Below are 71,361 nucleotides of genomic sequence, written 5' to 3' on the forward strand. Positions count from 1 at the left end.
GTACGTTGTGTCTGTGTCAGTATAACCAGTCTGTACAGTGTGTTCTGTGTCAGTAATAAACCAGTCTGTACAGTGTGTTCTGTGTCAGTATAACAGTCTGTACAGTGTGTTCTGTGTGTCAGTATAACCAGTCTGTACAGTGTGTTCTGTGTCAGTATAACCAGTCTGTACAGTGTGTTCTGTGTCAGTATAACCAGTCTGTACAGTGTGTTCTGTGTGTCAGTATAACCAGTCTGTACAGTGTGTTCTGTGTGTCAGTATAACCAGTCTGTACAGTGTGTCTGTGTGTCAGTATAACCAGTCTGTACAGTGTGTTCTGTGTCAGTATAACCAGTCTGTACAGTGTGTTCTGTGTCAGTATAACCAGTCTGTACAGTGTGTTCTGTGTCAGTATAACCAGTCTGTACAGTGTGTTCTGTTGTCAGTATAACCAGTCTGTACAGTGTGTTCTGTGTCAGTATAACCAGTCTGTACAGTGTGTTCTGTGTGTCAGTATAACCAGTCTGTACAGTGTGTTCTGTGTCAGTATAACCAGTCTGTACAGTGTGTTCTGTTGTCAGTATAACCAGTCTGTACAGTGTGTTCTGTGTGTCAGTATAACCAGTCTGTACAGTGTGTTCTGTGTTCAGTATAACCAGTCTGTACAGTGTGTTCTTGTGTCAGTATAACCAGTCTGTACAGTGTGTTCTGTGTCAGTATAACCAGTCTGTACAGTGTGTTCTGTGTCAGTAATAACCAGTCTGTACAGTGTGTTCTGTGTCAGTATAACCAGTCTGTACAGTGTGTTCTGTGTGTCAGTATAACCAGTCTGTACAGTGTGTTCTGTGTGTCAGTATAACCAGTCTGTACAGTGTGTCTGTGTGTCAGTATAACCAGTCTGTACAGTGTGTTCTGTGTGTCAGTATAACCAGTCTGTACAGTGTGTTCTGTGTGTCAGTATAACCAGTCTGTACAGTGTGTTCTGTGTGTCAGTATAACCAGTCTGTACAGTGTGTTCTGTGTCAGTATAACCAGTCTGTACAGTGTGTTCTGTGTCAGTATAACCAGTCTGTACAGTGTGTTCTGTGTGTCAGTATAACCAGTCTGTACAGTGTGTTCGTGTGTCAGTATAACCAGTCTGTACAGTGTGTTCGTGTGTCAGGATAACCAGTCTGTACAGTGTGTTCTGTGTCAGTATAACCATCTGTACAGTGTGTTCCTGTGTCAGTATAAACCAGTCTGTACAGTGTGTTCTGTGTGTCAGTATAACCAGTCTGTACAGTGTGTTCTGTGTCAGTATAACCAGTCTGTACAGTGTGTTCTGTGTGTCAGTATAACCAGTCTGTACAGTGTGTTCTGTGTGTCAGTATAACCAGTCTGTACAGTGTGTTCTGTGTCAGTATAACCAGTCTGTACAGTGTGTTCTGTGTCAGTATACCCAGTCTGTACAGTGTGTTCTGTGTGTCAGTATAACCAGTCTGTACAGTGTGTTCTGTGTCAGTATAACCAGTCTGTACAGTGTGTTCTGTGTCAGTATAACCAGTCTGTACAGTGTGTTCTGTGTGTCAGTATAACCAGTCTGTACAGTGTGTTCTGTGTCAGTATAACCAGTCTGTACAGTGTGTTCTGTGTGTCAGTATAACCAGTCTGTACAGTGTGTTCTGTGTCAGTATAACCAGTCTGTACAGTGTGTTCTGTGTGTCAGTATAACCAGTCTGTACAGTGTGTTCTGTGTGTCAGTATAACCAGTCTGTACAGTGTGTTCTGTGTGTCAGTATAACCAGTCTGTACAGTGTGTTCTGTGTCAGTATAACCAGTCTGTACAGTGTGTTCTGTGTCAGTATAACCAGTCTGTACAGTGTGTTCTGTGTCAGTATAACCAGTCTGTACAGTGTGTTCTGTGTCAGTATAACCAGTCTGTACAGTGTGTTCTGTGTGTCAGTATAACCAGTCTGTACAGACTGGTTATGTGTGTCAGTATAACCAGTCTGTACAGTGTGTTCTGTGTGTCAGTATAAACCAGTCTGTACAGTGTGTTCTGTGTGTCAGTATAACCAGTCTGTACAGTGTGTTTCTGTGTCAGTATAACCAGTCTGTACAGTGTGTTCTTGTGTCAGTATAACCAGTCTGTACAGTGTGTTCTGTGTAAGTATAACCAGTCTGTACAGTGTGTTCTGTGTGTCAGTATAACCAGTCTGTACAGTGTGTTCTTGTGTCAGTATAACCAGTCTGTACAGTGTGTTCTGTGTCAGTATAACCAGTCTGTACAGTGTGTTCTGTGTCAGTATAACCAGTCTGTACAGTGTGTTCTGTGTGTCAGTATAACCAGTCTGTACAGTGTGTTCTGGTGTCAGTATAACCAGTCTGTACAGTGTGTTCTGTGTCAGTATAACCAGTCTGTACAGTGTGTTCTGTGGTCAGTATAACCAGTCTGTACAGTGTGTTCTGTGTGTCAGTATAACCAGTCTGTACAGTGTGTTCTGTGTCAGTATAACCAGTCTGTACAGTGTGTTCTGTGTGTCAGTATAACCAGTCTGTACAGTGTGTTCTGTGTCAGTATAACCAGTCTGTACAGTGTGTTCTGTGTCAGTATAACCAGTCTGTACAGTGTGTTCTGTGTCAGTATAACCAGTCTGTACAGTGTGTTCTGTGTCAGTATAACCAGTCTGTACAGTGTGTTCTGTTGTCAGGTTAAACCAGTCTGTACAGTGTGTTCTGTTGTCAGTATAACCAGTCTGTACAGTGTGTTCTGTGTCAGTATAAACCAGTCTGTACAGTGTGTTCTGTGTGTCAGTATACCAGTCTGTACAGTGTGTTCTGTGTCAGTATAACCAGTCTGTACAGTGTGTTCTGTGTCAGTATAACCAGTCTGTACAGTGTGTTCTGTGTGTCAGTATAACCAGTCTGTACAGTGTGTTCTGTGTGTCAGTATAACCAGTCTGTACAGTGTGTTCTGTGTGTCAGTATAACCAGTCTGTACAGTGTGTTCTGTGTGCAGTATAACCAGTCTGTACATGTGTTCTGTGTCAGTATAACCAGTCTGTACAGGGTGTTCTGTGTCAGTATAACCAGTCTGTACAGTGTGTTCTGTGTCAGTATAACCAGTCTGTACAGTGTGTTCTGTGTGTCAGTATAACCAGTCTGTACAGTGTGTTCTGTGTCAGTATAACCAGTCTGTACAGTGTGTTCTGTGGTCAGTATAACCAGTCTGTACAGTGTGTTCTGTGTCAGTATAACCAGTCTGTACAGTGTGTTCTGTGTCAGTATAACCAGTCTGTACAGTGTGTTCTGTGTGTCAGTATAACCAGTCTGTACAGTGTGTTCTGTGTCAGTATAACCAGTCTGTACAGTGTGTTCTGTGTGTCAGTATAACCAGTCTGTACAGTGTGTTCTGTGTCAGTATACCAGTCTGTACAGTGTGTTCTGTGTGTCAGTATAACCAGTCTGTACAGTGTGTTCTGTGTGTCAGTATAACCAGTCTGTACAGTGTGTTCTGTGTCAGTATAACCAGTCTGTACAGTGTGTTCTGGTGTCAGATAACCAGTCTGTACAGTGTGTTCTGGTGTCAGTATAACCAGTCTGTACAGTGTGTTCTTGTGTCAGTATAACCAGTCTGTACAGTGTGTTCTGTGTCAGTATAACCAGTCTGTACAGTGTGTTCTGTGTCAGTATAACCAGTCTGTACAGTGTGTTCTGTGTCAGTATAACCAGTCTGTACAGTGTGTTCTGTGTCAGTATAACCAGTCTGTACAGTGTGTTCTGTGTCAGTATAACCAGTCTGTACAGTGTGTTCTGTGTGTCAGTATAACCAGTCTGTACAGTGTGTTCTGTGTCAGTATAACCAGTCTGTACAGTGTGTTCTGTGTCAGTATAACCAGTCTGTACAGTGTGTTCTGTGTCAGTATAACCAGTCTGTACAGTGTGTTCTGTGTCAGTATAACCAGTCTGTACAGTGTGTTCTGTGTGAGTATAACCAGTCTGTACAGTGTGTTCTGTGTCAGTATAACCAGTCTGTACAGTGTGTTCTGTGTCAGTATAACCAGTCTGTACAGTGTGTTCTGTGTCAGTATAACCAGTCTGTACAGTGTGTTCTGTGTCAGTATAACCAGTCTGTACAGTGTGTTCTGTGTCAGTATAACCAGTCTGTACAGTGTGTTCTGTGTGTCAGTATAACCAGTCTGTACAGTGTGTTCTGTGTCAGTATAACCAGTCTGTACAGTGTGTTCTGTGTGTCAGTATAACCAGTCTGTACAGTGTGTTCTGTTGTCAGTATAACCAGTCTGTACAGTGTGTTCTGTGTGTCAGTATAACCAGTCTGTACAGTGTGTTCTGTGTCAGTATAACCAGTCTGTACAGTGTGTTCTGTGTCAGTATAACCAGTCTGTACAGTGTGTTCTGTGTCAGTATAACCAGTCTGTACAGTGTGTTCTGTGTGTCAGTATAACCAGTCTGTACAGTGTGTTCTGTGTCAGTATAACCAGTCTGTACAGTGTGTTCTGTGTCAGTATAACCAGTCTGTACAGTGTGTTCTGTGTCAGTATAACCAGTCTGTACAGTGTGTTCTGTGTCAGTATAACCAGTCTGTACAGTGTGTTCTGTGTCAGTATAACCAGTCTGTACAGTGTGTTCTGTGTCAGTATAACCAGTCTGTACAGTGTGTTCTGTGTCAGTATAACCAGTCTGTACAGTGTGTTCTGTGTGTCAGTATAACCAGTCTGTACAGTGTGTTCTGTGTGTCAGTATAACCAGTCTGTACAGTGTGTTCTGTGTCAGTATAACCAGTCTGTACAGGTGTTCTGGTGTCAGTATAACCAGTCTGTACAGTGTGTTCTGTGTCAGTATAACCAGTCTGTACAGTGTGTTCTGTGTCAGTATAACCAGTCTGTACAGTGTGTTCTGTGTCAGTATAACCAGTCTGTACAGTGTGTCTGTGTCAGTATAACCAGTCTGTACAGTGTGTTCTGTGTCAGTATAACCAGTCTGTACAGTGTGTTCTGTGTCAGTATAACCAGTCTGTACAGTGTGTTCTGTGTGTCAGTATAACCAGTCTGTACAGTGTGTTCTGTTGTCAGTATAACCAGTCTGTACAGTGTGTTCTGTGTGTCAGTATAACCAGTCTGTACAGTGTGTTCTGTGTCAGTATAACCAGTCTGTACAGTGTGTTCTGTGTGTCAGTATAACCAGTCTGTACAGTGTGTTCTGTGTCAGTATAACCAGTCTGTACAGTGTGTTCTGTGTGTCAGTATAAACCAGTCTGTACAGTGTGTTCTGTGTCAGTATAACCAGTCTGTACAGTGTGTTCTGTGTGTCAGTATAACCAGTCTGTACAGTGTGTTCTGTGTCAGTATAACCAGTCTGTACAGTGTGTTCTGTGTGTCAGTATAACCAGTCTGTACAGTGTGTTCTGTGTCAGTATAACCAGTCTGTACAGTGTGTTCTGTGTGTCAGTATAACCAGTCTGTACAGTGTGTTCTGTGTCAGTATAACCAGTCTGTACAGTGTGTTCTGTGTCAGTATAACCAGTCTGTACAGTGTGTTCTGTGTCAGTATAACCAGTCTGTACAGTGTGTTCTGTGTCAGTATAACCAGTCTGTACAGTGTGTTCTGTGTCAGTATAACCAGTCTGTACAGTGTGTTCTGTGTCAGTATAACCAGTCTGTACAGTGTGTTCTGTGTCAGTATAACCAGTCTGTACAGTGTGTTCTGTGTGTCAGTATAACCAGTCTGTACAGTGTGTTCTGTGTCAGTATAACCAGTCTGTACAGTGTGTTCTGTGTCAGTATAACCAGTCTGTACAGTGTGTTCTGTGTCAGTATAACCAGTCTGTACAGTGTGTTCTGTGTGTCAGTATAACCAGTCTGTACAGTGTGTTCTGTTGTCAGTATAACCAGTCTGTACAGTGTGTTCTGTGTCAGTATAACCAGTCTGTACAGTGTGTTCTGTGTTCAGTATAACCAGTCTGTACAGTGTGTTCTGTGTCAGTATAACCAGTCTGTACAGTGTGTTCTGTGTCAGTATAACCAGTCTGTACAGTGTGTTCTGTGTCAGTATAACCAGTCTGTACAGTGTGTTCTGTGTCAGTATAACCAGTCTGTACAGTGTGTTCTGTGTGTCAGTATAACCAGTCTGTACAGTGTGTTCTGTGTCAGTATAACCAGTCTGTACAGTGTGTTCTGTGGTCAGTATAACCAGTCTGTACAGTGTGTTCTGTGTCAGTATAACCAGTCTGTACAGTGTGTTCTGTGTGTCAGTATAACCAGTCTGTACAGTGTGTTCTGTGTCAGTATAACCAGTCTGTACAGTGTGTTCTGTGGTCAGTATAACCAGTCTGTACAGTGTGTTCTGTGTCAGTATAACCAGTCTGTACAGTGTGTTCTGTGTCAGTATAACCAGTCTGTACAGTGTGTTCTGTGGTCAGTATAACCAGTCTGTACAGTGTGTTCTGTGTCAGTATAACCAGTCGTACAGTGTGTTCTGTGTCAGTATAACCAGTCTGTACAGTGTGTCAGTATAACCAGTTGTACGTTGTCAGTATAACCAGTCTGTACAGTGTGTTCTGTGTGTCAGTTAACCAGTCTGTACAGTGTGTTCTGTGTGTCAGTATAACCAGTCTGTACAGTGTGTTCTGTGTGTCAGTATAACCAGTCTGTACAGTGTGTTCTGTGTGTCAGTATAACCAGTCTGTACAGTGTGTTCTGTGTCAGTATAACCAGTCTGTACAGTGTGTTCTGTGTGTCAGTATAACCAGTCTGTACAGTGTGTTCTGTGTGTCAGTATAACCAGTCTGTACAGTGTGTTCTGTGTCAGTATAACCAGTCTGTACAGTGTGGTCTGTGTCAGTATAACCAGTCTGTACAGTGTGTTCTGTGTCAGTATAACCAGTCTGTACAGTGTGGTCTGTGTGGGGCCACCTAAAATGGTGTCCAGCAAGGGATGCTTGGAAAATGGTCAAGGGTATGGGCAAGCAGGCTGTAGAACAGATCAAACAGAGTTGCAGCAAAAGGTTTTGCTGACTTCAAAAAATTTCACAGGTTGTTGCAAACGACATAAGCAAAAGTAAATCTCCAGGCCTTCCCAGGAACAATGGGACTATCTCCTGGCCTTCCCAGGAACAATGGAACTATCTCCAGGCCTTCCCAGGAACAATGGAACTATCTCCTGGCCTTCCCAGGAACAATGGGACTATCTCCAGGCCTTCCCAGGAACAATGGGACTATCTCCAGGCCTTCCCAGGAACAATGGAACTATCTCCAGGGCTTCCCAGGAACAATGGAACTATCTCCTGGCCTTCCCAGGAACAATGGAACTATCTCCAGGGCTTCACAGGAACAATGGAACTATCTCCTGGCCTTCCCAGGAACAATGGAACTATCTCCAGGGCTTCCCAGGAACAATGGAACTATCTCCTGGCCTTCCCAGGAACAATGGAACTATCTCCTGGCCTTCCCAGGAACAATGGAACTATCTCCAGGCCTTCCCAGGAACAATGGGACTATCTCCAGGCCTTCCCAGGAACAATGGAACTATCTCCTGGCCTTCCCAGGAACAATGGAACTATCTCCTGGCCTTCCCAGGAACAATGGGACTATCTCCAGGCCTTCCCAGGAACAATGGAACTATCTCCAGGCCTTCCCAGGAACAATGGAACTATCTCCAGGCCTTCCCAGGAACAATGGAACTATCTCCAGGCCTTCCCAGGAACAATGGAACTATCTCCTGGCCTTCCCAGGAACAATGGAACTATCTCCAGGCCTTCCCAGGAACAATGGAACTATCTCCAGGCCTTCCCAGGAACAATGGAACTATCTCCAGGCCTTCCCAGGAACAATGGAACTATCTCCAGGCCTTCCCAGGAACAATGGAACTATCTCCAGGCCTTCCCAGGAACAATGGAACTATCTCCTGGCCTTCCCAGGAACAATGGAACTATCTCCAGGCCTTCCCAGGAACAATGGAACTATCTCCAGGCCTTCCCAGGAACAATGGAACTATCTCCAGGCCTTCCCAGGAACAATGGAACTATCTCCAGGCCTTCCCAGGAACAATGGAACTATCTCCAGGCCTTCCCAGGAACAATGGAACTATCTCCAGGCCTTCCCAGGAACAATGGAACTATCTCCAGGCCTTCCCAGGAACAATGGAACTATCTCCTGGCCTTCCCAGGAACAATGGAACTATCTCCAGGTCTTCCCAGGAACAATGGAACTATCTCTTGGCCTTCCCAGGAACAATGGAACTATCTGTCATTCAGACTCGTTTTTCAGACACAGCGGCACCTAAATTCCTTTTTTGGAAAGCCAACACTCATCCAACACCTTCAGGCATGGCCACTGAGTGCCCACTCCAAAACTGATTGGACTTGGATCAATCAGGCTGATCGAGCCCTGATCAATTGATTGGCAAAGGACCCACAGACCGCCCACGAAAAGGGTCACGAAATTCAAACAGCAAAAAAGTTACTGCAACGATTCATTCTCTCTCTTGGAGCAGCAGCAATGGTGGCTTCCACTGGGCGATGGCGGAGACTGTCCGCACTACCAACAGAAGGAAGCCCAGAGCCAGAAGAGAACCAGATTGATAACCAACTAACTGAGACTACAAGACTGGAACTACAGATAATGGGCCTGTGCAGACCAGGGGATTTTCACAGTAACCTCATTGCAGTGTTAATGGAAGCCTACAGGTGACAATAAAAATGATTATTAGTTCCCTCTAGAATAACAATAAAGGTTATTATTGGTTATGCTGCATTTACATGAAGTTATCAACCTACCTGTGCATTCTGGATACGTATAGTGCCATGTGTTTGTGTGACCACCTGGCCTTGAGGTGTAACCACGGTAACAGGCTGATAAACTGCCCCACTACCTATTGAACAAAGGGAACAGATTAAGTTGCGAAACACTTTTTGTTGTCGATAACCTCAATTTACAAAATGATTAGCAGTGCAGAAAAAACACACAACTCCAGGTGTTCAATGTTATAAACAGGAGTCAGTAAACAGTACGGTAGCAGAGTGGTTAGCACAATTGCTTCACAGCTCCAGGGTCCCATGCTAAATTGCCCTTAGTGTCCAAAATTGCCCTTAGTGTTGGGTGGGGTTGTGAGCTTGGGTAGGGTGCTCTTTCCAAGAGCCAGTGCAGACTCGATGGGCTGAATGGCCTCCTTCTGCACTGTAAATTTTATGATAGAACTATGATCTTTGGGTTGTGGGGGTCAAACCCACACAGTCATGGGAAGAATGCACAAACTCCACACAGACAGTGACCCAGGGCCGGGATTCAAACCCGGGTCCTCAGCGCCGTAGCAGCAATGCCAACCACTGTGCCGCTATGCTTTCCAAAGATTATTATTAATAATCAAGAACACCAAACTTGTGCCACTATGCTGTCCAAAGATTATTATTAATAATCAAGAACACCAAACTTGTGCTTGAGGTGTTGTTACCTACTGGGCTAGAGACCAAGAGCTGGAAGGTGGAAACGGACAGAATAGTTCTTTCTAAAAAAATAAGAACTGTAGTGATATCATGGTTGTGTTGTAATTCACCAACTGACCACTAGGAGGTTCATTAGCATATAAGTGAATGTTAGAGTCAGCTGAACTCGGACTGACGAGCTGGAGAGAGAGGTTGCTTGTGCATGTTCATATTGTTATTCATTTGTTATTTTGTATATATTTATATTAATAATCCATTTATAGCTTTAGCTTTTTTTTTACACAGAGGGTAGTGGGTGCCTGGAACTCAGTGACGGAGGAGGTGGTGGAAGCAGGGACGATAGTGACATTTAAGGGGCATCTTGACAAATATATGAATAGGATGGGAATAAAGGGATACGGACCCCGGAAGTGTAGAAGATTTTAGTTTAGACGGGCAGCATGGTCGGCACAGGCTTGGAGGGCCGAAGGGCCTGTTCCTGTGCTGTACTTTTCTTTGTTCTTCATTCCTATAATATAGATCAGGTCGTCTGTCAGGGACATTACAAGAATTAGGAACAGGATTGGGCAATTTAGCTCCTCGAGTCTGCTCCACCTTTCAATTGGAAATGAGCAAACGTGACACCACTGTTAAAAAAGGAGGTAGGCAGAGAGCGGGTAATTATAGGCCAGTGAGCTAAACTTCGGTAGTAGGGAAGATGCTGGAATCTATCATCAAGGAAGAAATAGCGAGGCATCTGGATAGAAATTGTCCCATTGGGCAGACGCAGCATGGGTTCATGAAAGGCAGGTCGTGCCTAACTAATTTAGTGGAATTTTTTGAGGACATTACCAGTGCAGTAGATAACGGGGAGCCAATGGATGTGGTATATCTGGATTTCCAGAAAGCCTTTGACAAGGTGCCACACAAAAGGTTGCTGCATAAGATAAAGAAGCATGGCATTAAGGGTAAAGTAGTAGCATGGATAGAGGATTGGTTAATTAATAGAAAGCAAAGAGTGGGGATTAATGGGTGTTTCTCTGGTTGGCAATCAGTAGCTAGTGGTGTCCCTCAGGGATCTGTGTTGGGCCCACAATTGTTCACAATTTACACAGATGATTTGGAGTTGGGGACCAAGGGCAATGTGTCCAAGTTTGCAGATGACACTAAGATGAGTGGTAAAGCAAAAAGTGCAGAGGATACTGGAAGTCTGCAGAGGGATTTGGATAGGTTAAGTGAATGAGCTAGGGTCTGGCAAATGGAATACAATATTGACAAATGTGAGGTTATCCATTTTGGTAGGAATAACAGCAAACAGGATTATTATTTAAATGATAAAATATTAAAGCATTCTGCTGTGCAGAGAGACCTGGGTGTGCTAGTGCATGAGTCACAGAAAGTTGGTTTACAGGTGCAACAGGTGATTAAGAAGGCGAATTGAATTCTGTCCTTCATTGCTAGAGGGATGGAGGTTAAGACTAGCGAGGTTATGCTGCAATTGTATAAGGTGTTAGTGAGGCCACACCTGGAGTATTGTGTTCAGTTTTGGTCTCCTTACTTGAGAAAGGACGTACTGGCACTGGAGGGTGTGCAGAGGAGATTCACTAGGTTAATCCCAGAAGGGGTTGGATTACGAGGAGAGGTTGAGTAGACTGGGACTGTACTCGTTGGAATTTAGAAGGATGAGGGGGATCTTATAGAAACATTTAAAATTATGAAGGGAATAGATAGGATAGATGCGGGCAGGTTGTTTCCACTGGCGGGTGACAGCAGAACTAGGGGGCATAGCCTCAAAATAAGGGGAAGTAGATTTAGGACTGAGTTTAGGAGGAACTTCTTCACCCAAAGGGTTGTGAATCTATGGAATTCCTTGGCCAGTGAAGCAGTAGAGGCTCCTTCATTAAATGTTTTTAAGATAGAGACAGATAGTTTTTTGAAGAATAAAGGGATTAAGGGTTATGGTGTTCGGGCCGGAAAGTGGAGCTGAGTCCACAAAAGATCAGCCATGATCTCATTGAATGGTGGAGCAGGCTCGAGGGGCCAGATGGCCTACTCCTGCTCCTAGTTCTTATGTTGTTCAATACGATCAAGGCTGATCTCATCCTGGCCTCAACTCCACCGGCCTGCATGTTCTCCATGACCCTTCAACCCATTACTAATTAAAACACTGTCCCAGCATCCACCATACCCTGGGGTCGCAAATTCCACAGAATCACAACCCTTTGCGAGAAGTAGTTTCTCCTCATCTCTTATCCTGAGACCATGACCTCTCGTTCTAGGATGCCCCACAAGAGGAAGCATCTGCTCCACGTCTACTGGGCAGCACGGTAGCACAGTGGTTAGCATTGGTGCTACACAGCTCCAGACTCCCAGGTTCGATTCCCGACGTGGGTCACTGTCTGTGCGGAGTCTGCACGTTCTCTCCGTGTCTGCGTGGGTTTCCTCCGGGTGCTCCGGTTTTCTCCCACAATTCTGAATTTTCCCTCTGTGTACCCGAACAGGCACCGGAATGTGGCGACTAGGGGATTTTCACAGTAACTTCATTGCAGTGTTAATGTAAGCCACCTTGTGACACTAATAAAGATTATTATTAATTTATCCATAGCTTTTATCATCTTATAGACCTTATATGTTATATAATTTGATCTTCCCTCATACACCTGAACAGTATAGGCCGACACTGCTCAATTTCCCTTCTAAAGACAAACTCCTCATCTGTGGAATCAATCCAGTGAACCAAAACTAATAATAATCATTAATAATGTCGCAAGTAGACTTAAAACTGTGGGCTGCAAGAATCTGAGGAGGTATAGGGGTGGTAAGGGGAAGAGAGGTAGACGGGTTAAATTGGGGAATCCGAGCGTGTGGTGTGTGGGGAGCATAGCGAAGGAGGAGGCGGCAGCGTGTGTCCCGGGAGGGAGAGCCTGGCAGAGGGGAATGGAGAGGGGCAACAAAGGGCAAGCAGGGGGGGTGAAATCGGAAGGAGTAGAGAAGGGGACGAAGCCAGGTGGGGGGGGGGGGTAGGGGACACTAAGAGGGGAGAGCACAATGGTAGTGGGGTATTGGGAAAGAAGGAGAGAGGAGGTAGGGGGAGGGTAGAGTGCTGGTAGCAACAGGTCGCACGTGAAGATGGCCAAACGTGGAAGTAGTCGGCTGCCATCTTGAATGGTCCGTGACAAAAGGCAGGCCAGGACGAACAAGACCAGGCCCAAGTGTGTGGATGGCTGACCCCACAGGCAGCCGATACCCTCCCCCCCATCCAAATAGATAACAGATTTGATTCGAATCACTAGCTTTTGGAGCACAGCTCCTTCATCAGGTGAGGAATGAGCAAACAACAGCAACAGCAAACCATACACAATTAGCACTATTCCCCACACTGCCCCCTCCACTCCCTCATTTTACATCCAGCATCCCCCTAAAACCCAATAAAACACAAAGGCTACCTCCCCACCCCAGCTCTCCCCCAGCTGATGTCTTTTTGGGAAGTTAATGAGCAGCCTCTACCCCTGCTCAGCCACTCTGATGGTGAATTAGATTTTTTTCCAGATGGAGGAACTCTGCCAAGTCGCTCACCCAATGCCTCCGCTTTCGGCAGCTCCGAGTCCCTTCAGCACAGCAAGAGCCACCTCTGGGATATCCGGGAGGGAAAGGCTCCCACGTTACCCCCTCTCCACACCCGCACTTTCTGATCCTCCGACACCCCAAATATCGTCATCTACAGGCCTGCCGCCACCTTCACTCCCAACATCTTCCACATTATCTTTGCAAACTCCTTCCAGAACCTCACGCAGCCGCAAACTCCTTCCAGAACCTCACCCAGCCTCAAACTCCTTCCAGAACCTCACCCAGCCTCAAACTCCTTCCAGAACCTTACCCAGCCGCAAACTCCTTCCAGAACCTCACCCAGCCTCAAACTCCTTCCAGAACCTCACCCAGCCTCAAACTCCTTCCAGAACCTCACCCAGCCTCAAACTCCTTCCAGAACCTCACCCAGCCTCAAACTCCTTCCAGAACCTCACCCAGCCTCAAACTCCTTCCAGAACCTCACCCAGCCGCACACATGCTGAAAACAAATGGTTTTCCGATCTCCTTGCACACCACCCAATACCCATCTGGCTCATCCTAGACACTGTCATATGAGCCCTATACACCATCGTAAACTGTATCAAACTCAGTCTTGCACACAAGGAGGACGAGATTATCCTCTGCAGAGCCTCACTCCACACCCCAGCTTGCACTGCCCCTCTCTCAACTTCTCCTCCAACTTATGCCGGACCTCCTCACCGGAGCACCCCCCCCCCCCCCCCCCCGGTCTTCATCAGCTCCCCGTATATATCTGACACTTTGCTCTTGCCTATCTTGTCCTCGGACAGCAGCTTGTCCCATGGCGCTGGAGGTGGCAGCTGCGAATCGAACCCAACTCAAGAAGTCCCTCACCTGCAGGTCCTGAACCCATTCCTCTTCGGGAGGAAGTACACCTCCTCAAGCTCCTCCAATTCTGCAAACGTACCCCCCCCTTATAAACAGGTCCCGAAAATACTCTCTCGCCAACTGCCCGATGTGTTATCTGTGTTGGTCTAACATCGACTGCAACTGGATGCAGTAAAACGAAAAACAGGCTTCCGACACAGGAGATGGTCCAACACTGTTTTATTGAACCTGTTGATTGCTGTACATAATCTGCTGTGGGTTGACACTCTATTAACCTAACCGATAACCTCCTATTGGCTTGACTAGGCTAGCTCTCTATCACATGGTAATAATGTTCATTGGCCTGTGCACTGCGACTATCTCCCTGGTCGTGTCCTGTGAGAGAGAGAGAGCCTTAATGCCCTGTGGGCTTTATAGTGGTGGTGTCCCGTCTGGTGATTGGTTGTTCTGTGCCGTGTGTGTTCATTGGTTATCCTGTGTGTCAATCACTGCCTGTCTGCATCTCATGATATACATGAGTGGATATTATGACATCTCCCCCTTTTAAAATACATTTTGGAACGTGGCTGTATATGCATGCATAACTATGTACAAGTGGGGAATGAATGAACATATGTACATGGGAAGGTGTCTATCGTGCAGATACAGAGCAAACTGAACAAAATTTGCAAGATTTAAGTCTATAGATTCAGTCTTTGTGGCGGGCGATGAATTCTCGTCGATCGCCGCAGAGGTTGGGGGGGGGAGGCACCTGGACAGGTGGGATGGCTGCCAGATCGGTGGCCTCGTGGTGCAAGACGTCCGGAGGAGGCATAATGACATGCGGAGAAATGTGGTCGGGTGATGGGCAGGGAACTTTATGCAGCGCCCTTCTGTTGCGCCGTAAAATGGAGCCATCAGCCATTTGGACAACGAAAGACCTGGGAGCAGCCTGTCTGACGACAACAACTGGGGCTAACCAACTTCCCTCAGGCAGCTGAACAACATTGTCTGGAGCCAGCGCAGGCAGCTCAGTGGCATGAGCATCATACGTGATCTTTTGCTGGTCCCTGGATCGCTGCACCTTCTGCAGCACTGTGAGGTGGTCAAGGTCTGGAACATGGATGGCTGGACCAGCCGTCCTCAGGTTGCTGTTCATGGGCAACTGCGCCGGAGACAAACCAGTCGACAGAGGGGCTGCCCTGTAGGCCAATAGCGCCAGGTTTAAATCGGAGGCTGAGTCTGCAGCCTTGCACAGCAGCCGCTTGACAATATGGACCCCCTTCTCGGCCTTTCCGTTTGATTGCGGGTAATGGAGACTGGATGTGACGTGACTAAAGTGGTAGGATGGTGCAAAGTCGGACCACTCTTGGCTGTAGAAACATGGACCGTTGTCATTCATTACCGTGAGTGGTATCCCGTGCCTGGCAAACGTCTCTTTGTGGCTTTGATGACGGACTTGGACGCGAGGTCCGACAGTTTCGCCACTTCCGGGTAGCTGGAGAAGTAGTCGACCAGGAGCACATAATCACGCCCATTGGTGTGAAAGAGGTCTATCCCCACCTTGGACCACGGAGAGGTCACGATCTCGTGCTGTTGCAGCGTTTCCTTGGGCTGAGCTGGTTGGAATTTCAGGCGTGTTGTGCAGTTGAGCACTGTGTTGGCAATGTCCTGGCTGATGCCAGGCCAGTAAACTGCCTGCCGAGCTCTGCGTCGACATTTCTGACCCCCAGGTGACCTCGTGGATCTGTCTGAGCACCACGTTTTGCATGCTTTGGGGAATGACGATTCTATCTAGTTTAAGATGGATCCTCTCAACAACCGTCAGCTCGTCCTTAACGTTGAAGAACTGGGGGCACTGCCCCTTTTGCCAGCCATGGGCGAGGTGCTTCATCACGCGCTGCAGTAGAGGATCTTTGGCAGTTTCTTCGCGTATTTGTATAACTTGTTCCACAGTGGCTGGGAGGTTGCTGGCACACAGCTGCATTTGTGCCTCTATGTGGCGAATGAAGTCGCCCTGTTCACACGGCGTGGTGACGGATCGGGATAGGGCATCCGCGATGATCAGCTCCTTACCCGGTATGTAGACGAGTTCAAAGTCATATCGGCGGATACAAAGAAGAATTTGTTGCAGCCGAGGTGTCATGTCATTTAAATCCTTTTGGATTATGTGGACTAAAGGCCTGTGGTCTGTTTCCACCGTGAACTTTGGTAGGCCGTATACGTAGTCATGAAACTTGACTATTCCTGTCAGGAGACCCAGACACTCCTTTTCGATCTGGGCATACCGTTGCTCGGTCGGCATCATGGCCCTGGAGGCGTATGCCACTGGAGCCCAGGACGAGGAGTCACCTCGCTGGAGGAGCACCGCCCCAATGCCGTCCTGGCTTGCGTCTGTGGATTTCTTGGTATCCTTGGTTGGGTCAAAGATAGCCAGTACTGGGGCTGTGGTGAGCTTTGCCTTCAGCTCAAGCCACTCCGCTTGATCTGCGGGAAGCCACTGGAACACTGTCGACTTTTTTACGAGATGACGGAGGGCTGTGGTGTGGGATGCCATGTTGGGAATGAATTTCCCACGAAAATTCACCATCCCGAGGAAACGGAGGACCACCTTTTTGTCCTCTGGAGTCTTCATGGCATTGATTGCCAGCACCTTGGCAGCGTCAGGTTGCACACCCTGCTGTGAAATGTGGTCACCCAGAAACTTGATAGCGGATTGACCAAATGTGTGGGTTTCCTCCGGGTACTCCGGTTTCCTCCCACAGTCCAAAGATGTGCAGGTTGGGTGGATTGGCCATGAAAAATTGTCCAAAATTCTATGATTAACCTAGGACAAAAGCCTCGGCGCAACATCGTGGGCCGAAGGGCCTGTTCTGTGCTGTATTTCTCTATCTCTATGAGCATTTGGCCCTGTTGAGCTGGAGGCCGTTTTCATGAATCCTCTGGAAAACTTGTTTGAGGCGAGCAATGTGATCCTCGGGCGTCGTGGACCAGATGATCACCTCGTCCACATAGACTCACACCCCCTCGATACCCTCCATCATTTGCTCCATTATGCGATGAAATACTTCGGAAGCTTGTATGATACCAAAAGGCATGCGGTTGCAGCAATACCTGCCGAACGGAGTGTTAAACGTGCACAGCTTCCGACTGGACTCATCCAGCTGTATCTGCCAGAACCCACAGGAGGCGTCCAGCTTGGTAAAGAATTTGGCATGAGCCATCTCACAGGTTAACTCTTCACGCTTTGGGATCGGGTAGTGCTCGCGCATTATGTTGCGATTCAGGTCTTTGGGATCAATGAAAATGCGGAGTTCACCAGAGGGCTTCTTGACGCAGACCATGGAGCTAACCCAGTCAGTTGGTTCCGTGACCTTTAAGATGATGCCCTGGTCTTGGAGCTCTCGTAGCTGCGATTTCAGACGATCCTTGAGAGGGGCCGGCACCCGGCACGGTGCATGGATGACTAGGATGGCATTTGGTTTGAGCAATATCTTGTAACGATATGGGAGCGTGCCCATTCCATCAAACACGTTGTGGTATTGCGTGAGAATGTCGTCGTCTACCTCAGCCTGGAGATTTACATTGGGCGAGGCAGTCGCCAGTGTCGAGGACATGGCATGGACGCGCTGGACCAGATTTAGGAGTTTGTATGCGCGAGCACCGAGCAGGGATGCCTTGTCAGGCCGGACAATCTCGAATCGTAACATCACATTGATTGCCTTGTGAGATACCCCTAGCTGACACGGTCCACTGGCAGCTACGGCATTGCCATTGTAGTCAAGGAGCTGGCAGGCTGGTGAAAGAATGCTTGGTTGGTGTCGGATGCTGTCGAGGTCCGACTGTGATATGAGGTTTGCAGATGCGCCAGTGTCCAATTTGAATCGGATGCGAGAGTGGTTAACCGTGATGACAGCACACCACTCGTCGTCAGGATCCACAGTGAGGATTGAAAGGCGGTTTGCAGGCACGGTGGAAGCCAGCTCGCACGTGGTGATTATGCCCACCTGGTATGGAGACTCAGGCAGTCAGCATCGGGGTCCGTTGGGCTGTCGGGATCTGAATCCTGCATGCCTTGTTGTACGCAGTGGACACATCTGCGCTGCAGCTGGGATCGCTGGCTGTTGGTCGGTGGAGCGGACCTGCAGAAGGCTGCGTAATGCCCAGGCTTTCCACACTGTAGACATCGCCTTCCTTTGGCTGGACTTTGCCGCTTTAAATGGGCGGAGCCACAATTTGGACACGTCATGACGCTGACATCTGCGCGTTCCGTGCACCATCGCGCATGCGCAGTGCAGTCGGCCGATGTTCGCACATGCGCATCGGGGTCTTCGGCCTCGTCGTCCACCCGGTCGTGGTGCGCATGCGTAGGGACCCGGGAACAGCGCGCGGAACGGCCACTCTCCTCGATGCTCAGGCCTTGCATTTTTGCGATGGCCTGCACCCATTCTGCCTCTTGTGAGACTAGTTTTGCATTTTCTGATGCGTGAGTAATGATTTCTGGCATGCTCATGGACAACGCACGTTTCGATGGCGACGGAGAGGGTCAACTGTTTGATATTGAGGAGCTGCTCCCGCAGGGAGTCGGACTGGACCCTGAAAACAATCTGATCCCGGATCATGGAATCAGCCGTCGAGTCATAATTACATGAATGCGCTAGGATGCGGAAAGGGTTCATCCTTACCCTGAAGCCTCTGTTGGAAGATATACCGTTCAAAGCTCTCATTCACCTCAATGTCGCAGTGGTTGTCGAATTTCAGCAGAACCGTCTTGAACTTCGTCTTGCTTCGCCATCGGCAAACCTGAGAGTTATAGATGTGGATAGCGTGGTCCCCCGCAGTCGACAGAACAGCGCGATCTTTCGGGCATCCGATGCTGCCTCGAGGTCGGAGGCCTCGATAAACAGGGGGAACTTCTGTTTGAAGACTTTCCAGTTGGCGCCGAGGTTGCCGGAGATCCGGAGTTGCGGAGGAAGTTGGATCTTTTCCATGCTGCTGGATGGCTGCATGCTGGTCGTTGCAGATTCACTCGAGGTAGGTTTGTTAGAGTTAATAGTTCTCTGGTACCATGATGTGTTATCTGTGCTGGTCTAACATCGACTGCAACTGGATGCAGTAAAACGAGAAACAGGCTTCCGACACAGGAGATGTTCCAACACTGTTTTATTGAACCTGTTGATTGCTGCACATAATCTGCCGTGGGTTGACACTATTAACCTAACTGATAACCTCCTATTGGCTTGACTAGACTAGCTCTCTATCACATGGTAATAATGTTCATTGGCCTGTGCACTGCGACTATCTCCCTGGTCGTGTCCTGTGAGAGAGGGAGAGCCTTAATGCCCTGTGGGCTTTAATAATAATAATAATAATAATAACTGCTTATTGTCACAAGTAGACTTCAATTAAGTTGCTGTGAAAAACCCCTAGTCGCCACATTCCGGCGCCTGTTCGGGGAGGCCGGTACAGGAATTGAACCCGTGCTGCTGGTCTTGTTCTGCATGACAAGCCAGCACTCAGCCCACTGTGCTAAACCAGCCCCTTATAGTGGTGGTGTCCTGTCTGATGATTGATTGTTCTGGAATTTCCTCCCTAAATCTCTCTATCTCTCTTTCCTCCTAAAGACACTCCTGAAAACCTATCTCTTTGACCAAGCTGCAGGTCCTCTGACCTACTATCTCCTCATGTGGCTTGGTGCCAAATTTTGGACATTAAATACTGCCTTGCCAAGGAGCTTTCTTGATATCTTCAGAGCAAGGGGAACATTAAACAGTTATTGTGTGGCCAGATTTCTGGATGATACAAAGGTGGGAGGGAAGGCAGGTTGTAAGGAGGTTACAAATAATTTTCAGAGAGATATTGACAGGTTAAGTGAGTGGGCAGAAAATTAGCAAGTGGAATTCAATGTGGGTAATAGGGAAGGAACTGAAAAGCTGCTTTTTATTTCCAGTGGTCTGGAGTATGAAAGTAAAGAGGTTTTGCTGCAACTGTATAAGGTACTAGTGAGACCACTTTTAGAATACTGGATTCTGGATATATTATCATTGGAGACAGTACAGAGGAGGTTTACGAGGATGGTATGGAGGGGCCATATGAGGAAAGATTAAAGAGGTTGGGTCTGGAATCCTTGGTGTTCAGGAGAATGAGAGGTGATTTCATTGAAACATTTGGGTTGGATTTTTCAGCCAGGGAGGGGAAGGGGACCATGCAAAAGTCCGCTGATCTCGGACGGGAATTTCCGGTCGCCAGGTGGGTGCGGCCGGAGAATCCTGGCATAAGATTGTTAGGGGGTTAGACAGGGTAAATCTAGAGAAAATATTTGCACTCATGGGAGAGGGTAGGACCAGAGGACACAATTGCAGAATAGGAGGGAGCTCATTGTAGACGGATTTGAGGAAGAATTTCTTCTCTCAGAGTGGTGAATCTTTGGAATTATTTACCCCAGAAAGCTGTGGAGGCATTTTCAAGGTTATTAATCAGTCGGAGAATTAAGGGTTCTGGAGAGAAGGCCGCTTTTGAGAGGGCCACGAAGAATCCAGCACGAGTTTGTAGAGTCAAACAGGCAGTAAATTTACGTACAACAATATCTGCCAATAGTTCACTACTGGCTCCCTCTCTAGCCAGTATCTCACTGGTCAGCTCTATTTATACAGCAGCACTGTTAATGATTGCCCTGACCCTGCACCCGTCTCCCCCTCATTAGGGAACCTCATATTCCCCAAGGAACATGGGTAATCAATTGTCCCCAGCCAATGGTATCTGGGCAGCTTATAACACCCGGAAAGTGAACTTAGTGAGTGTTAGAACAAAGAACAATACAGCACAAAACAGGCTCTTTGGCCCTCCAAGCCTGTGCCGATCATGTGTCCTATCAAGACCCACTGCCTGTATCCTTCTATACCCGTCTGTTCATGTGCCGAATCAGATAAGTCTTAAAGGTTGCTAACATATCTGCCTCAACCTCAAGGAAGTATGGAATTGAAGGTGATTTAGCGGTTTGGATCAGTAATTGGCTAGCTGAAAGAAGACAGAGGGTGGTGGTTGATGGCAAATGTTCATCCTGGAGTTCAGTTACTAGTGGTGTACCGCAAGGATCTGTTTTGGGGCCACTGCTGTTTGTCATTTTTATAAATGACCTGGAAGAGGGTGTAGAAGGATGGGTTAGTAAATTTGCAGATGACACGAAGGTCGGTGGAGTTGTGGATAGTGCTGAAGGATGTTATATGATACAGAGGGACATAGATAAGCTGCAGAGCTGGGCTGAGAGGTGGCAGATGGAGTTTAATGCGGAAAAGTGTGAGGTGGTTCACTTTGGAAGGAGTAACAGGAATGCAGAGTACTGGGCTAATGGCAAGATTCTTGGTAGTGTAGATGAACAGAGAGATCTCGGCATCCAGGTACATAAATCCCTGAAAGTTGCCACCCAGGTTAATAGGGCTGTTAAGAAGGCATATGGTGTGCTAGCCTTTATAAGCAGGGGGATTGAGTTTCGGAACCACAAGGTCATGCTGCAGCTGTACATAACTCTGGTGCGGCCGCACCTGGCGTACTGCGTGCAGTTCTGGTCACCACATTATAGGAAGGATGTGAAAGCTTTGGAAAGGGTTCAGAGGAGATTTACTAGGATGTTGCCTGGTATGGAGGGAAGGTCTTACGAGGAAAGGCTCAGGGAATTGAGGTTGTTTTCGTTAGAGAGGAGAAGGCTGAGAGGTGACTTAATAGAGACATACAAGATAGTCAGAGGGTTAGATAGGGTGGACAGTGAGAGTCTTTTTCCTCGGATGGTGATGACCAACACGAGGGGACATAGCTTTAAATTGAGGGGTGATAGATATAGGACAGATATCAGAGGCAGTTTCTTTACTCAGAGAGTAGTAGGGGTGTGGAACGCCCTGCCTGCAACAGTAGTAGACTCGCCAACTTTAAGGGCATTTAAGTGGTCACTGGATAGACATATGGATAAAATGGAATAGTGTAGGTCAGATAGGCTTCAGATGGTTTCACAGGTCGGTGCAACATCGAGGGCCGAAGGGCCCGTACTGCGCTGTAGTGTTCTATGTTCTAACCACCTCACGTGGCAATGCACTCCAGGCCACCACCGCCCTCTGTGTAAAAAAACATCCCCCGCACATCTCCACTGAACCTATCATCCCTCACCTTGAACTTGTGCCCCTGTGCAATTGTCATTTCTGCCCTGGGAAAAAGCCTCCCGCAAGACTGCATACTTATCCCCCTACTATTCTCCCTGTACACACATAACTGCATGGCAAAATTTGGTTCCAACTCCATCTACAAGTTTGCTGAGGACACGACCATAGTGAGTTGGATTTCGAACAATGACGAGTCCGAATACAGGAGGGAGATAGAGAACCTAGTGGAGTGGTGCAGCGACAACAATCTCTCCCTCAATGCCAGCAAAACTAAAGAGCTGGTCATTGACTTCAGGAAGCAAAGTATCGTACACACCCCTGTCAGCATCAACGGGGCCGAGGTGGAGATGGTGGACAACTTCCAATTCCAATGGGCTGCACATCACCAAAAATCTGTCCTGGCCCATCTATGTCGACACTACCACCAAGAAAGCACAACAGCGCCTATACTTCCTCAGGAAACTAAGGAAATTCGGCATGTCCACACTGACTCTTACTAACTTTTACAGATGCACCATAGAAAGCATCCTATCTGGCTGCGTCACAGCCTGGTATGGCAAATGCTCGGCCCAGGACCGCAAGGAACTTCAGAGAGTCGTGAATACCGCCCAGTCCATCACACAAACTTGCCTCCCATTCATTGACTCCATCTACGCCTCCCGCTGCCTGGGGAAAGCGGGCAGCATAATCAAAGACCCCTCCCACCCGGCTTACTCACTCTTCCAACTTCTTCCATCGGGCAGGAGATACAAAAGCCTGAGAACACGGACGAAGAGACTCAAAATCAGCTTCTTTCCCACTGTTACCAGACTCCTAAATGACCTTTTCATGGACTGGCTGATTAATACTTCACTCCAGTATGCGTCACCTGATGCCGGTGTCTATATATTTACATTGTGGACCTTGTGTTGCCCTGCATTGTATTTTCTTTTTATGTTATTTTCTATTATGTACTAAATGACCTGTTTGAGTTGCTCGCAGAAAAATACTTTTCACTGTACCTTGGTACGGGTGACAATAAACAAATCCAATCCAATCCAACTGTTCACCCTATCTTTTCCCCCTCATAATTTTATAAACTTCTATCAGGTCGCCCCTCAGCCTCCGTCACTCCAGGGAGAACAATCCCAGTTTATTCAATCTCTCCTGATAGCTGAAACCCTCCATACCAGGCAATATCCTGGTAAACCTTTTCTGTACTCTCTCCAAAGCCTCCAGGTCCTTTTGGTAGTGCGGTGACCAGAACTGGACAGTTTCCGGAATGTGGCCTAACCAACGTTCTATCTAACTGGAACAGAATTTTTGAGCTTTTATACTCCATACCCCGTCCTATGAAGACAAGCGTGCCATATGCTTTCTTTACCATTTCCACCTGCACTGCCAGTTTTAAGGATCTGTGGATCTGCACGCCCAGATCTCTCCGTGTCTTTGTGCTCCCGATGGTTCTGCCATTTATTTTATAGCTCCCACCTGAATTGAATCTAGCAAAGTGCATTTGTAAATTCCATCTGCCTATCTATATCCTGCTGTATTCTCTAACAATCTTCATCACTATCCGCAACTCCTGCAAACTTAGTATCATTCACAAATTTGCTAAACAGACTCGCTATGTTTTCTTCCAAGTCATTTATATCTATTACAAAGAGCAGAGGTCCCAGTACTGATCCCTAAGGAACACCACTACTTACAAACCTCCATTCGGAAAAATACCTTCCACTGCTACCCTCTGTCTTCTATGGCCAAGCCAGTTCTGGACCCATCCAACTACTTTACCCCTGACCCCATGTGATTTAATCTTTTGCACCAGCCTGCCATGAAGGACCTTATCAAATGCTTTACTAAAGTCCATGTAGACAACATCCACAGCCCTTCCCTCATCAATTATTTTTGTACCTCCTCAAAAAACTGAATTAAATTAGTGAGACATGACCTCCCTCGTCCAAAACCATGCTGTCTGTCGCTAATGAGACCATTCACTTCCAAATGTGCAGAGATTCTGGGCGGGATTCTCCGTCCCCCCCGCCGGGTCGGAGAATTGCCGGGGGTCGGCGTGAATCCCGCCCCCGCCGAATTCTCCAGTCCTCCAAAAGTTGGCGAGGCGTGAGTCACGCCGCCCGCCTCGGAGAATGACAAGGACCGGCACGACACAATGGGCCCCGGGGCTGCCCAAATTCTCAGGCCCGTGATGGGCCTAAGTCCCGCTGGTTTTTTGGCGGTCCCGCCGGCGTGGATCAGACTAGGTCCCCTACCGGCGGGACCTGGCAGCGCGGGCGGGCTCCGGGGTCCTGGGGCGGGGGGGCGATCTGGCCCCTGGGGGTGCCCCCACGGTGGCCTGGCCCGCGATCGGGGCCCACCGATCCACGGGCGGGCCTGTGCCGTGGCGGCACTCTTTTCCTACATGTCAGCCGTGTCAGCCTCCGCAATGGCCGACGCGTAGGTGACCCCCCCGCGCATGCACGGGGATGACGTCAGCAGCCGCTGGCGCTCCCGCGCATGCGCGGACTTGCGCCGGCCAGCGGAGTCCCTTTGGCCCCGGCTGGAGTGGCGCCAAAGGCCTTCCACACCGGCCGGCGGGGCGCAAACCACTCTGGTGATTCCGCACCTTTGGGGCCGGAGTGGTTCACGCCACTCCATCCCGCCGGGACCCCCCGCCCCACCGTGTACGGGAGAATCCCACCCCCTATCTCTCAGAATCTTTTCAACAATTTCACTATTACAGTCATCAAGCTTGCTGGCCTATAATTATCCAGGTTATCCTTGCTGCCCTTCTTAAATAACGGAGAACATTGGCTATCCCCCAATTCTCAGGGATCTCACCTATGGCCAACGAGGGCACAAAGATTTCTGTTAGAGGCCCAGCGATTTCATCTTGTCTCCCTCAGCAATCTGGGATAGATGCTATCTGGCCCTGTGAATTTGTCTACCGTAATGCTTTTTAATACACCTAACACTTCCTCCCTCATAATAACGACCTGTTCTAAAGTGTTTACACATCCCTCTGAGACACCACCAATCAGTGTGTCCCTTTCCTTTATGAATAACGATGCAAAATACTTATTTAGGGTCTTACCTACTTCCTTTGGTTCAAAACATAATTTCCCTCCTTTGTCCTTGAGTGGTCCAACTCTTTCTCCAGCTACCCTCTTGTTCCTGATATGCGAATAAGATGCCTTGGGATTCTCCTTAATCCTGTCTGCCAAGGACATTTTGGAACCCCTTTTTACCCTCCAAACTCCTTGCTTGAGTCTTTTCTACTTCCCTTGCATTCTTCAAGTGCTTCATCTGTTCTTAGTTGCCTGTACCTCACGTATGCATCTTTTTTCTTTTTGACTAGACTCGCAATTTCCCTGGTCATCCACGGTTCCCGAATCCAGCCTTTCCTATCCTCCCGTTTTACCGGCACAGGCCTATCCTGCATTCCCATCAACTGCTCCTTAAAAGACTCCCACATGCCAAATGTGGATTTACCCTCAAACAGCCTCTCCCAAACAACAGCCTCCAAATGCTGCCTAATCTGGGTGTAATTAGCCTTCCCCCAATTTAGCACCTTAACCCTCGGACAACACTCGTCCTTTTCCATGAGTATCCAAAAGCTTACGGAATTGTGGTCACTGTTCACCACATGAAATGAAATGAAAATCGCTTATTGTCACAAGTAGGCTTCAAATGAAGTTCTGTGAAAAGCCCCTAGTCGCCACATTCCGGCGCCTGTTTGGGGAGGCTGGTACGGGAATTGAACCGTGCTGCTGGCCTGCTTTGGTCTGCTTTAAAAGCCACCTCTTTAGCCCTGTGCTAAACCAGCCCCACTGCAACTTTGATGACCTGGCCGGGCTCGTTCCCTGGTACTAGATCCAATATTAGCCCCCTTTCTCATCGGACTATCCACATATTGTTCCAAAAAACCTTCCTGGACACACTTGTCAAATTCCTCACCATCCAGATCCTGGAAGACATTCCAATGATCCGAAACACTGAAGTCCTCCCTCCTGCACCAGTTCTTTAGCCACGTGTTCAGCTGCACTATATCCCTCTTGCTAGCCTCATTAGCACGTGACACGGGGAGTAATCCTGAGATTACTACCCTCGAGGTCCTGCTATTTAAACTTCTACCTAACTCCCTAAATTGCCGTTACAGGACCTCGCTACTCTTTTTGCCGATGTCATTTGTGCCAATGTTAGATCAGCGATGATCTTATTAAATGGCAGAGCAGGCTCGAAGGGCTGAATGGTCCACTCCTATTTCTTATGGTCTTATGGTTTATATTACTGTGGAGAAGCCATAAGGATCCTGGCCAGGCTCCCCATCCACACACGTGCCGCCCTGAGAATCATGGCACCCTGTAAAATCCAGCTCAGGTATCTTGGAGGGTTGTGGGTTTAGAGGTTCCAGAGATGGGAAAAGTGAGAGGCCATGGAGGGATTTGAAAACAAGGATAAGAATGGGGAGTGGAATGGGGTCAGTGCCCAAGGTTCTCACCTTCCCAATATTGAGCTGGAGGAAAGTTTTGCTTATTCTTTACTGGATGTTGGACAAGGAAATTAGCAATGGTGGATCTGAACTCCTGATACCTGAGCTACGTGTCTGCAATGACTCACATACCTGTTACAACTTGAGTAGGGTTTACTGTTGTCACTGTGACATTTCCCTGCTGTAAAGCCGAGGCTGGAACTACGATTCCCTGAGGACTGATGGTGCCAGGTAAGGTGGTGATGGTTGTGTTCTGAACAGGAAGCTGGTGGAGAACATTATAGAAAAAGAAAAACGCATTAAATAAAAAACAGTAATTCATTTGATTTTTGAACCATGAACTGCTGCAAATAGTCACTGTTGTATCCTGTCATGTGAGTGTCTCTTTAAGAAAGGTTTTCGTCTTATCACATGGCTTCAGTGATGTCATTGTGTGGGTGGAGCTGGGCTGTGGCTCTGAGAGTTTTTACTTTCGCTTTGGGTTTTGGACTGGTTTGAACTGCACAGGTTGAAATAAGTGTTTTTATTTTCATTTTAAAAGCTGCCACAGACTGCTTGGTAACTGAAAAGAGATAACTGCGTTCTGGAAGGAATTCAAATCTGCTGTTTGCAAAGAGCAGAGTATAAATAACAAGTCTTATACCAATGATAATGTTGTGTTCTGGGCCACACCTTTGAAAAGGGGGTTCTGGTTTTACTTGATTTTGTTACTGAATTGGAACAGTTAAGGGGGAATTCATTACGTGTCATACATAGATTACTGTAGCTGTGAGGGGTCTTTATGTTTGTAGTTGATAAAAATTCTTCCTCTGTGTGTTTATACAAATGTTAACTAAATTCTTAAAATAAAGCTTGTTTTTTTTATTAAAAGCGCTGGAGAAGTCCATTGAATAACACCTGCAAGGCAAGCTCGTCTGCTCATCCCAGCCAAATTCAACAAACAGTTATAGGTCAGGTGAACTCCATAATATACTGTGGAGTTTTCTAAATCCTGGCCCATAACAATGTTCCTGAGACAACACTATCCAAACCCACGGCCACTACCATCTAGAAGGACAAGAGCAGCAGATACCTGGGAACCCCACCACCTGGAGGTTCCCCTCCAAGTCACTCACCACCCTGACTGGGAAATATATCGCTGTTCCTTCACTGTCACTGGGTCAAAATCCTGGAACTCCCTCCCTAACAGCATAGAAACAAATGAATAAACCAAGGAGAAACACCGTTAGTCTGACATAAAAACAAAAAAGGCTGGATAAACTCAGCAGGTCTGGCAGCATGCATGGAGTCAGAGCAGCATGGTAGCATAGCGGTTAGCACAATAGCTTCACAGCTCCAGGGTCCCAGGTTCGATTCCCGGCTTGGGTCACTGTCTTCGCGGTGTCTGCACGTTCTCCCCGTGTGTGCGTGGGTTTCCTCCGGGTGCTCCGGTTTCCTCCCACAGTCCAAAGATGTGCAGGTTAGGTGGATTGGCCATGATAAATTGCCCTTATTGTCCAAAACTGCCCTCAGTGTTGGGTCGGATTACTGGGTTATGGGGATAGGGTGGAGGTGTGGGCTTGGGTAGGGTGCTCTTTCCAAGAGCTGGTACAGACTCGATGGGCCGAATGGCCTCCTTCTGCACTGTAAATTCTATGATATGAAATAGACTTAGTGTTGAGTCCATACACCCCTTCTACAGAACTATAGAAATGTGATGAATTATACACTTGGAGTGGGTGGAGCAGAATGGAAGGTCACAGATAGGTCCGAGTGAAGGAGAAATTGTCAAATATGTCACGGACGTACGACAAAGGGTTTTTAAAATTAGAAATTTAGAGTGCCCCATTATTTTTTTCCAATTAAGGGGCAATTTAGTGTGGCCAATCCACCTAACCTGCACATCTTTGCGATGTGGGTGCTACCCACGCAGACACGGGGAGAATGTGCAAACTCCACACAGACAGTGACCCAGAGCCGGGATTGAACCCGGGTCCTCGGTGCCATGAGGCAGCAGTGCTAACCACTGTGCCACCCAAAGTGGGTTTTAATGGTGGCATTAAGGGTCATATTGGATTTGAAACATTAACTCTGGACGGAATCCCACCCGAGATCGTTCTTGTGGCGGGCGGGGCAGTAGAATGCCACCCTCTGTTTCTCTCTCCCACAGACGCTATCTGGCCTGCTGAGCTTTTCCAGCATTTTCTGTTTTTATTTCAGATTTGCAGCACCCACAGTATTTTACTTCCATTTGACAGTTAATCTAATATTAGTTTGGGCAAACACCTAATTCATTATTTGGGATCCAATCAGTGACCATTTAGACATCAAGAACATCTAGCACAGATCTGTTATGGGATTAAAGAATGATACAACATCAAAGAGGGCCATTTAGCCTCACCTGCCTGCATCGGCTCTTTAAGAGAGGTACTTAGATCCAATTAATAATAATCATAATAATAATCTTTATTAGTGTTTACATTAACACTGTAATGAAGTTACTGTGAAAATCCCCTAGTCGCCACATTCCGGCGCCTGTTCGGGTCACAGAGGGAGAATTCAGAATGTCCAATTCACCTAACAGCACGTCTTTCAGGATTTTTGGGAGGAAACTGGAGCACCCGGAGGAAACCCACACAGACACGGGAAGAATGTGAAGACTCTTCACAGACAGTGACCCAAGCCGGGAATCGGACCTGGGTCCCTGACACTGTGAAGCAACAGTGCTTACCACTGTGCTACGGTGCTGCCCTATTAGTCCCATCCCTCCTGCTCTTTTCCCCACAGTCCTGCACATTTTCCCTTTTAAAAGTTGCTATTGAATCTGCTTCCATCACCATTTTTATCATGGTTCACTACGTAAAGAAAATTCTCATCTTCTCTCGTTCTTTTGCCAATGACCTTAAATCTGTGTTCCCTGGTTACCAACTCTCCTGTCAGTAGAAACTGTTCCTCCTTATTTACTCTGTCAAAACCTGTTCATTATTCAGAATACCTGTCATATCTTCTCTTGATCTTATCTGCCTGAAGGAAAATACATCCAGTTTCTTTCACCTCTTCACGTAACAGAAGTCCCTTGCTTAAAGGCAAGTCATGTTTAATAAAGCTAAGAATTTTTAAGAAACGATCAGTTGGATAAATGTCATGTAATAAGCAATAATTCAGGCCAATGATACAAGTTGGAATGTTTCAGCTTGGAGTAAAATGCTGGCCGATTGTTAGGAAACAAATAATTTGCACAATTTGGATTGGTGACGAGCTTAAAGTATTGTGTTCTCAGGAGAACAATCTTGCAGTTAGTATCATTAGCAGATTTTAACTGGTTTGTGAGGAGGACAGTTTAAAAAGATAATATGAGGTACTGCATTTTGGTAGCAAAGAGAAAGGATGACAGCGTACATTGAAATGGAAAGATACTGAAGAGTGTGAGTGAAGACACTTGAGGTTCAAACACAAAGGGCGGGATTCTCCGTGGCTCGACGCAAATATTGTAATCTGCGATTGGGTGATGAATCAACTCCAAAGCCCAAATCAGGGCCGGTTTGATGCCGATCAGCCATGCTCCGCCCCCTTGGAAATGTCGCTGTTGCAATGACGTTGACGTGTTATCGGCCGGCCCTCCCACGATGCTCCGCCCCCGATGGGCCGGGTTCCTGACGGCACAGGACAATGTGCTCTCAGCAGTTGGGAACCTGGCGTGGCAGCTGCAGACTGTGTCCACCGCCTCCACACTCTGCCGGGATCTGTCTTGCTGGCTGGTGGGGCTTCCGCGAGGGCTGGAGGGACTCGTGCGGGGTGGCCTGTGGAGTCGCGAAACATCACAGGAGGGCTGGCCGATAACGTGCCAACACCATTGCAACAGCACGTGACACGATGGCGCCATTTCCGAGGGGGCGGATGTGGGCATCGCTGATTACGTCAGCATGAAATTTTTAAAAAGTAGGCAAGGCTTCTGGGTGACTCAATGGTGAGCACCTGACAGCTGATGGTCCACAACAGGTGGGTGCAGGGACGTCCCAGGGATCAAACACTCGGAGGGATGCTGGAGCCCAGGACTCTGCTGAGCCCCTGGCCAATGGCATGCCAGAGAGTCCAGTCATTCCAGAGCTGATGGAACTTCAATGGCAGAGGCATGAGCACCAAGAAAGGATGACACCATCCATCCTCGTGCTGCTAGGCCAACTGGTGGAGTCCCATTGCCTTCTGACCAAGGAGACGGTGCTATCCATGCAATGCGACCAACACAGTGAGGGTGGCATCCACAGTGGAGACCTTAGCGCAGGGCGTACACTCTATGGCGGGGGATGTCCACACCAAGGTTCAGTTCATGACCTCCAATGTCTGAGGGAAGTGCAGAAGGTTTTGGTTTAGACAGCATCGTGATCAGCGCAGGATAGACGGCATCGTGATCAGCGCAGGATTGACAGCATCGTGATCAGCGCAGGATAGACAGCATTGTGATCAGCGCAGGATAGACAGCATCGTGATCAGCGCAGGATAGACGGCATCGTGATCAGCGCAGGATAGACGGCATCGTGATCAGCGCAGGATTGACAGCATCGTGATCAGCGCAGGGTAGACAGCATCGTGATCAGCGCAGGATAGACAGCATCGTGATCAGCGCAGGATAGACAGCATCGTGATCAGCGCAGGATAGACAGCATCGTGATCAGCGCAGGATAGACAGCATCGTGATCAGCGCAGGATAGACAGCATCGTGATCAGCGCAGGATAGACAGCATCGTGATCAGCGCAGGATAGACAGCATCGTGACCAGCGCAGGTTAGACAGCATCGTGATCAGCATCGCGATCAGCGCAGGATAGACAGCATCGTGACCAGCGCAGGTTAGACAGCATCGTGATCAGCATCGCGATCAGCGCAGGATAGACAGCATCGTGATCAGTGCAGGATAGACAGCATCATGATCAGCGCAGGATAGACAGCATCGTGATCAGTGCAGGATAGACAGCATCGTGATCAGCATCGCGATCAGCGCAGGATAGACAGCATCGTGATCAGCGCAGGATAGACAGCATCGCGATCAGCGCAGGATAGACAGCATCATGATCAGCATCGCGATCAGCGCAGGATAGACAGCATCGTGATCAGCGCAGGATAGACAGCATCGCGATCAGCGCAGGATAGACAGCATCGTGATCAGCGCAGGATAGACAGCATCATGATCAGCGCAGGATAGACAGCATCGTGATCAGCGCAGGATAGACAGCATCGTGATCAGCGCAGGATAGACAGCATCGTGATCAGCGCAGGATTGACAGCATCGTGATCAGCGCAGGATTGACAGCATCGTGATCAGCGCAGGATAGACAGCATCGTGATCAGCGCAGGATAGACAGCATCGTGATCAGCGCAGGATAGACAGCATCGTGATCAGTGCAGGATAGACAGCATCGTGATCAGCGCAGGATAGACAGCATCGTGATCAGCGCAGGATAGACAGCATCATGATCAGCGCAGGATAGACAGCATCGTGATCAGCATCGTGATCAGCGCAGGATAGACAGCATCGTGATCAGCATCGTGATCAGCGCAGGATAGACAGCATCGTGATCAGCATCGCGATCAGCGCAGGATAGACAGCATCGTGATCAGCGCAGGATAGACAGCATCGTGATCAGCGCAGGATAGACAGCATCGTGATCAGCGCAGGATAGACGGCATCGTGACCAGCGCAGGATAGACAGCATCGTGATCAGCGCAGGATAGACAGCATCGCGATCAGCGCAGGATAGACAGCATCGTGATCAGCGCAGGATAGACAGCATCGCGATCAGCGCAGGATAGACAGCATCGTGATCAGCGCAGGATAGACAGCATCGTGATCAGCGCAGGATAGACGGCATCGTGATCAGCGCAGGACTGACAGCATCGTGATCAGCGCAGGATAGACAGCATCATGATCAGCACAGGATAGACAGCATCGTGATCAGCGCAGGATAGACAGCATCGTGATCAGCGCCGGATAGACAGCATCGTGATCTGTGCAGGATAGACAGCATCGTGACCAGCGCAGGGTAGACAGCATCGTGATCAGCGCAGGATAGACAGCATCGTGATCAGCATCGTGACCAGCGCAGGATAGACGGCATCGTGATCAGCGCAGGATAGACAGCATCATGATCAGCGCAGGATAGACAGCATCGTGATCAGCGCAGGATAGACAGCATCGTGATCAGCGCAGGATAGACAGCATCGTGATCAGCGCAGGATAGACAGCATCGTGATCAGCGCAGGATAGACAGCATCGTGATCAGCGCAGGGTAGACAGCATCGTGATCAGCATCGTGATCAGCGCAGGATAGACAGCATCGTGATCAGCGCAGGATAGACAGCATCGTGATCAGCGCAGGATAGACAGCATCGTGATCAGCGCAGGATTGACAGCATCGTGATCAGCGCAGGATTGACAGCATCGTGATCAGCGCAGGATAGACAGCATCGTGATCAGCGCAGGATAGACGGCATCGTGATCAGCATCGTGATCAGCGCAGGGTAGACAGCATCGTGATCAGCGCAGGATAGACAGCATCGTGATCAGCGCAGGATAGACAGCATCGTGATCAGCGCAGGATAGACAGCATCGTGATCCGCGCAGGATAGACAGCATCGTGATCAGCGCAGGGTAGACAGCATCGTGATCAGCGCAGGATAGACAGCATCATGATCAGCGCAGGATAGACAGCATCGTGATCAGCATCGTGATCAGCGCAGGATAGACAGCATCGTGATCAGCATCGTGATCAGCGCAGGATAGACAGCATCGTGATCAGCATCGCGATCAGCGCAGGATAGACAGCATCGTGATCAGCGCAGGATAGACAGCATCGTGATCAGCGCAGGATAGACAGCATCGTGATCAGCGCAGGATAGACGGCATCGTGACCAGCGCAGGATAGACAGCATCGTGATCAGCGCAGGATAGACAGCATCGTGATCAGCGCAGGATAGACAGCATCGTGATCAGCGCAGGATAGACAGCATCGCGATCAGCGCAGGATAGACAGCATCGTGATCAGCGCAGGATAGACAGCATCGTGATCAGCGCAGGATAGACAGCATCATGATCAGCACAGGATAGACAGCATCGTGATCAGCGCAGGATAGACAGCATCGTGATCAGCGCAGGATAGACAGCATCGTGATCAGTGCAGGATAGACAGCATCGTGACCAGCGCAGGGTAGACAGCATCGTGATCAGCGCAGGATAGACAGCATCGTGATCAGCATCGTGATCAGCGCAGGATAGACGGCATCGTGATCAGCGCAGGATAGACAGCATCATGATCAGCGCAGGATAGACAGCATCATGATCAGCGCAGGATAGACAGCATCGTGATCAGCGCAGGATAGACAGCATCGTGATCAGCGCAGGATAGACAGCATCGTGATCAGCGCAGGATAGACAGCATCGTGATCAGCGCAGGGTAGACAGCATCGTGATCAGCATCGTGATCAGCGCAGGATAGACAGCATCGTGATCAGCGCAGGATAGACAGCATCGTGATCAGCGCAGGATAGACAGCATCGTGATCAGCGCAGGATTGACAGCATCGTGATCAGCGCAGGATTGACAGCATCGTGATCAGCGCAGGATAGACAGCATCGTGATCAGCATCGTGATCAGCGCAGGATAGACAGCATCGTGATCAGCGCAGGATAGACGGCATCGTGATCAGCATCGTGATCAGCGCAGGGTAGACAGCATCGTGATCAGCGCAGGATAGACAGCATCGTGATCAGCGCAGGATAGACAGCATCGTGATCAGCGCAGGATAGACAGCATCGTGATCCGCGCAGGATAGACAGCATCGTGATCAGCGCAGGGTAGACAGCATCGTGATCAGCGCAGGATAGACAGCATCGTGATCAGCGCAGGATAGACAGCATCGTGATCAGCATCGTGATCAGCGCAGGATAGACAGCATCATGATCAGCGCAGGATAGACAGCATCATGATCAGCGCAGGATAGACAGCATCGTGATCAGCGCAGGATAGACAGCATCGTGATCAGCATCGTGATCAGCGCAGGATAGACGGCATCGTGATCAGCGCAGGATAGACAGCATCATGATCAGCGCAGGATTGACAGCATCATGATCAGCGCAGGATAGACAGCATCGTGACCAGCGCAGGATAGACAGCATTGTGATCAGCGCAGGATAGACAGCATCGTGATCAGCATCGTGATCAGCGCAGGATAGACGGCATCGTGATCAGCGCAGGATAGACAGCATCATGATCAGCGCAGGATAGACAGCATCGTGATCAGCGCAGGATAGACAGCATCGTGATCAGCGCAGGATAGACAGCATCGTGATCAGCGCAGGATAGACAGCATCGTGATCAGCGCAGGATAGACAGCATCGTGATCAGCATCGTGATCAGCGCAGGATAGACAGCATCGTGATCAGCGCAGGATAGACAGCATCGTGATCAGCGCAGGGTAGACAGCATCGTGATCAGCGCAGGATAGACAGCATCGTGATCAGCGCAGGATAGACAGCATCGTGATCAGCGCAGGATAGACAGCATCGTGATCAGCATCGTGATCAGCGCAGGATAGACAGCATCGTGATCAGCGCAGGATAGACAGCATCGTGATCAGCGCAGGATAGACAGCATCGTGATCAGCGCAGGATAGACAGCATCGTGATCAGCGCAGGATAGACAGCATCGTGATCAGCATCATGATCAGCGCAGGATAGACAGCATCGTGATCAGCGCAGGATAGACAGCATCATGATCAGCGCAGGATAGACAGCATCATGATCAGCGCAGGATAGACAGCATCGTGATCAGCGCAGGATAGACAGCATCGTGATCAGCGCAGGATAGACAGCATCGTGATCAGCGCAGGATAGACAGCATCGTGATCAGCATCGTCATCAGTGCAGGATTGACAGCATCGTGATCAGCGCAGGATCGAAGGGACGGAGGGGCCTATCCTCTGCTGTTCTTTGTTCTCTAAAACACCAAACTGGAATGTGACTAAAAGGGTCAATAAAGCACCCCCCAGTCCCTGCGGAGCTCAGCGGGCACAGAAGGCCTTAATGGTGCCGGGGAACACCGCATGCTCCTTCTCCAGGGACTCCCAGACACAAATGTAATCGTGGAAGAGGCTACCTGGACCTGTTTATGGCAAGTTTGGCCATGCCCAGGAGTAGGTCCTCCTCCCTTCCCGCCCGGGGTTTCTGTAGATCAGGACTGTGGGGCCGAAGTACAAACAAAACTGTCACAAAAGATTTTACAAAAAAGTAAAAAGGGGGTCCTTAAACAACTTACATTAGCATGGTCCACGACTCCACAAAGCTGCAAAAAAGGGCAGACATCTTGGTGGTCCGTGAGCCAATGTAGCCTATGGCATATGGGACTGCTGCGTGCAACACCCTCCACCCAGGTGCCCAATGTTAAGGGGAGGCCTTCTCTGTAGAGAGACCTCCTCTGCCAGATGGCAAGAAGGCACGACAAGGTGTGTCCGAGCGAGGGCAAGGAAGTGAAGGGTGTGCAACAGCAGCCCATAGAGGAACCCACTCTGTGCAGTGTGAAAGGATAAGGAGGGTATTTCCGTGAGGCTACTTTGGGGCATTGTGAAATTCCACCCGAGCAGGGATACGTTCAGGTGGGAGTCCACCGTACAAGCTGTGCCGTCTCAAGACCAGGGTGCCAAGAGGTCCGAGCACAACTGTTTTGAGATCATGGACGGCACTGGCTGCTAGCGGGACATCCACTGCTGTGCCAGCCAGCATGTCCCCGATCCTGGTCACCCCAGCAGCCAGTCTCTCTGCCAGCCAGCATGTCCCCGATCCTGGTCGCCCCAGCAGCCAGTCTCTCTGCCAGCCAGCATGTCCCCGATCCTGGTCACCCCAGCAGCCGGTCTCTCTGCCAGCCAGCATGTCCCCGATCCTGGTCGCCCCAGCAGCCAGTCTCTCTGCCAGCCAGCATGTCCCCGATCCTGGTCGCCCCAGCAGCCAGTCTCTCTGCCAGCCAGCATGTCCCCGATCCTGGTCGCCCCAGCAGCCGGTCTCTCTGCCAGCCAGCATGTCCCCGATCCTGGTCACCCCAGCAGCCGGTCTCTCTGCCAGCCAGCATGTCCCCGATCCTGGTCGCCCCAGCAGCCCCAGCAGCCAGTCTCTCTGCCAGCCAGCATGTCCCCGATCCTGGTCGCCCCAGCAGCCGGTCTCTCTGCCAGCCAGCATGTCCCCGATCCTGGTCACCCCAGCAGCCCCAGCAGCCAGTCTCTCTGCCAGCCAGCATGTCCCCGATCCTGGTCGCCCCAGCAGCCGGTCTCTCTGCCAGCCAGCATGTCCCCGATCCTGGTCACCCCAGCAGCCAGTCTCTCTGCCAGCCAACATGTCCCCGATCCTGGTCGCCCCAGCAGCCCCAGCAGCCAGTCTCTCTGCCAGCCAGCATGTCCCCGATCCTGGTCACCCCAGCAGCCAGTCTCTCTGCCAGCCAGCATGTCCCCGATCCTGGTCACCCCAGCAGCCAGTCTCTCTGCCAGCCAGCATGTCCCCGATCCTGGTCACCCCAGCAGCCCCAGCAGCCAGTCTCTCTGCCAGCCAGCATGTCCCCGATCCTGGTCACCCCAGCAGCCAGTCTCTCTGCCAGCCAGCATGTCCCCGATCCTGGTCGCCCCAGCAGCCGGTGTCTCTGCCAGCCAGCATGTCCCCGATCCTGGTCGCCCCAGCAGCCAGTCTCTCTGCCAGCCAGCATGTCCCCGATCCTGGTCACCCCAGCAGCCGGTCTCTCTGCCAGCCAGCATGTCCCCGATCCTGGTCGCCCCAGCAGCCGGTGTCTCTGCCAGCCAGCATGTCCCCGATCCTGGTCACCCCAGCAGCCAGTCTCTCTGCCAGCCAGCATGTCCCCGATCCTGGTCGCCCCAGCAGCCGGTGTCTCTGCCAGCCAGCATGCCCCCGATCCTGGACACCCCAGCAGCCAGTCTCTCTGCCAGCCAGCATGTCCCCGATCCTGGTCGCCCCAGCAGCCCCAGCAGCCAGTCTCTCTGCCAGCCAGCATGTCCCCGATCCTGGTCGCCCCAGCAGCCAGTCTCTCTGCCAGCCAGCATGTCCCCGATCCTGGTCACCCCAGCAACCAGTCTCTCTGCCAGCCAGCATGTCCCCGATCCTGGTCGCCCCAGCAGCCAGTCTCTCTGCCAGCCAGCATGTCCCCGATCCTGGTCGCCCCAGCAGCCAGTCTCTCTGCCAGCCAGCATGTCCCCGATCCTGGTCGCCCCAGCAGCCAGTCTCTCTGCCAGCCAGCATGTCCCCGATCCTGGTCACCCCAGCAGCCAGTCTCTCTGCCAGCCAGCATGTCCCCGATCCTGGTCACCCCAGCAGCCAGTCTCTCTGCCAGCCAGCATGTCCCCGATCCTGGTCACCCCAGCAGCCAGTCTCTCTGCCAGCCAGCATGTCCCCGATCCTGGTCACCCCAGCAGCCCCAGCAGCCAGTCTCTCTGCCAGCCAGCATGTCCCCGATCCTGGTCTCCCCAGCAGCCACTCTCTCTGCCAGCCAGCATGTCCCCGATCCTGGTCGCCCCAGCAGCCAGTCTCTCTGCCAGCCAGCATGTCCCCGATCCTGGTCGCCCCAGCAGCCAGTCTCTCTGCCAGCCAGCATGTCCCCGATCCTGGTCACCCCAGCAGCCAGTCTCTCTGCCAGCCAGCATGTCCCCGATCCTGGTCACCCCAGCAGCCGGTCTCTCTGCCAGCCAGCATGTCCCCGATCCTGGTCACCCCAGCAGCCAGTCTCTCTGCCAGCCAGCATGTCCCCGGTCCTGGTCACCCCAGCAGCCAGTCTCTCTGCCAGCCAGCATGTCCCCGATCCTGGTCACCCCAGCAGCCAGTCTCTCTGCCAGCCAGTATGTCCCCGATCCTGGTCGCCCCAGCAGCCAGTCTCTCTGCCAGCCAGCATGTCCCCGATCCTGGTCACCCCAGCAGCCAGTCTCTCTGCCAGCCAGCATGTCCCCGATCCTGGTCACCCCAGCAGCCAGTCTCTCTGCCAGCCAGCATGTCCCCGATCCTGGTCGCCCCAGCAGCCCCAGCAGCCAGTCTCTCTGCCAGCCAGCATGTCCCCGATCCTGGTCGCCCCAGCAGCCAGTGTCTCTGCCAGCCAGCATGTCCCCGATCCTGGTCGCCCCAGCAGCCCCAGCAGCCAGTCTCTCTGCCAGCCAGCATGTCCCCGATCCTGGTCGCCCCAGCAGCCAGTCTCTCTGCCAGCCAGCATGTCCCCGATCCTGGTCGCCCCAGCAGCCAGTCTCTCTGCCAGCCAGCATGTCCCCGATCCTGGTCACCCCAGCAGCCAGTCTCTCTGCCAGCCAGCATGTCCCCGATCCTGGTCACCCCAGCAGCCAGTCTCTCTGCCAGCCAGCATGTCCCCGATCCTGGTCACCCCAGCAGCCAGTCTCTCTGCCAGCCAGCATGTCCCCGATCCTGGTCACCCCAGCAGCCCCAGCAGCCAGTCTCTCTGCCAGCCAGCATGTCCCCGATCCTGGTCGCCCCAGCAGCCGGTCTCTCTGTCAGCCAGCATGTCCCCGATCCTGGTCACCCCAGCAGCCAGTCTCTCTGCCAGCCAGCATGTCCCCGATCCTGGTCACCCCAGAAGCCCCAGCAGCCAGTCTCTCTGCCAGCCAGCATGTCCCCGATCCTGGTCGCCCCAGCAGCCGGTCTCTCTGGCAGCCAGCATGTCCCCGATCCTGGTCACCCCAGCAGCCAGTCTCTCTGCCAGCCAGCATGTCCCCGATCCTGGTCACCCCAGCAGCCAGTCTCTCTGCCAGCCAGCATGTCCCCGATCCTGGTCACCCCAGCAGCCCCAGCAGCCGGTGTCTCTGCCAGCCAGCATGTCCCCGATCCTGGTCGCCCCAGCAGCCCCAGCAGCCGGTGTCTCTGCCAGCCAGCATGTCCCCGATCCTGGTCGCCCCAGCAGCCAGTCTCTCTCTGCCAGCCAGCATGTCCCCGATCCTGGTCGCCCCAGCAGCCCCAGCAGCCAGTCTCTCTGCCAGCCAGCATGTCCCCGATCCTGGTCGCCCCAGCAGCCGGTCTCTCTGCCAGCCAGCATGTCCCCGATCCTGGTCACCCCAGCAGCCCCAGCAGCCAGTCTCTCTGCCAGCCAGCATGTCCCCGATCCTGGTCGCCCCAGCAGCCGGTCTCTCTGCCAGCCAGCATGTCCCCGATCCTGGTCACCCCAGCAGCCCCAGCAGCCAGTCTCTCTGCCAGCCAGCATGTCCCCGATCCTGGTCACCCCAGCAGCCACACAGCCGGCCTCTCTGCCAGCCAGCATGTCCCCGATCCTGGTCGCCCCAGCAGCCAGTCTCTCTGCCAGCTAGCATGTCCCCGATCCTGGTCACCCCAGCAGCCAGTCTCTCTGCCAGCCAGCATGTCCCCGATCCTGGTCACCCCAGCAGCCAGTCTCTCTGCCAGCCAGCATGTCCCCGATCCTGGTCGCCCCAGCAGCCAGTCTCTCTGCCAGCCAGCATGTCCCCGATCCTGGTCACCCCAGCAGCCCCAGCAGCCAGTCTCTCTGCCAGCCAGCATGTCCCCGATCCTGGTCGCCCCAGCAGCCCCAGCAGCCAGTCTCTCTGCCAGCCAGCATGTCCCCGATCCTGGTCACCCCAGCAGCCAGTCTCTCTGCCAGCCAGCATGTCCCCGATCCTGGTCACCCCAGCAGCCAGTCTCTCTGCCAGCCAGCATGTCCCCGATCCTGGTCGCCCCAGCAGCCAGTCTCTCTGCCAGCCAGCATGTCCCCGATCCTGGTCGCCCCAGCAGCCAGTCTCTCTGCCAGCCAGCATGTCCCCGATCCTGGTCACCCCAGCAGCCAGTCTCTCTGCCAGCCAGCATGTCCCCGATCCTGGTCGCCCCAGCAGCCACACAGCCAGTCTCTCAGTTAGCCACCCAAAATGACGTATGTGGAGGTGTGGAAGTGAGAAAGAAGAGAAAGAACAGAATTTGGTGCTGAGTGCTATTTTCACCTCATAACATCAGCCATCTCCAAAAGTTGCCTCAGCTGATCCACTGCTGAAACTCTAACCCACAGCTTTGTTACTTCCAGACTCAACTATCGTGTCTGCTATCCCATCTCCAACCTCGAGCTCAACTAACCCTCTGCTGCCCATCCCCTAATTCATTCACGCATTACCCCATCTCCAACCTCGAGCTCAACTAACCCTCTGCTGCCCATCCCCTAATTCATTCACGCATTACCCTTGTATTACCCATTACCCTTGTGCTCAGTGACCTGTGTTGGCTTCTGATCCAAAATGCCTCAATTTAAAAATTCTCATCAAGGCTTTCCCTGACCTCTCAGATTGTGGGAAATGACAGGCAATACTGCAGGGATTTTGTACTTCACTCTGCTGCTGGCCAGTGGACACATTTGGAATTCTGCCTTCTACAGTGGACTTATTCTAATATAATAATATTTATTATTGTCACAAGTAGGCTTACATTAACACTGCAATGAACTTACTATGAAAATCCCCTAGTCGCCACGTTTCGGCGGCTGCTGGGGTACGCAGAGAGAATTCAGAATGTCCAATTCACCTAATGAGCACGTCTTTTGGGACTTGTGGGAGGAAACTGGAGCACCCGGAGGAAACCTACACAGACACGGGGCAAATGTGCAGACTCCGCACAGACAGTGACCCAAGTGGCAATTGAACCTGGAACCCTGGTGCTGTGAAGCAACAGTGCTAACCACTGTGCTACTGTGGTTAATCAATTAATTAAAATTACCAATAATACAAATCTTTTGAGGGTGAATGCTTATATTATTAAACTTCTAATTATGCCATTGTCTCCATGGGGTGGTCTTGCATGGTCAGTGTAAGAAAATGCGCAGTTTTTGGGCATTGCTGGTTGTCAGATAGTCAGATTTGTAGTACTGGATCTGTATTGCTAAATATATCTGGATGAATGGGACGGTATTGATTTGATTTGATTTATTATTGTCACATGTATTAGTTTACAGTGAAAAGTATTGCTGAACGTAGGAAGGTTATGATTTTCTACCAACTATTAATGGTGGAAGTTATTACAACTCATAACATTCTGTCCAACATTTGGGAAAAATAATTAAGGCTAAAACAACTCAAATTCCCAAAGCTAATGAAGCTGTGTGCGGGAACGGGACTTCTGCTCTTTACAGTAAATCACAGAATAATTGATCAGCGTGAAGCTATTGTAAGTTTCTCCTTAACTATTTAAGTCCTTAAAGTTTAATATTGTACGCCTCAATTAAAGATCTTGAAGTAGCTTCAACAATCATTTTCTCACAAATTGAAATACTCATAGAATTTAAAACCTTAAGTTAGAAAACTAATGGTGGATTGTATTGCGAGAGGAGGAGACAGTTTATAGAGGGGGCACCATTCATTACCTGTGTCTGAACAGATGCATAAGGACCTCCAGGATCACTGCTCAGCAGGTTTTCACTGTTCATTTTAGTTTTCAAACAAGCAATGTAACGGTTGCAGAAATCTTTGCACAGATCATTAACCTTCTCCAGCTCCAACAGATGAATACGCAACACTTGGATTGCTTTCACCATCTACATAATGCAAAAAGGAAAGATGAAATAAATAGCACCATAAATATGAGCTAATCAAAGTTAATATAAAAGTGTTTGAATTCTTTATAGCAACTGGGACAAAATCTGAGTAAATAACAGCTACAATATTCACAATTGCACCCAGGAGACTGAATTTAGAGATTATATTCATACTTCTACAGACTAAGCAGAGTCTGTTTCCATGTTGAAGTAATAATTACCAGTAACCTCATCAATAAATCTCTCAGTGGAAAAACGTTTGAAGTCCATTCACAAGAATATCACCAGTGTGGAGAGAGGGTTAGGGACTGGATAGGGGCTGGTTTAGCTCAGTGGGCTAGCAGCTGCTTTGTGATGCAGAACAAGGCAGCAGCGCGGGTTCAATTCCAGTACCAGCTTACCCGAACAGGTGCCGGAACATGGCAACTAGGGGCTTTTCACAGTAACTTCATTGAAGCCTACTTGTGACAATAAGTGATTATTATTATTAGCGAGGTGGATAAGGAGGGTTCTATTAGATTGTTCAAAATTATAAAGTGTTTTAAATCGAGAGAGATCATTTTCACTTTCGATGATTGAGGGGCTGAATGTTGCCAGGGCATTAAAATTACTTCTATGAGGAGACATTGGATTGGCTTTTCCTTAGAACTGAGGACGCTGAGGGTTGACCTAATTGAGGTGGACAGAATTACGAGGAGCCAGACAGAGTAGACACGAAAGACCTGTTTCCCCGAATGGAAGTGTCAATTAGCAGGAGGCACAGATTTTAAGTGATTGTCATAGAGATTTACAGCGTTGAAACAGGCCCTTCAGTCTAACCTGTCCATGCCACCCAGTTTTTAACCACAAAGCTAGTCCCAATTCCCTGCATTTAGCCCAAATTCCTCCATGCCCATCTTACCCATATAACTGTCTAAATACTTTTTAAAAGACAATATTGCACCCGCCTCTACCACTGCCTCTGGCAGCTCGTTCCAGACACTCACCATCCTCTGTGTGTAGAAATTTCCCCTCTGGTCTCTTTTGTACCTCTCCCCCTCCCCTTAAACCTATGCCCTCTAGTTCTAGACTCCTCTACCGTTGAGAAAAGATGTTGACTATCTACCTTATCTAAGCCCCTCACTATTTTACAGACCTCTATAAGATCACCCTTGGTAGAAGGATTAGAGGGGACATGAGAAAAAACCTTTTCACCCAGAGGCGGTGGTCTGAAATTCACTGCCTAAGTTGGTGGTTGAAGCTTAAACACTCTTAAAAGTGTCATTGAGAATACCTTTAAGAAATGGGTGTTTACAAATGGGTGTGTATATAAATATCAGCAGTGAGGGTACCTTTAAGAAATGGGTGTTTATTACTGCAGTGATGTCAGAGAGTGGGTGGAGCTGGGCTGTCTGTCAGCTTTTTACTTTCGTTTTAGGCTGTTTGCTGCAGGTGTGTTTTAGTTTTGTTTTCAGAGCTGGATAGCTGCAGTCACAGCCTGAAGGAGTATTAGTCTCTCTCTCTCTCTCTCTCTCTGTAAACTAATAACTGCTCCCAGTAGTGACTTTAACCTAATGTGCTTCTGTTAAAAGTTCTTTTTTAAGTCTTATGGATGTTAAAAGGACAGCTTAAGGATTACGTAGTGTTACATTCTTTGGGGGTTGTATTTGAATTAATGGTTGCTAAGATGTTCACTGTATGTTTTAAAAGGTTAACTTGAGTTCATAGAATAAACATTATTTTGCTTAAAAAAATACTTTTCCATTTCTGCTGTACCACACCTGTAGAGTGGGCCGTGTGCTCCCCATACCACAATCTATCAAAAGCTGTGGGTCAGGTGAACTCCACGATACACTTTGGGGTTCTCTAAACCCTGGCCCATAACAAATTTCCCCTGGATCTGAATCATAGATGCTGGAACCTGCAAGATTACGGAGCAGGTGCTGGAAAGTGGGAGTAAAACGAGTGGTTAGTTTATTTTTTCTCTTTTTTAGCAGACACAAGGAGCTAAATGGCCTCTTTCTGCACCATAACTTTTCTACGGTTCTGTCTGAGTGTCTTTCAGAAAGAGATAGGTAGGTTTTTGATCAATAAGGGGTAATGGGAGAAGGCAGGAGAATGGGGATGAGGAAATTATCAGCCACGGTAGCATACTGTCTAGCACTGTGGCTTCACAGCGCCAGGGCCCCAGGTTCGATTCCCGGCTTGGGTCACTGTCTGCGCAGAGTCTGCACCTTCTCCCTGTGTCTGTGTGGGTTTCCGCCGGGTACTCCGGTTTCCTCCCACAGTCCAAAGACGTGCAGGTTAGTTGGATTGGCCATGATAAAAAAATTGCCCTTAGTGCCCAAAAAGGTTAGGAGTTATTGGGTTATGGGGATAGGGTGGAAGTGAGGGCTTAAGTGGGTCGGTGCAGACTCAATGGGCTGAATAGCCTCCTTCTGCACTGTAGGTTCTATGTTCTATAATGATTGAGCAGACTCGATGCGCTTAATTCTGCTCCTATGTCTTATGGTCTGCAACAAATTTTCTGATTGCATTAATAGTGAAAAATGTAAATCGAATGCACAATCATTCTTATTCATTCTAGACTCTTATGTCAGTCATGAAATCAGTTCCCCAATCCAATTAGTGCAGCTCCCTCCAACCAATGTCAAATGTTTGTAAACAGAAGCGTCACTCAGCCCATTTGAAAGCTGCCAGATTGTGTGCTGTAGGACTGTAATACTGAGGACCAGGACACCAAAGGGCAGAGCTGTAGACAGTACTAACACTGGCCATATTTTAGTTTTAACAAAAGCAGAATTTTTATAATAATTGCACTTCAGGCACGCACTGAGAAGGCTCAATAAAGCCCGTTTCTCTGAACAAACTGTGGATAGTTTCACACAACCATGCCTGCCCACGATCATTGTTGTCAGTACAATATCGTACTAATCCCAACAGAAATTGAATGCCACCACATCAATTAACCTGCCCCTTCAGGCACAGCACCTGTCAGCCACTTGAAAATGAAGTATTGGGAAGGTTTCTGAAGAGAGCAGTAAGTATAACAGCGGAGATATGGACTCCCATAGAGGCCTGGCCTACACAAAGGCAGCTCCAAATACATCACAACCCACCAGGTTGTCAATTTCTGGATCTTCGCTGAAAAATGGCTTCCCTTCTTTTTCCTGTTTGCGAACAAAGTTTTCAATGTCTACGTCGAAGCTTGCTGAAGTGATGCACTCAGAGCCTTGGGTTGACTGCTCACATTTCTCAAACAGGAGAGCCAAGAGTGGGAACAGAGGATGTCTGCAAATAAATACAGGACATTATAAACATTGGTCTGTTACAGATCTCACACTTTCCCAATATGGAAACCCAGAGGCAATGCTATCGACAGTCATTTTAGAATAATAATCTTTATTGCCACAAGTAGGCTTACATTAACACTGCAGTGAAGTTACTGTGAAAAGCCCCTAGTCGCCACATTCTGATGCCTGTTCTGGTACACAGAGGGAGAATTCAGAATGTCCAATTCACCTAACAGCACGTCTTTCGGGACTTGTGGGAGGAAACCGGAGCACCCGGAGGAAACCCACGCAGACATGGGGAGAACGTGCAGACTCCGCACAGACAGTGACCCAAGCCGGGAATCGAACATGGGACCCTGGAGCTGTGAAACAACAATGCTAACCACTGTGCTACTGTGCTGTCTGATGTGTTGGGTCTGCGAGGAACTGCGTTTACTATAGCAATGAGAGAGACAGGCTTCCAACACTTGTAGAAATGCAACTCTATTTTATTGAACTCTTAACTAGAATACATACTTTAACTGTGGGTTGACACTATGCTGAGTTGACTGGAGACCTGAGGCTAACCTGACCAGACTATCTTACTACCACTTGGTGGATGTTCTAGTTGTTGCTCACGGGCTCTGACTGTCTCAGAGGCTGCACCCAAGAGAGCGGGAAAACTAGTGCCCTCTGGCTTTATAGTGGCCGTGTCCTGTCTGGTGATTGGCTGCTGTGTTCTGTGTGTTCATTGGTCATCCTATGTGTCAATCACTGCCTGTCTGTGCGCCATCATATACTTGTGTGTATATTATGACATCTCCCCCTTTTAAAAAATGTGTATCTGTCAATAAATAGTGAGTGTGTGTATGAGACTGACTATGTACAAAGTATGTGGGCGTATTTACATGAGTAGGAGCCTGACTACATACAAAATACGTGAACGTATTTACATGGGAAGGTGCCTAGTGCAGATAGAGGGCATACAACAAATTAGGAAGAAGCAATATGTACAGATGTGTAAACGAAGCACAAGGCAATGAAACATTCAGTCTACAAATTCAGTCTCTGTGGCGGGCAACGAATTCTGGTTGACCGCCTCAAGGGTGGGTCAGGGGCCGCCTGCACTGGAATAGGTGGAGCTGCTTCCAATGTAGAGGGTGGCAAAAGAAGCGGCAGATCGGTGACCTCTTGGAAGGGTGTGTCCTGAGGAATCATCAGGTGAGACGGGACATCACGTTCAGGTGGCGAGCGTGGCAGCAGCCACAGTGCCCGCCTATTACACCGAAGAAAAGAGTCATCATGCAGGCGAACGAGAAATGATCTGGCGGCCACTTGCTTGACCATCACAGCTGTGGCAGACCAGCCACCGTCAGGTAGCTGAACACGAACCTGGTCAACAGGGACCAGAGCAGGGAGATCTGTGGCGTGGGCGTCATACGCCGACTTGCATTGGGCCTGAGACAGTTGCATTCTTTGCAGGACCGGAAAATTGCCAAGGTCCGGGATGTGGATAGCCGGCACCGTCGTCCGTAGTGTGCGGTTCATTAGCAGCTGTGCTGGGGACAGGCCAGCGGACAAAGGAGTCGCCCTGTAGGCTAACAGCGCCAGGTTAAAATCTGAACCCGAATCAGCCGCTTTACACAACAGTCGCTTAACAATGTGTACCTCCTTTCCAGCATTCCCATTCGACTGGGGGTAGTGGGGGCTTGAAGTGACGTGTGTGAAATTGTACCGTTGGGCAAAATCCGTCCACTCCTGACTGAAGAAGCACGGGCCATTATCAGTCATGACTGTAAGTGGAATGCCATGACGGGCAAAGGTCTCTTTGCACGCCCTGATAACTTGCTGATGTGAGGGCGTTCAGTCTGACCACCTCGGGGTAATTAGAAAAATAGTCCACGAGGCGGGCGTAGTCCCGGCCTTTTGCGTGAAAGAGATCGATGCCAACCTTGGTCCATGGGGACGACACCAATTCATGCGGCTGCAAAGTCTCTTTCGGCTGAGCCGGTTGGAACCGTTGGCACGTTGGGCAATTGAGGACAGTGTTGGCGATATCCTGATTGATGCCAGGCCAATGTACTGCCTCTCGGGCTCGCCGGCGACATTTTTCCACCCCCAGGTGACCCTCGTGGAATTGGCCGAGGACCAGCTCCCACATACTCTGTGGTATTACTATCCTGTCCAGTTTCATTAGTATGCCATCGACCACTGCCAGATCGTCTTTTATATTATAGAACCGTGGGCACTGGCCTTTTTGCCAACCATCTGTGAGATGGCGCATGACCCATTGGAGTAAAGGATCCCTGGCCGTTTCATGACGAATCTGTACGACCCTTTCGTCAGTGGCCGGAAAGTTGGATGCGCAGAACTCAACATGGGCATCGATCTGGCAGACGAAGTCCGACTGCTCGCGTGGCGTGGTGATGGAGCGAGAGAGTGCATCGGCCACAATGAGCTCCTTGCCCGGGGAGACCAGGTCAAAATCATAGCGTCGGAGTTGAGTTTGAGGAGGATACGTTGTAGGCGTGGCATCATATCATTGAGATCCTTCTGTATGATGTGAACCAATGGCCTGTGCTCTGTTCCGACCGTAAACTTGGGGAGTCCATACACGTAGTCATGGAATTTATCAATCCCCGTGAGGAGGCCCAGGCACTCTTTCTCGATTTGAGCATAGCTCTCGATGCATATGTGACTGAGGCCCAGGAGGAGGATTCATCCCGCTGGAGGAGTACTGCCCCAATGCCAGCCTGGCTTGCGTCAGTGGAGATCTTCGTCTCCTTAGCGGGGTCGAAAAACGCCAGTACCGGGGCCTTGGTGAGTTTCGCCCCGAGCTCACGCCACTCTCGCTCATGAGCGGGGAGCCACCGGAAGTCAGTGGTTTTATTTTTTACAAGATTGCGGAGAGCTGTGGTGTGAGATGCGAGGTTGGGGATAAACTTCCCAAGGAAGTTGACCATCCCTAGGAAGCAGAGGACCGCCTTCTTGTCCTCCGGTGTCTTCACAGCATTGATCGCCGACACCTTGTCTGCATCCGGCTGCACACCAAACTGCGAAATATGGTCGCCGAGGAACTTTATTTCTGCTTGACCGAACGAGCATTTGGCTCTGTTGAGTCGGAGGCCATGCTCGTGGATCCTCTGGAACACTCGCTTGAGGCGATCGATGTGTTCCTGCGGAGTTGTGGACCAGAGAATGATGTCATCGACGTACACTCGCACCCCCTCGATGCTCTCCATCATTTGCTCCATTATTCGGTGGAACACCTCCGAGGCGGAGATGATGCCAAAGGGCATTCGGTTGTAACAATACCGACCAATCGGGGTGTTAAATGTGCAGAGCTTTTGACTGGCTGGGTCCAGCTGTATTTGCCAAAACCCCTTGGAGGCATCCAGCTTCGTGAAAAACTTAGCGTGAGCCATTTCGCTGGTGAGCTCTTCGCGCTTAGGGATGGGTTAGTGTTCCCTAATGATGTTACGGTTTAAATCTTTGGGGTCGATGCAAATGCGCAGTTCCCCTGACGGTTTTTTGACACAAACCATGGAGCTAACCCAGTCCGTGGGTTCCGTGACCTTAGAAATGACGCCCTGGTCCTGGAGGTCTTGCAGCTGCTGCTTGAGGCGGTCCTTAAGGGGTGCCGGCACCCGGCGGGGTGCATGAACCACAAGTGTGGCATTCGGTTTCAAAAGAATCTTGTATGTGTAGGGGAGTGTGCCCATATCCTCGAAGATGCTGTGGTATCGTGCTGTGATGTCGTGTAATTGGATTTGGAAGTTGCCATCTGGCGAGGCTGATGCCTCAGCGGGCGACATGGAGTGAACCCGCTGCACAACATTCAGGATCTTGCAGGCCTGAGCACTGAGCAAGGAAGCTTTGTTGGACCGTATAATTTTGAAACGCAGGGTGGCTCTTGAAGAACGATGAGATACCAGAAGCTGGCATCAGCCACTGGCAGCAATGGCATTGCCATTGTAGTTGAGAAGCTGGCAGGCCGATGGAAGAAGTTCGGCTTGACGTGGATGGTATCCAGGTCAGACTGTGAAATGAGGTTCGCTGAAGCGCCGGTGTCCAGCCTGAAGCTTTTGCGAGATTTGTTGACCGTAAGGGTGGCACACCACTCGTCGTCCGGATCAATGCTCATCACTGGGAGTGGTTTAGCCTTTTTTGCGGAAAGCACCGTATGCTTGGTGATGATGGCCACCTGGAATGGGGATGTGAGATCCTCGGTGTCGGGATCTGGAACCATGTCAGAGTCGGAGTCTGCGACGGGTTGCTGTACTGACCGGACGTTCCTGCGCTGCGGCTGGGATCGCTGTGTGTTGGGCAGTTGAGCAGATCTGCACAGGGCTGCGTCGTGGCCAAGCTTGCCACACTGGACACAGCGTCGAGATTTTGCGGGACATTGCTGCTTTAAGTGGGCGGAGCCACAATTGTTGCACGTCATGGCGCCGACATCAGGATGCTCCGTGCGCCGCATGCGCAGTCGAGCGATGTGCGCACCTGCGCAGTTCGGTCCTCGGCTTCGCCGTCCCCTCGGTCGTTGCACGCATGCGCAGGAGCCCGGGAAAAGTGCGCAAAATGGCTGCCCTCATCCAGACTCAGGCCCTGGAGCTGTTTTACGGCCTGCACCTGCTCCGCATCGTGGGGGCCTTGCCGCGCCGTCTCTGCCGCCTTGATATGGGAGTACCGGTTATTAGCGTGCTCATGTAGGACGCAGGTCTCGATGGCGATGATGAGGGTTAGCTGCTTAACTTTAAGGAGCTGCTGGCGAAGGGGTTCGGAGTGGACCCCGAAAACGATCTGGTCGCGGATCATGGAGTTGGAAGTGGAGCCGTAGTTGCAGGATTGCGCGAGGGTACGAGATGGGTTAAGAAGGACTGAAAAGGTTCATCCTTACCCTCAAGCCTCTGCTGGAACACAGAGCGTTCAAAGCTCTCGTTGACTTCGATGTCACAGTGGCTGGCAATCTTCAGCAGGACTGTTTTGAACTTTGTCTTGTCCTCACCTTCAGCAGAGGTGAGGGAGTTAAAAATGTGGATAGCGAGGTCCCCGGCTGTAGAGAGGAAGAGAGCGATCTTCCTGGCATCCAATGCGGCTTCGAGGTCGGTGGCTTCAAGATACAGCTGGAACTAATCTTCCAGTTGGCACCGAGGTTGCCGGCGATGTGGAGCTGACACTATGCCGAGTTGACTGGAGACCTGAGGCTAACCTGACCAGTCTATCTGACTACCACATGGTGGATGTTCTAGTTGTTGCTCACAGGCTCTGACTGTCTCAGAGGCTGCATCCCAAGAGAGCGGGAAAACTAGTGCCCTCTGGCTTTATAGTGGCCGTGTCCTGTCTGGTGATTGGCTGCTGTGTTCTGTGTGTTCATTGGTCATCCTGTGTGTCAATCACTGCCTGTCTGTGCGCCATCATATACTTGTGTGTATATTATGACACTGTCCATTTTTAATGTAATCTCCAACATGTATTTTAATCATTCTTTAGAATATTCTGTGCCCTTCAGAAGGTGGAAGGACTGGGAAATAGAAGACCCTCTCACCTGTACAAACGAGTTAGGAGGAGTTGGCCACTCATCAGATGAGTCTGCCCTGTCATTCAATAAGACCACGGTTGGACTTCCGGTTGGGGTGATGCGGAGCTAAGCCGCACGTTCGGTAGCTCCCGCTATTTTCGGTCTTTTGGGCTCTTTTAAGGGCCCGTAGCGGTACTGGTTGGACTTTTCCCCGTGTGGGAACACTTCCTCTAAGATTCTCCGCCGGTGGATGGCCTGGACCAGGAGCGGAGCGGTCAAAAAATCGGCTTTGGAGCAGAGAAAGGTGCGAGGCAGGAAAGGCAAGATGGCGGCGGGCGGGGAAGCAGCAGCGTGGCAGCAGTGGGCGCGAGAGCAGCAGGAGCTGCTTCAGCGCTCCTTCAGGGAGCTGAAGGCAGAGATCCTGGAACCGCTTAAGGCCTCCCTGGACAAGCTCATGTCGACCCAGACGTCCCAGGGTGCGGAGATCCGAGAGCTTCGGCAAAAGGCCTCGGAGAGCGAGGACGAACTCCTGGGCCTGGCAGTGAAGGTGGAGTCGCACGAGGCGCTCCACAAGAAGTGGTCAGTGAGGATGGAGGAGATGGAGAACCGTGCCCGTCGGAAGAACCTGCGGATTCTTGGCCTCCCAGAGGGGCTGGAAGGTTCGGATTTGGGGGCCTATGTAACTATGATGCTGAACTCGCCAATGGGCGCGGGGTCGTTCCAGGGACCCTTGGAGCTGGAGGGTGCCCATCGGGTGCTGCTGAGGAAACCCAAGTCAAACGAGCTGCCTCGGGCAGTGCTGGTCCGTTTTCACCGCTTCGTCGACCGTGAGTGTGTGCTGAGATGGGCGAAGAAGGAGAGGAGTAGTAAGTGGGAGAATGCGGAGGTCAGGATCTACCAGGACTGGAGTGCGGAGGTGGCAAAGAGAAGGGCTGGTTTTAATCGGACGAAGGCAGTGCTCCACAAGAAGGGGGTCAAGTTTGGCCTGTTACAGCCGGCACGCCTCTGGGTCACTTATAAGGACCGCCAGCTTTACATTGACTCTCCGGAGGAGGCCTGGGCTTTCGTCCAGGCAGAGAAGCTGTACTTGAGCTGAGGACTGGGGGCTGGGGAACGGTGTACACAGCCCGGAGGCTTTGTCCTCCTTGGTAACCTTTCGCTTTTATCCGTTCTATTTGATGATGTCTTTTTGCTGTTATCTGTTTACTTGGGCGTTTTGTCACGTCTGTTTTTTTTCACTGGTTGAGAGTTTGGGAGTGGTTCGCGGTCCTGTTGGGTCATGTGCCCGTCTTTTCCCGCGTGTTGGGGGGGGGGCGGGGCTCGGGATGGAAGCGCGGGCTTCTCTCCCGCACTGGAGGAGCAGTGGGCGGGGCTGGCGCGGGGGGGGGGGGGGGTGTGTGGTTGTGTTGAACTGGGGAGGGTCATCGGGGTGGCGAGTGCAGCCGGGGTCAGCAGGAGGCGGCTGACTTACGGAAGTACAATGGAAGGGGTTACGCAGCTAGGGGGGGGGGGGGGCCGTGGGGGGGGGGGGGGGGGGGGGGGGGGGGGGGACCCGGTTGCTGCTGGAATGGCCGAGAAGGAGCTGGAACATGTAGAGGGGGTCGGGATGGGGGTCTGTCGCCGTGGGGAACGGGCTGAGCGGGGGGTTGCGGGCACGTGGCGGACTGAGGAAGGGTAATGGCTAGTCGACGGGGGAGGGGGCAGATAGCCCCCATATCCGGCTGATAACCTGGAATGTGAGGGGACTGAATGGGCTGGTCAAACGGGCCCGCGTGTTTGTGCACCTGAGGGGGCTGAAGGCGGATGTGGCTATGCTTCAGGAGACGCACCTGAAGGTGGCGGATCAGGTTAGGTTGAGGAAGGGGTGGGTAGGCCAAGTGTTTCATTCGGGGCTGGATGCAAAAAAAATCGGGGGGGCGGCGATCCTGGTGGGGAAGAGGGTGTCGTTTGAGGCGTCGAATGTGGTGCCTGACAGTGGCGGGAGGTATGTGATGGTGAGCGGCAAGCTGCAGGGGGAGCGGGTGGTGCTGGTCAATGTATACGCCCCGAATTGAGACGATGCGGGTTTCATGCGGCGCATGTTGGGCCGGATTCCAGATTTGGAATCCGCCCAACGGTGCTGGATCCGCCACTGGATCGATCCAGGTCCAGGACGGGTAGGAGGCCAGCGGCGGCTAAGGTGTTGAGGGGGTTTATGGACCAGATGGGAGGGGTGGATCCTTGGAGGTTTGCGAGGCCAATGTGCATAAGGCCTATTCCCGGATTGATTTTTCATTATGAGTAGGGCGCTGATTGCGAGGGTGGAAGATGCTGAGTATTCGGCGATAGCCATTTCTGACTATGCCCCGCACTGGGTGGACCTTGAGCTGGGGGAGGAGAGAGACCAGCGCCCGCTTTGGCGTTTGGAGGTGGGGCTGCTGGCGGACGAGGAGGTGGGCGGGCGGGTTCGAGGATGTATCGAGGGGTACCTGGAGGCCAATGACAATGGGGAGGTCGAAGTGGGGACGGTCTGGGAGGCGCTGAAGGCGGTGGTTAGGGGGAAGTTGATCTCCATTCGAGCCCACAGGGAGAGGAGAGAGCAGAGAGAGAGGGAGAGACTGGTGGGGGAGATGGTGAGGGTGGACAGGAGATGCGCGGAGGCTCCGGAGGAGGGATTGCTGAGGGAGCGGCGTAGTCTCCAGGCTGAGTTCGACTTGCTGACCACCAGAAAGGCTGAAGCTCAGTGGAGGAAGGCACAGGGAGCGGTGTATGAATATGGGGAGAAGGCGAGCAGGATGCTGGCGCACCAGCTCCGTAAGCGGGATGCGGCCAGGGAGATTGGTGGAGTTAAGGATAGGGGAGAAAATGTGGTGCGAAGGGGGGTAGACATTAATGGGGTCTTCAGGGACATTTATGAGGAGCTGTATCGGTCCGAACCCCCAGCGAAGGAGGGGGGGATGGGGCGCTTTTTGGACCGGCTGAGGTTCCCGAAGGTGGAGGAGCGGCAGGTGGAGGGACTGGGGGCGCCGTTGAGCTGGAGGAGCTGGGCAAAGGGATAGGTAGCATGCAGTCGGGGAAGGCACCGGGGCCGATGGGTTCCCGGTCGAATTTTATAAGATGTATGCAGACCTGTTGGGCCCCCTGTTGGTTAGGACCTTCAACGAGGCAAGGGAAGGGGGGGGCTCTGCCTCCGACGATGTCTCGGGCGCTGATTTCCTTGATCCTTAAGCGGGACAAGGATCCCCAGCAGTGTGGGTCGTACAGGCCGATCTCACTCTTAAAAGTAGACGCCAAGCTGTTGGCGAAGATTTTAGCCACGAGGATAGAGGACTGTGTGCCGCAGGTTATCCACGAGGATCAAACGGGGTTTCTGAGGGGGAGGCAGCTGAACACTAACATACGGAGGCTCTTGAATGTTATAATGATGCCGGCGGTAGAAGGGGAGGCGGAGATAGTGGTGGCGTTGCACGTGGAGAAGGCCTTCGATAGGGTTGAGTGGGGGTACTTGTGGGAGGTGCTGGAAAGGTTCAGGTTTGGGGAAGGGTTTGTCAGGTGGGTGAGGCTGTTATATGAGGCCCCGATGGCGAGTGCGGCCACGAATAGGAGGAGGTCGGAGTATTTTCGGTTATACCGAAGGACGAGGCGGGGGTGTCCCTTGTCCCCCCAGCTTTTTGCGCTGGCAATTGAACCCTGGCCATGGCGCTGAGGGAGTCGAGGAACTGGAGGGGGCTGGTGCGGGGTGGGGAGGAACACCGAGTGTCGCTTTATGCGGATGACCTATTGTTGGATGTGGTGGACCCAGTGGGGGGAATGCCGGAGGTGATGAGGATTCTCCAGGAATTTGGGGAATTCTCGGGGTTCAAGCTCAACTTGGGGAAGAGCGAGCTGTTTGTTGTACACCCGGAGGAGCAGGAGGGGGGGATTGGTAGGCTCCCACTAAAAAGGGCGGAGAGGAGCTTCAGGTACTTGGGGGTTCAGGTGGCCAGCAGCTGGGGAGCCTTGCAGAAGCTTAACCTCACAAGGCTGGTGGAGCAAATGGAAGAGGAGTTCAAGAGATGGGACATGTAGGGCAGCACGGTGGCCTAGTGGTTAGCACAACCGCCTCACGGCGCTGAGGTCCCAGGTTCAATCCCGGCCCTGGGTCACTGTCCGTGTGGAGTTTGCACATTCTCCCCGTGTCTGCGTGGGTTTCGCCCCCACAACCCAAAAATGTGCAGAGTAGGTGGATTGGCCACGCTAAATTGCCCCTTAATTGGAAAAAATTATTGGATAATCTAAATTTATAAAATAAAAAGAAGAAAAAAAAGAGGTGGGACATGCTGCCGCTGTCTCTGGCGGGTAGGGTGCAATCAGTCAAGATGACGGTGCTCCCGAGATTTCTGTTCCTGTTCCAGTGCCTCCCCATCCTTATCCCGAAGGCCTTTTTCAGGCGGGTTAACAGGAGCATTACGGGGTTTGTGTGGGCGCACGGGACCCCAAGGGTGAGAAGGGTGTTCTTGGAGCGGGGCAGGGATAGGGGGGGGCTGGCGCTGCCCAACCTCTGTGGGTATTATTGGGCTGCCAACGCAGCCATGGTGCGTAAGTGGGTAATGGACGGGGAAGTGGCAGCATGGAAAAGGATGGAGATGGCGTCCTGTGTGGGAACGAGCCTGGAGGCGCTGGTAACGGCGCCGCTGCCGCTCCCTCCAACGAGGTATACCACGAGCCCGGTGGTGGCGGCTACCCTCAAAATTTGGGGGCAATGGAGACGGCACAGGGGGGAGGTGGGGGCCTCGATGGGGTCCCCGATACGGGGGAACCACTGGTTTGTCCCGGGGAGAATTGATGGCGGGTTCCTGAGTTGGCACAGGGCAGGTGTTAGGAGGTTGAGGGACCTGTTTGTAGACGGGAAGTTTGCGAGCCTGGGTGAGCTGGAAGGGAAGTTCGGGCTCCCCCCCGGGGAACACCTTTAGGTACATGCAGGTAAGGGCGTTTGTCAGGCGGCAGGTGGCGGAGTTCCCTCTGCTGCCGCTGCGTGGGGTTCAGGACAGGGTGCTCTCAGGGGTGTGGGTCGGAGAGGGGAGGATCTCGGCAACGTACCAAGTGATGCAGGAGGTAGACGAGGCCTCGGTGGAGGAGCTGAAGGGTAAATGGGAGGAGGAGCTGGGTGAGGAGATGACGTGGGCGGACGCCCTAGGAAGGGTGAACTCCTCCTCTTCTTGTGCGAGGCTTGGCCTCATACAGTTTAAGGTGCTGCATAGGGCTCACATGACCGGGACAAGGATGAGCCGGTTTTTTGGGCGCGAGGACAGGTGTATTAGGTGCTCAGAGAGCCCAGCAAACCATGCCCATATGTTCTGGGCATGCCCAGCGCTGGGGGAATTTTGGAAAGGGGTAGCAAGGACGGTGTCGATGGTGGTAGGATCCAGGGTCAAACCGGGCTGGGGGCTCGCAATATTTGGGGTTGCAGTGGAGCCGGAGTGCAGGAGGCGAAAGAGGCCGGCATTCTGGCCTTTGCGTCCCTAGTAGCCCGGCGGAGAATTCTTCTTCAGTGGAAGGATGCGAGGCCCCCAAGCGTGGAAGCCTGGGTCAACGATATGGCGGGGTTTATTAAATTGGAGAGGGTGAAATTTGCCCTAAGGGGATCAGTGCAGGGGTTCTTCAGGAGGTGGCAACCATTCCTGGATTTCCTGGCAGAACGGTAGGGAAAGGTCAGCAGCAGGGGGGGGGGGGGGGGGGGGGGGGGGGGGGGGGGAGTCTCTTTATTTTGGGCTGAAGGGACGTGTATATTTGTTCTTTGCTAATGACGGGCGTTAATTTATTTCTTCTTTTCTGTATACACCGGGGGGGGGGTTGTTCTTTCTGTTCTTCATATTTTCTGTTATTGATATTTTGCGAAAATTTGAATAAAAATTATTTTTTTTAGAAAAAAAGACCACGGTCGATCTGATTTTAACCTCAACTCCACATTCCTGCCCACCCCCAATAACCTTTCACCATTGTGTGCAGTTCTGGTCGCCGCATTATAGGAAGGATGTGGAAGCATTGGAAAGGGTACAGAGGAGATTTACAAGAATGTTGCCTGGTATGGAGGGAAGATCATATGAGAAAAGGCTGAGGGACTTGAGGCTGTTTTCGTTAGAGAGAAGATGGTTAAGAGGTGACTTAATTGAGGCATACAAGGTGATCAGAGGATTAGATAGGGTGGACATTGAGGCAACAGTAGTGGACTCGCCAACACTAAACGCATTCAAATGGTCATTGGATAGGCATATGGACGATAAGGGAATAGTGTTGAGGGACTTTAGAGGGGTTTCACAGGACGGCACAACATCGAGGGCCGAAGGGCCTGTACTGCGCTGTTCCTTGAGTATTAAGAATCGATCTACATGACTTCCAGTGGCGGTGGCGTGGGCGTGCAGAGCGGCCTCAGCGCAAAGTGCTCCCGCCGGAGGCCACGAGTCGCGGTGATTTTCGACGCACCCCTCCGACTATCGTCGGCCTCTGGGGCCGTCGCGAGCAGCCAGCGGGGCCGGTTTAAAAACCGGTGAAGAACCTCGCGCGGGTGTCGGGCGCTGGGCCCACCGCGGCGTCGGGGCCAGAGTAGCGGCAGCAGAGCTACGAGGAGGCCGAGGCGGCAGGCCAGAGTCCAGGGCACCATGCAAGTGGGGTGTCCTATATCGGATGGCTCCCACCGAGGAGGAAGAAGGCCGAAGCCTGGTCCCAGGGGAGCTCTGGATGAATGCAGAGGAGAAAGAAAGAAAATTTGAAGATTTAAGGCAGTTTGGTGAAGTTTTGTTTTCTCTTCCTCTTTTTTTTTCAAAAGAAAAAATAATTCAGATTGATGAAGGACAGAAGGGTGGAGGGGAGAGAGGAGAAGAGAAAGAAAGTAAAAAACAATAAGTTGCTAAAGGATGCGAAAAGCAGCGTCGAAGAAAGGAGGAAACGCGGGGTCGCCGCTGAAGGAGAAGACAAATAAAAGTGGTGACAGGATGGCGGAAGCCGAACTGCAAAGCGAGGCCGCACTATTTACGGTGGAGAAGATGACCGAGGTGATGGCGGTGGAGCTGGAACAGCAGTTTGCGAGGCACATGGAGGCCTTGAGGAAGGAGACGGCGGTCACATTGCAGTCATTGGTGGAGGAGGCAATCGCCCCGATGGAGGTGGCGGTGGCAAAGGTATTGGCCGAGGTGAGAGAACAGGGCGAGAAGATGAAGGAAGTGGAGGAGGACGTGTCACGACACAATGACCAGGTCACCTCAATGGGGGATGAGCTGCGGAGGGTTGTGGAGGTTAACAGAGGACTCCAAGCAAAGCTTGAAGACTTGGAAAACCGCTCAATACGGCACAATCTGAGAATTGTGGGCTTGCCCGAAGGGACAGAGGGCCCAAGGCCAACACAATACTTCGCTAAGAAGTTGGCAGAGCTGATGGGGGAGGGTGAGAACCCCTCCTAGTACGAGCTAGACCAAGCCCATCGGTCATTAAGGCCGAAGCCCAAAGTGAGTGAGCCGCCAAGGGCAGTAATTATCTGTTTCCATGAGTTTTGCATGAAGGAGAAGGTATTAAACTGGGCGAAGCAGAAGCGGGAGGTGCTATGGGATGGTACTGCAGTCCGGATCTACCAAGACTTGACGGTGGAGTTGGCAAAAAGACGAGCGACGTTTGGGCGAGTGAAGGCGACGTTGTACAAGAAGGAGGTACGGTTTGGTATGGTGTACCCAGCGAGGTTGAGGGTAATGTATAACCGCAAAGACTTTTATTTTGAGACAGCGGATGCGGCTGAGGCGTTCGTGAAGGCAGAAGGCTTGGGACAGACATGAAGAGCGGCGCTGGAAGAGAGACTGTGGACTGTGTTTGAACAACCGGAAAATGTATAAATGTTATAACTTTCTTTTTACGGATTTGTATGGTAATCTATTTCTCTTTGTATTGTTACAGAGTTCAAGTTAATGGTGGGTTGATGGGCGTTCTGTGTTGCGACGGTTAAATGTTATGTTAGTGAATTGTAGGGGTTGGATTGTTGGGTTTGTTTTGTTTCCTTCTCTGGGGCTGGGTGGAAGGGAGTGATATGCCTTGGCCGGGGGGGGGGGGATCCACCCGCGCCAGCTAGCTAAAGTCAGCTAGTGAATGGAGGTGAGGGGAGAGGAGGGCTGCGGACGTTGGAGCCTGGATAGCAGGCGTCAATGGGCCTTCGAGGCGAGCGAGAGGGGGGGGGAAGGGATGGATGTTGGGGGATGTTGTTTCAGGGGGAAATGTAGGGGGGGGTTCTCGGGAGGGGGGAAGGGGTTCGATGTTAACAATGGACAGGGGCAGGTCAGGCTTATGGGGCAGTGCCGGGGGTATGATGATGGTGGATAAGAAAGGTGGGGGGGGGGGGGGGGGGGGGGGGGGGGGGGGGGGAGAGACCCCCCAGTAAGGATAGTCACGTGGAACGTGAGAGGGCTAGGAGGTCCGGTCAAGAGGTCAAGGGCGCTTGCACATCTTAAAAGTTTGAAAGCCGATGTGAAATTGATGCCTGCCCCAAGGTTTGTGGCAGCACTCCCTTCCCTATCACCTCTTCAAACATCCCCACCATCAGGGGTGCCAAACTATCCTTAAACTTTTTATAATATTCCACCGGAAACCCATCCAGCCCTGCCAACTTCCCCGACTGCATCCTCCCAATCGCATCTTTTATCTCCTGCTCCAGTATTGCTTCTTCTATTGTAGCCCTGTCCCCGCCCCTAGCCTCGGGTACTCCAACCCATCTAGAAATTCCTGCATCTCACGGTCTCCCCCGAGTGGCTCTGACCTGTACAACCTCTCGTAAAATTCCTCAAAAACCTTGTTAATCAGCTCCGGAGCCAGCACCAACTTCCTGGCCCTATCCCTTACCTGAAGAATTTCCCTTGCCGCTGCCTCCCTCCGGAGCTGACCTGCTAACATACCTTATCTCCATGTTCATAAACTGCACCCCTCGCTCGCCTCAGTTGGCGCACCGCCTTCCTGGTGGACAGTCGGTCGAAGCTCGCCTGTAGTTCCTTCCTCTTTTCCAGCTTCGCTGGGACCCATCCTCTGCATAACTCCTATCTGCCTCCAACATCTATTACCCTCTGCTGCTCCAACCTCTCCTCTTTGTCCACCCTGGCCTTAAACAAAATCACCTCACCCCTCACCACCGCCTTTAGAGCCTCGCCAACAACTGCCTTCGACACCTCACCCGTACAGTTGAAACCTGCATATTCCTTAATGACCTTTTCAATTTTCTCACAGAATACTTGGTTCCCCAAAAGCCCCACATCCAGGACAAGAGTGAGTATTTTGTAGTGTCTTGGCCGGGGGTGGGGGCAGGGGTGGGGGGGCTGCCATTCCGTAGGGCAAGGACCCACTTTAGGTATTTGGGGGCGCAGGTTGCCCGGGAGTGGGGAAGGCTTCGCAGGTACAACATCACTAGTTTGGTGGGGAGAGTGAAAGCCAATCTGGCAAGGTGAGATAGTCTCCCTCTGTCACTGGCGGGTGGGTGCAGGTGGTTAAAATGAATGTGTTGCTGCGATTTCTGTTTATTTTTCAATGCCTGCCGATTTTCCTGCCAAAGGTTTTTTAAGGGAGATTGAGGGAAGGATTACCTCGTTCATATGGGGAGGGAAGGTGTGAGAAAGGTGCTGCTACAGAGGGGAAAGCAGGCGGGGGTTTGGGTCTCCTGAACCGGATGTATTACTACTGGGCGGCGAATGTGGAGAAGGTGCGGAGCTGGGTCAGAGGGGTTGATTCCCAGTGGGTCAGAATGGAGGAGAGTTTGTGCAGGGGGTCGGGTTTCAAAGCAAGAGCAACAGCGCCGCTCCCGATAGCTCCGGGGAAATACTCAGGGAGTCCGGTAATAATAGCTTCATTGAAAATCTGGAGGCAGTTTCGCCAACACTTTGGGTTGGGCGCAGGGTCAAGGGAAATGCCGATTCGGGAGAACCACAGATTTGAGCCAGGGAGGTGGGACGGAAGCTTTCGGAAATGAAATGAAAAGAAAATGAAATGAAAATCGCTTATTGTCACGAGTAGGCTTCAATGAAGTTACTGTGAAAAGCCCCTAGTCGCCACATTCCGGCGCCTGTCCGGGGAGGCTGGTACAGGAATCGAACCGTGCTGCTGGCCTGCTTGGTCTGCTTTAAAAGCCAACGATTTAGCCCAGTGAGCTAAACCAGCCCCTGGAAATGGGAAGAGAGGGGATTAAGACCTTAAAAGATTTGTTTCTTCGGGGTCGATTTGCAGGATTGAGGGAGCTGGAAGTGAAGTATGGGCTGGAGCAGGGAGAAGTGTTTAGATATATGCAGGTTCGGGACTTTGCCAGGAAGGAGATACGGAGCTTTATTTGTTAACATGCGGGCTGATGTTTGGGGGTTGGTGAGAGGATGGGATCGTTGTTATTGTTATGGGGTTTGATATATTTGTTGTTGATTATTGTTTGTTGTTGGTGGGTGCAAATTCGGGAGAAAAATTGTGAAAAAGGAGAATAAAAATATTTTTTTAAAAAAGAATCGATCTACATATGGCTAAAAATATTCAAAGACTCTGCTTTCAACTTATTTGAGGCACAAAGTTCCAGTCTCACAACGCTGAGATAAAACAATTCTCCTCATCTCGGTCTTAAATTGCTGACCAATTATTTTTAAACAGTGATCCCCAATTCTAGATTTTCCCAGAAGAGGAAGCATCTCCTCCACATCCACCCTGTAAAGACCCTCCAAGGGTCATAGAGTTTACCGCACAGGAAGAGGCCCTTCAGCCATCCTGTCTGCACCAGTCAATCAGCATGTATCTCTTCACCATCTGGGTGAAAAAGCTTTTCCTCAAGTCCCCTCTAAATCGCCTGCCCCTTACCTCAAATAAGACCATGAGACATAGGAGCAGAATTAGGCCACTCGGCCCATCGAGTCTGCTCCGCCATTCAATTATGGCTGATATTTTTCTCATCCCCATTCTCCTGCCTTTTCCCATAACCCCTGATCCCCTTATTAATCAATAACCTATCTATCTCTGCTTTAAAGACACTCAGTGATTTGGCCTCCACAGCCTTCTGCGGCAAAGAGTTCCACAGATTCACCACCCTCTGGCTGAAGAAATTCCTCCTTATCTCTGTTTTAAAGGATCGTCCCTTTAGTCTGAGATGGTGTCCTCTGCTTCTAGTTTTTCCTACAAGTGGAAACATCCTCTCCACGTCCACTCTATCCAGGCCTCGCAGTCTCCTGTAAGTTTCAATAAGATCCCCCCTCAACCTTCTAAACTCCAACGAGTACAGACCCAGAGTCCTCAACCGTTCCTCATACGACAAGTTCTTCATTCCAGGGATCATTCTTGTGAAACTCCTCTGGACCCTTTCCAAGGCCAACACATCCTTCCTTAGATACAGGGCCCAAAACTGCTCACAATCCTCCAAATGGGGTCTGACCAGAGCCTTATACAGCCTCAGAAATACATCCCTGGTCTTATATTCTAGCCCTCTCGACGTGAATGCTAACATTGCATTTGCCTTCCTAACTGCCGACTGAACCTGCATGTTAACCTCAAGAGAATCGTGAGCAAGCATTCCCAAGTCCCTTTGCGCATCTTATTTCCTTAGCATCTTCCCCATTTAGAAAATAGTCTATGCCTCTATTTCTCCTGTCAAAGTGCATAACCTCAGACTTTTCCACATTCTATTCCATCTGTCACTTCATTGCCCACTCTCCTAGCCTGTCCAAGTCCTTCTGCAGCCCCCCTGCTTCCTCAATACCACCTGCCCCTCAAAAGATCTTTGTATCATTTGCAAACTTAGCAACAGTGCCTTCTGTCTAATCCTCCTGATTATTGACCCATCTACTAATAGGAAAGTTCCTTGCTATCTATTCCTTGCTATCTACCTTATTTATGTCCCTAATAATTTTGTTCATCTAAATCACGTGCCCCCCTCAGCCTTTTCTGCGTCAAGGAAAACAACCCCAGCCTAACCTGCCTCTCTGAATAGTTGAAACTTTCCAGCCCAGGCAAAATCCTGGTCAGTGTCCTCTGCACCCTTTCCAATGCAATCATCCTTCTTATGACCAGAACTGCACAGTACTCTAGCTGTGATCTAACAAGCATTTGATACAGCTCCAACATAACCTCACTGCCATTATATTCTATACCTTGGCTAATGAAAGCAAGTATCCCATATACTGCCAAAACCACCTTATCTACCTGTCCTGCTGCCTTCAGGGATCTATCGACCTGCACCCCAAGGTCCCTCTCTCTGATCCTCTGTACTTCCTAGTGTACTATCACTCAGTGTGTATGTTCTCTTGCCTTGTTAGTTCTCCCAAAATGCATCTCCCCCTCATTTTTCAAGGTTATATTCCATTTTCCACTGTTCTGACCAGCCTGTCTAAATCGTCCTGTAATCTAAAGCTTTGCTCCTCACTATTTACCACATCACCAACTTTCGTGCCATCTACTGATCATACCTCCCACATTCACATCTTATATGTTTCAATGCAGTCACCCCAACTCTTTTAAATTTGAGCAGATACAAGCCTAGCCTGTCCAACTTTCCCTCATAAGACAACCCGCTCATTCTAAATATAAGTTCAGAAAGCCTTCTCTGAACGGCATTTACATCCTTCCTGAAATAAGATGCCCAATGCTGTAAACAGTACTCCAGTACATTAAAAATAACCTCCCTACATTTGTATTCAATTCCCCTCGCAATAAACAATATTAACTTTCTTAATTACTTGTTGTACCTGCAAACTAACCTTCTGTGATTCATCCACTAGGACACCCCGATCCTTCTGCATCTCAGAATTCTGCAATCTTTGATCACTCAGATAATGGCTTATTTTTATTCTTTCTGCCCAAGTGGTCAATTTCACATTTACCCACATTATGCTCCACTTGCCAGATCTTTGTCCACTCACTTAACCCATCAATGTCCCTTTGTCAGCTCCTTGGGCCGCTTTATCCACTGCCTTCGCCAGTAGCGGAGTTCCTGATGCAGTGGAGAATTCATCACCGGGGGAAAAAACAGGATTGGTGCGTTCCAATGCTCCGGCCTCCCACTGGCGGCATCGCAGAGGTTTGCGCCCCGCAATAGCAGAAGATGCAAATATGTCAAAGTGACCCATTTGCATGCTATTAACTGGCTGGGCACCTGATTCTCCACGCCTCAGACAGCAAAATATCAGGATAGATTTTAATTTCCCTTCAGGCTTGAATGACCTGTATATAAAGAGAGGCTTGTCTGGCCATCACAAGAACAACACAAGGTAAAGGGTGATAAGAAGTACGTGTAACAGGTCAGAGAAGTTGTAAGTTCCACAGGAGTAGCAAGGCTCAATGATAACATGCTCTGCATCAGATTGCCATCCTAATGTGCGAGAAACAATAAAAGGATCTTGGTTGGACAGATCAAAGTATTTGGTGAGTTCATCTTAAAGTGCAAAGGACCAAACACAACAGGTGACACAGTCTCAGATGGGGAGCAGAGAGGGTCCACATGGGGAATGGACATGTCAACGGTTGTGGGCTCGGATGGGAAAGTTGACCACAACATCAATGTCCCTGGAGAATCCAGTAATACTGAAGGAGGCTGAAGAAAAACAGAAGGAAGCTCTACCGTTACTCAGTGAGCTTCCAGGTAAATCATTAGCGTGTGGACAGTGAGAAGGGGAACTGGTCTCAAAATAATAGTAGAGAACCACTATTTAAATAATGGCATAGTTATAAATCGAAAGTAGAAGCGAATCTGCAGGGGAGGGGGTGTGAGGCAGTATGGGAGGAGTGCACTGCTGGATCTGCAGGGGAGGGGGTGTGAGGCAGTATGGGAGGGGTGTGAGGCAGTATGGGAGGAGTGCACTGCTGGATCTGCAGGGGAGGGGGTGTGAGGCAGTATGGGAGGGGTGTGAGGCAGTATGGGAGGGGTGTGAGGCAGTATGGGAGGGGTCTGAGGCAGTATGGGAGGAGTGCACTGCTGGATCTGCAGGGGAGGGGTCTGAGGCAGTATGGGAGGGGTCTGTGGCAGTATGGGAGGGGTCTGAGGCAGTATGGGAAGGGTCTGAGGCAGTATGGGAGGGGTCTGAGGCAGTATGGGAGGAGTGCACTGCTGGATCTGCAGGGGAGGGGGTGTGAGGCAGTATGGGAGGGGTCTGAGGCAGTATGGGAGGGGTCTGAGGCAGTATGGGAGGGGTCTGAGGCAGTATGGGAGGAGTGCAGTGCTGGATCTGCAGGGGAGGGGGTCTGAGGCAGTATGGGAGGGGTCCGAGGCAGTATGGGAGGGGTCTGAGGCAGTATGGGAGGGGTCTGAGGCAGTATGGGAGGAGTGCACAGCTGGATCAGCAGGGGAGGGGGTGTGAGGCAGTATGGGAGGGTCTGAGGCAGTATGGGAGGGGTCTGAGGCAGTATGGGAGGGGTCTGAGGCAGTATGGGAGGAGTGCACAGCTGGATCTGCAGGGGAGGGGGTCTGAGGCTGTATGGGAGGGGTGTGAGGCAGTATGGGAGGGGTGTGAGGCAGTATGGGAGGGGTGTGAGGCAGTATGGGAGGGGTCTGAGGCAGTATGGGAGGAGTGCACAGCTGGATCTGCAGGGGAGGGGGTGTGAGGCAGTATGGGAGGGGTGTGAGGCAGTATGGGAGGGGTGTGAGGCAGTATGGGAGGAGTGCACTGCTGGATCTGCAGGGGAGGGGGTGTGAGGCAGTATGGGAGGAGTGCACTGCTGGATCTGCAGGGGAGGGGGTGTGAGGCAGTATGGGAGGAGTGCACTGCTGGATCTGGGGAGGGGGTGTGAGGCAGTATGGGAGGGGTCTGAGGCAGTATGGGAGGGGTCTGAGGCAGTATGGGAGGGGTCTGAGGCAGTATGGGAGGGGTGTGAGGCAGTATGGGAGGAGTGCACTGCTGGATCTGCAGGGGAGGGGGTGTGAGGCAGTATGGGAGGAGTGCACTGCTGGATCTGCAGGGGAGGGGGTGTGAGGCAGTATGGGAGGAGTGCACTGCTGGATCTGCAGGGGAGGGGGTGTGAGGCAGTATGGGAGGGGGTGTGAGGCCGTATGGGAGGAGTGCACTGCTGGATCTGCAGGGGAGGGATTCTGAGGCAGTATGGGAGGGGTGTGAGGCAGTATGGGAAGGGTCTGAGGCAGTATGGGAGGGGTCTGAGGCAGTATGGGAGGGGGTGTGAGGCAGTATGGGAGGAGTGCACTGCTGGATCTGCAGGGGAGGGGGTCTGAGGCAGTATGGGAGGAGTCTGAGGCAGTATGGGAGGGGTGTGAGGCAGTATGGGAGGGGTGTGAGGCAGTATAGGAAGGGTCTGAGGCAGTATGGGAGGAGTGCACTGCTGGATCTGCAGGGGAGGGATTCTGAGGCAGTATGGGAGGGGTGTGAGGCAGTATGGGAGGAGTCTGAGGCAGTATGGGAGGGGTGTGAGGCAGTATGGGAGTGGTCTGAGGCAGTATGGGAGGGGTCTGAGGCAGTATGGGAGGAGTGCACTGCTGGATCTGCAGGGGAGGGGGTGTGAGGCAGTATGGGAGGAGTGCACTGCTGGATCTGCAGGGGAGGGGGTGTGAGGCAGTATGGGAGGGGTCTGAGGCAGTATGGGAGGGGTGTGAGGCAGTATGGGAGGAGTGCACTGCTGGATCTGCAGGGGAGGGGGTCTGAGGCAGTATGGGATGGGCTGAGGCAGTATGGGATGGGCTGAGGCTGTATGGGATGGGCTGAGGCAGTATGGGAGGGGTCTGAGGCAGTATGGGAGGGGTCTGTGGCAGTATGGGAGGGGTCTGAGGCAGTATGGGAAGGGTCTGAGGCAGTATGGGAGGGGTCTGAGGCAGTATGGGAGGGGTCTGAGGCAGTATGGGAGGAGTGCACTGCTGGATCTGCAGGGGAGGGGGTGTGAGGCAGTATGGGAGGGGTCTGAGGCAGTATGGGAGGAGTGCACTGCTGGATCTGCAGGGGAGGGGGTGTGAGGCAGTATGGGAGGAGTGCACTGCTGGATCTGCAGGGGAGGGGGTGTGAGGCAGTATGGGAGGAGTGCACTGCTGGATCTGGGGAGGGGGTGTGAGGCAGTATGGGAGGGGTGTGAGGCAGTATGGGAGGGGTCTGAGGCAGTATGGGAGGGGTCTGAGGCAGTATGGGAGGGGTGTGAGGCAGTATGGGAGGAGTGCACTGCTGGATCTGCAGGGGAGGGGGTGTGAGGCAGTATGGGAGGAGTGCACTGCTGGATCTGCAGGGGAGGGGGTGTGAGGCAGTATGGGAGGGGTCTGAGGCAGTATGGGAGGGGTGTGAGGCAGTATGGGAGGGGTCTGAGGCAGTATGGGAGGGGTGTGAGGCAGTATGGGAGGAGTGCACAGCTGGATCTGCAGGGGAGGGGGTGTGAGGCAGTATGGGAGGGGTGTGAGGCAGTATGGGAGGGGTCTGAGGCAGTATGGGAGGAGTGCACTGCTGGATCTGCAGGGGAGTGGTCTGAGGCAGTATGGGAGGGATCTGAGGCAGTATGGGAGGGATCTGAGGCAGTATGGGAGGGGGTGTGAGGCAGTATGGGAGGAGTGCACTGCTGGATCTGCATGGGAGGAGTCTGAGGCAGTATGGGAGGGGTGTGAGGCAGTATGGGAGGGGTGTGAGGCAGTATGGGAAGGGTCTGAGGCAGTATGGGAGGAGTGCACTGCTGGATCTGCAGGGGAGGGATTCTGAGGCAGTATGGGAGGAGTCTGAGGCAGTATGGGAGGGGTCTGAGGCAGTATGGGAGGAGTGCACTGCTAGATCTGCAGGGGAGGGGGTGTGAGGCAGTATGGGAGGAGTCTGAGGCAGTATGGGAGGGGTGTGAGGCAGTATGGGAGGAGTGCACTGCTAGATCTGCAGGGGAGGGGGTGTGAGGCAGTATGGGAGGAGTGCACTGCTGGATCTGCAGGGGAGGGGGTGTGAGGCAGTATGGGAGGGGTCTGAGGCAGTATGGGAGGGGTCTGAGGCAGTATGGGAGGAGTGCACAGCTGGATCTGCAGGGGAGGGGGTGTGAGGCAGTATGGGAGGAGTGCACTGCTGGACTAAGGGGCCTTGAGAAGCTGGCCATCGGAGCCCATGCCTTTTGCAGCACTGGAACAGGGAATGTGGGAGTCATTGTCTTAACATCATAGTCACTGCATTTCAATATTAACACACAGCAATGTGGAAATTGGGAATGCAGGCAAACGCTAAGCGGGCACAGGTGATTAAAGACTTTCATGTAATTTCCAGAATTGGTATTCAGACCTTGCCAAAAGGAATCCAGTCATTAATCATAAGTATAAAAGCAAATTACTGCGGATGCTGGAATCTGAAACCAAAAGAGAAAATGCTGGAAAATCTCAGCAGGTCTGGCAGCATCTGTAAGGAGAGGAAAGAGCTAACGTTTCATGTCCAGGTGATCCTTTGCCAAGGCTAAAAGGCATAGAAAATGGAAGATATTTATACTGTGGGCTGAGAGAATGAAAGGTGAGTCATAGCCACAGAAACAAGCTTGCGCTTGTCAAGGAGACACATCCAGAGTGGGAATTGCAACGTGGGAATTTGGTGCAGTGAGGTAATTCGGAGCAGAGTGGGAGAAGGTGCTTTTTCGGAGGTGCTTTTTAACCCTGGTAAGTGACTGGTAAGTAGTTTTTCTTTTCATTGTCTAATTTATTTATTTTTATTTTGAAATTGTAGTTGTATAAGTTTACCTAAGGTTTAAGACATGGCAGGAGATCCCAGACCGTGTCATGCTCCTCGTGTGCGATGTGGGAGCTCAGGGACACGTCCACTGACCCTGGCTCTTTCACGTGCAAGAAGTGTGTTCAGTTGCAGCTCCTGTTAGACCGCTTCACGGCTCTGGAGCTGCGGATGGACTCACTTTGGAGCAGAGCTACTGATTGGCTCTTCTGGGGAAATTTGCATATGTGCAGTGCGGTCAGCCTAATTTGAAGGTGTACCTGCGAAAGAGACCCGAGGTGTTCGAGTGAAGGCAAGCATCCAGCAGAGGGCAGCAGAGTAGAGCTACTGATTGGCTGTTCCGGGGAAATTTGCAAACGTGCAGTGCGGTCAGCCTAATTTGAAGGTGGTTTGTGGAGGGGCTGTTGTCAAGTGACAGTTAAACCCGAAACACTTCCTCAGTGTTTCCCCCTACCTCCTTCTCTAACCAAAAAAAAACCCACGGTCGTTGGCAAGCGGGAGCAGGGGCCTGTCATGAAGGTGAGTGAGTGCTTTTAAATTTGCATACCTTTCAGCGGGAGCAGGGTTTGAGGGAATATCAGGTAAGCTCTTACTTTCTTTTTCTTGTTTACTTTCTTTTTCTTGTTTTTTTAAAATCTAGAGGTGATGTCAGGGAAGGCAGTACAATGCTCCTCCTGCAGAATGTTTGAGGTGAGGGACGCCGTCAGTGTCCCTGCTGATTTAATCCGTGGGAAGTGCACCCAACTCCAGCTCTTCAAAAACCATGTTAGGGAACTGGAGCTGGAGCTGGATGAACTTCGGATCATTCGGGAGGCAGAGGGGGTCACAGATAGAAGCTTCAGGGAGGTAGTTACGCCAAAGAATAAAGATAGATGGGTGACGGTGAGAGGGGCTGGGGGTAAGCAGTCAGTACAGGGATCCCCTGTGGTCGTTCCCCTTAATAACAGGTATACCGCTTTGGATACTGTTGGGGGGACGACTTACCAGGGGTCAGCCATGGGGTACAGGTCTCTGGCACAGAGTCTGTCCCTGTTGCTCAGAAGGGAAGGGGAGAAAGGAGTAGAACATTAGTCATTGGAGACTCCATAGTTAGGGGGATAGATAGGAGATTCTGTGGGAACGAGAGAGACTCGCGGTTGGTGTGTTGCCTCCCAGGTGCCAGGGTCCGCGATGTCTCAGATCGTGTTTTCGGGATCCTTAAGGGGGAGGGGGAGCAGCCCCAAGTCGTGGTCCACATAGGTACCAACGACATAGGTAGGAAAAGGGATAGGGATGTAAGGCAGGAATTCAGGGAGCTAGGGTGGAAGCTTAGAGCTAGAACAAACAGTTATTATCTCTGGGTTGTTACCCGTGCCACGTGCTAGCGAGTCGAGGAATAGGGAGAGAGAGCAGTTGAACACGTGGCTGCAGGGATGGTGCAGGAGGGAGGGTTTCAGATTCCTGGACAATTGGGGCTCATTCTGGGGTAGGTGGGACCTCTACAAACGGGATGGTCTACACCTGGATCAGAGGGGTACTAATATCCTCAGGGGGAGGTTTGCTAATGCTCTTCGGGAGGGTTTAAACTAGTTCAGCAGGGGATTGGGAACTTGAATTGTAGCTCCAGTACACAAGAAGCTGAGAGTAGTGAGGTCATGAGTAAGGTTTCAAAGTTGCAGGAGTGTACCGGCAGGAAGGAATGTGGTTGGGGAGGGTTTAAACTAATGTGGCAGGGGGATGGGAACCGATGCAGGAAGTTGGAAGGTAGTAAAACAGGGACAGAAGCAAAAGGAAGGGGAAAAGTGCAAGGCAGAGAAGACATAGTCAAAAATCTAAAAGGGCGACAGTACAAGGTACAGTGACTGAGGGGAGCTCAGTGAATAGGCCCAGTAATAACAAAAGGAATAAAACTGGATATGTTAAGATTCAAAACAGAGGTAAAAAAAACAACATAAGTGTACTTTACCTGAATGCTCGTAGTATTCGGAATAAAGTAAATGAGTTGATGGCACAAATCATCGTGAATGACTATGATTTAGTGGCCATTACTGAAACATGGTTAAAGGGTGGTCACGACTGGGAGTTAAATATCCGAGGGTATCAAACTATTCGGAAGGACAGAGTGGGTGGTAAGGGAGGTGGTGTTGCTCTGTTATTTAAGGATGACATCCGGGCAATAGTAAGGGATGACATTGGTGCTATGGAGGATAAGGTTGAATCCATTTGGGTGGAAATCAGGAATAGTAAGGCAAAAAAGTCACTGATAGGAGTAGTCTATCGGCCACCAAATAGTAACGAGATGGTGGGGCAGGCAATAAACAAAGAAATAACTGATGCATGTAGAAATGGTACAGCAGTTATCATGGGGGATTTTAATCTACATGTCGATTGGTTTAACCAGGTCGGTCAAGGCAACCTTGAGGAGGAGTTGAAAGAATGTATCCGCGATAGTTTCCTAGAACAGTATGTGAAGGAACCTACGAGGGAACAAGCGGTCCTAGATCTTGTCCTGTGTAATGAGACAGGATTGATTCATGATCTCATAGTTAGGGATCCTCTCGGAAGGAGCGATCACAATATGGTGGAATTTAAAATACAGATGGAGGGTGAGAAAGTAAAATCAAATACTAGTGTTTTGTGTTTAAACAAAGGAGATTACAAGGGGATGAGAGAAGAACTAGCTAAGGTAGACTGGGAGCAAAGACTTTATGGTGGAACAGTTGAGGAACAGTGGAGAACCTTCCAAGCGATTTTTCACAGTGCTCAGCAAAGGTTTATACCAACAAAAAGGAAGGACGGGAGAAAGAGGGGAAATCGACCGTGGATATCTAAGGAAATAAGGGAGAGTATCAAATTGAAGGAAAAAGCATATAAAGTGGCAAAGATTGCTGGGAGATTAGAGGACTGGGAAATCTTTAGGAGGCAACAGAAAGCTACTAAAAAAGCTATAAAGAAGAGTAAGATAGAGTATGAGAGTAAACTTGCTCAGAATATAAAAAAAGACAGTAAAAGTTTTTACAAATATATAAAACA

The 71,361-nt window shown here is 50.8% G+C and overlaps 1 protein-coding gene across 1 annotated transcript; it reads right to left on the reverse strand.

Annotated features, from left to right (window-relative positions):
• Positions 1 to 8,435: 8,435 nt before the first annotated feature.
• LOC119968623 (homeobox protein PKNOX1-like) lies at positions 8,436 to 45,240 on the reverse strand. Its single transcript, XM_038801244.1, has 5 exons — positions 45,067 to 45,240; positions 41,798 to 41,968; positions 26,561 to 26,693; positions 8,753 to 8,847; positions 8,436 to 8,513 (listed from the first exon to the last, which is right to left on the reverse strand). The coding sequence occupies exons 2-5, from the start codon at positions 41,966 to 41,968 to the stop codon at positions 8,436 to 8,438; spliced, it is 477 nt and encodes a 158-aa protein (XP_038657172.1). The 5' UTR covers positions 45,067 to 45,240.
• Between the last annotated feature and the right edge of the window lie 26,121 nt (positions 45,241 to 71,361).

The sequence above is a fragment of the Scyliorhinus canicula genome, chromosome 7 (assembly GCF_902713615.1).
Source record: "Scyliorhinus canicula chromosome 7, sScyCan1.1, whole genome shotgun sequence".
In the NCBI taxonomy this organism is placed as follows: domain Eukaryota; kingdom Metazoa; phylum Chordata; class Chondrichthyes; order Carcharhiniformes; family Scyliorhinidae; genus Scyliorhinus; species Scyliorhinus canicula.

What these genes read in the sequence shown, in the direction of transcription:
- LOC119968623 (XM_038801244.1), bottom strand. Translation starts at nt 41,968, where the DNA reads ATGGTGAAAGCAATCCAAGTGTTGCGTATTCATCTGTTGGAGCTGGAG. An exon ending in CCCTACTCAAGTTGTAACAG is followed by an intron (nt 8,848 to 26,560) that starts GTATGTGAGTCA and finishes TTTGTTCAATAG; the next exon opens with GTAGTGGGGCAGTTTATCAG. An exon ending in TACGTATCCAGAATGCACAG is followed by an intron (nt 8,514 to 8,752) that starts GTAGGTTGATAA and finishes TTCTGTTGGTAG; the next exon opens with TGCGGACAGTCTCCGCCATC.